This window comes from Muscardinus avellanarius, assembly GCF_963383645.1.
Source record: "Muscardinus avellanarius genome assembly, chromosome: 3".
NCBI lineage: Eukaryota > Metazoa > Chordata > Mammalia > Rodentia > Gliridae > Muscardinus > Muscardinus avellanarius.
This window is the reverse complement of record NC_137788.1, coordinates 142,745,888-142,817,617: the sequence shown is the minus strand read 5'-3', so window position 1 is coordinate 142,817,617 and position 71,730 is coordinate 142,745,888. Positions and strand designations below refer to the sequence as shown.

Genomic DNA, 71,730 nt, shown 5'->3' with positions numbered 1-71,730 from the left:
ACACACACACACACACACGCAAATACAGATGCTCTCCAACTCCCAGAAGTTGAAAATATCCTAATTTAATATATCTCAGCTACAGAACATTATCACTTGGCCTACCCTACTTAAAACACTCTCACAACACATGGGCACAATTGTCTAACATGAAGCCTATTTTAGAATAAAGTGTTGAGCTGGGCATGGTGCTGTATGCTTGTAATCTCAGTACTTGGGAGGCTGAGACAGGAGGATCACAGGCCAGCCTCAGCGATCTAGCATGACCCTGTTTCAAAATAAAAAATAAAAAAGCTGGGCATGGCGGTACATGCTTGTAATCCTAGCATTTGGGATGTTGAGACAGGAGGATCGCGGTTTGCGCCCAGCCTCAGCTACTTAGTGAGTCCCTCTGCAACTCAGTGCGACCCTGTTTCAAAATAAAAAATAAAGCCAGGCGTGATGGCGCACCCTTGTAATCCCAGCACTTGGAAGGCTGAGACAGGAGGATCACATAGTTTCAAAGCCACCCTCAGCTACTGAGTGCAGCCCAAATAAAGCATACAATAGGTCTGGGAATGTAGCCTGCAGGTAGAAAGGCCCCTGGGTTCCACCTCTGGCATCACAAAATAAAATAAATTAAATTAAATAAAGAATAAAAACTAGCCAGGTGTGGTGGCGCACGCTTGTAATCCCCGCGCTATCCCCGCGCTTGGGAGGCGGAGACAGGAGGACCGCGCAGGTTCGAAGCCAGACGCGCTGGCTTAAGAGACCCTGTTTCCAAATTTTAAAAAGTATAAAATAGGTCTGGGAGTGTAGCCTGGAGGTAGAAGGGCTTCCAGGAACCCCAGTACCACCAAAAAAAAAAAAAAAAAAATTAAAAGAATAAAATAGGGCTGGGGTGTAGCTCAGCAGTAGAATGCCCCTGAGTTCACCCACAGCACATAAAAAGGTGCCGTTTTTCCCAGTGATGGAGGTGAAGAGCTTGACCCCCAAAGCCAGTGAGGGCGCCTATGTTTGAGGTGTCCAATGTCCTGTTCATTTCCCAGGCATCTGGTCCCTAAATAGCAGCTTCAGACCTACGGAGGTGTCCTCAGCAGAAAGACACACGCCTGTTGAGTGCTGGGGAGGGACCCACGAAGTCTTGGCTATTTCCTCTAGTTTTTTTTGTTTGTTTGTATTTGCGGCACTGGGGATGGAACCCAGGAGCATTCTACCTCGGAGCTATACCCCCAGCCCTATTTTTTAGTCTTTTCATTTTTGAAACAGGGTCTCACTGAGTTGCAAAGGGCCTCGTTAAGAGGCTGTCCGCAAACTGCGGTCCTCGGGTCATAGCTCTCAGCCAAGGAAGGGAGAGCTGGCTGGGAGCTCGGAGCAGGGGCCGGCCTGGCGGGGTGGGCGGGGACGGGGAGGGAGTGATGGGCACGGTGGGCGGGGACGGCGTGGGCGTGGCTTGAGATGGGCGGGGATTGGGGTGGGGCGGGGCGTTCGCGGTGGGCGGGGCCGTCCCGCTGTCCCGCAGCCTCAGGACCGCCCGGCCGGTGTGATCGGTGTCGCTGTGCCGGAGTCTCGCCGCCGCCGGGATGAGGGTCGCGCTGCCGCTGCTGTGCGCCGGGGTCTGGCTGCTGAGCGCCGCCGCCGCGCCCTCGCTGAGCGCCCTAGGTACGCACCCCGGCGCCGCTGGGGGAGCGGGGCGGCGGGGGCAGCGGGCGGGGCGGCGGGCTGCGAGTCCAGAGTCCCACTCGCACGGGTGGGGTCAGAGCCTAGAAGCCCGCAGCCCCTTCGGGGTCACCAGCCCCCATCTGGGCCCCTGGGGACTTAGAGGACTCTGGTCTGCCCGCCAGAGGCAGGCGGGGACTTCCCAGCCTTTGTACAGCTTCGCCATAGACCTCGGGGACCCCTCTGGGTGCTCTGAGGCTCCAGCTGTGGCAAGGACTGGAGCGGGCTGGTGTGGAGGAGCGACCCCCGCTGCGGAGCACTGGGGGCGCCTACAGCAGCAGCAGTTTCAACGCTGGTCCCCGCAGTGTGCGGCGCACCCGGGACTCCGCTCTGGGTCAGTCCCATCCCGCTGGCCGCTGCGCTCGCACCCTCTCCTCCCTCCTGCCCGGCTGTCCCAGGCTCAAACCAGAGGCTCTGGGCTTCTAAGCCGCCCTCGGAAGGAGTGGAATAGTTACCGACCTACCCGGGCTCGGGGCAAAGTTCCCGAGAGGCAGACTTTACCGGGACAAACTCTGGCCTCGTGGCCTTCCACCCATTTGTAAAAGCAAGCAGGCAGCCTTGCAGACTTCAGGCGCAAACTGCTGCTGGGAGTCAGTACAGGGTGGGGCGCCCCGCCACCCTCCGGAGAGGGGCTGGCAACTGAAAACCTGCCTCAACTCTGGGGCAGGGCTTGGCAAACTTTTACTGCAAAGCACCAGCTAGCAGATATTTTAGCTTTGTGGGTCATTCGATCTCTGTAGCAACTACCTAACTCTGCCGTTGTAGGGCGGAAAGCAGACAAAGAAATGTGTAAATAAACCGGGCGTGGTGGCGCATGCTTGTAATCCCAGCGCTTGGGAGGCTGAGACAGGAGGATCGCGCAGGTTGGAAGCCAGCCTCAGCTACTTAGGCTCTCGGCAACTTAGTGAGACCCTGTTTCAAAATAAAGAATAAAAAGTAGGGCAGGGGGTGTAGCTTGGAGGTAAAATACCCCTGGGTTCAATCCCTAGTAACACACACACACACACACACACACACACACACACACACACACACACGAAATATATAGATAAATGATCATTGATTGTGTTCTAATAAACGTAATTTGTGGACACTGAAATTTGAGTTTCAAAAGATTTTCTGGAAGCCGGGCGTAATGGCACATTATTGTAAATCTCGGTACTTGGGAGGCTGGACAGGAGGATCGCAGGTTTGCAACCAGTCTCAGCTACCTAGTGAGAACTTCCACAACTTAGTGAGACCATGTTTCAAAATAAGGGATAAAAAAAATAGGGTTGGGGTGTAGCTTGGAGATAGAATGCGCCTGGATTCAATCCCCCAGTACCACAAATAAATAAATAAGTCCTAATTGTAGCCATGGATCTGTCTGAGGTGGAGACAGGTTACCCATGGATCATTCTGGCCCTGGCTCAAAGTCATTTCAGCTTTTTCCTCCTCTCACCTAAGAATGAGAAGTGGTAATGAAATCTCCCGTGGCCAAGGAAGATTTCACACTTACTTGTTACTTTTGAAATCCCCCCAGAGGCAGAAGTCGGTGGTCCTAAACTCTGCCCTGCTGCAAACCCCGGTTCCCAGTCGAGTTCTGTCTTCTCCGGAGACCTCAGCTGCAAGCAGGGCCCTTGGCCAAGATTTGGATCCTCTGAAACCCTAAGCGGGCCATGGGTTGGGGAGATGGGCACTTTCTTCCCAAGGAAAATCGCCATCACTTTGTTTCTGGCCCGCAAAAGGAAATCTAAATTCTATAGAGAGGTGATGTTCACACTGGATTCCTGGGGGAACACAGACTTCTCAAGTGATGTCAGCAAAGGTGTTGTTCTGGGAAGCAGTTTTTAGACACTTCTCAATGTAAAGTGCTAAACTGGGAGGAAGTGTCTGAAAGCAGGGCGAACCCTTTCCTCCTCTTCATCCTGAACCCCCATCTTTGGATTGAGAGACGAGAGGTGGCAAACCAAGCGGTATGGTCACAAATCTTTGGGGTCTGCTATTCTCTGTTCCTCAAGGATGCTGAAATGGAGGGAGGACCCCGAGATGTCACTGACAGGATCCTAGAAACAATGTCCAGTGGCAGAGGACCTTGTGGTTTGGACCCTAGAAAGGCGAGCAGAGTTGATGACTGCTGGGAAACAGTGCCGTCCAACGCCTGCTAATTTGAACAGAATTTCCCGGCCCTTTGGCCTGAAAACTAATAAAACCCGAATTAATGCTGAACCCTGTGTCAGTTAAACAGAAGATGATATTTACCTCCAAATATATAAGTCTATAGAAGGAGGCGGTAAAATACTGTTTATCTCATTAAGAGATACATTCCTAATAATTATTCTTAAATTTAACGATTACTTTTCACAATGCATAATAATTTGGGGGAGGGAACTAGGAAATGAACCCAGGAGCATTCTACCTTGAGCTACACCCCCAACCCCTTTTATTTTATTTATTTATTTATTTAATTTTGCGGTACTGGAGATGGAACCGGAGCATTCTACCTCTGAGTGACACCCCCATCCCTATTTTTTAATCTTTATTTTGAAACAGGGTCTCACTGAGTTGCAAAGGGCCTCAGTAGTAGCTGAGGCTGTCCTTGAACCGTGATCCTCCTGTCTCAGCCTCCCGAACGCTGGGATTACAAGCAAATGCTGGGATTACAAGAGTGGGCCACCACGCCCAGCTTTATTTTTTATTTTGAAACAAGGTTTTGCTAAATTGATACAGCTGGCCTTGAACCTACATTCCAAGTACTGAGATTACAGGTCTATGCTACCATACCCAGCTTTGAAATATTTTAATCTGTTGGGGTACTCGTAACAACGATGTTCGTGCAATACAGAATAAATTTTTAATAATATTCAGGAAGTAAAGGTAGTTTAAATGTGTATTTTCTGTTGTTGCAGGAAAGGATGTTAAGGTGCTCAAGTATAAAAATATGCTTAGGATAAAATTCTCTGAGATGGGGAGATAGGTTGTTCAAGGGAGAAAAGAAACTATGTTAACTATATATAAACTATGCAAAGAAGCTATGTAAAATATTCAACACTTATAGAACTATGAGTTTGTTCATCAAATTATGATGGGTTTTCTTTAGAATTGTTTGCTGCAATATGATTTTACCTAGTAGTAGGACTCAAGAGTGATACGTTCATGTATGCACGTATTACTTAGTCTGTTCTCTTCCTCAAACCTCCTGTTTCCCCTCCCACATCCTCTTCCACTACCTGACTGGTCCCCTTATTATCATGAAGTTCGTTTTCTTTCCTATTTTTTCTCTACTGTCCATCTATGAGAGAAAACGTATGGCCTTTGATTTTCTGAGATTGGCTGAGCTCCCTTACCATAATGGTCTCTAGTTTGAATTATGATGGTGTTTAGACTTCATTAGCTAGCTTTAAAGGATATAGCAATCTCTGTGTGTGTGTGTGTGTGTGTGCGTGCGTGCGTGTGTGTGTGTGTGTGTGTGTGTGCTGCTGGTGGTGGTGGTGGGTACTAAACCCAGAGTCTGAGGTATACTCAGCAAGTGTTCTACTACTGAACTATATCCCCAGGCCTTTCAATAAAGTTTTATGTGGACACAGCCATGCCCATTTATTTTCCCTGTGACTTCTTTTATGCTCCAAATATCAGGTGAGTAGTTGTGACAGAGACCATAAAGATTGCAGAGCCTATGATCTTTTTTATCTCTCCCTTTTGCAATACATATGCTGACTCTTGAGGCATCTAGGTTTTTTGGTTTTTTTGTTTGTTTTTTTGGTGGTACTGGGGTTCCTGGAAGCCCTTCCACCTCTGGGCTACACTCCCAGACCTATTTTTTACATTTTTATTTGGAAACAGGGTCTCCTAAGCCAGCGCGCGCGGCTGGCTTTGAACCTGCGCGATCCTCCTGTCTCTGCCTCCCAAGCGCGGGGATTACAAGCGTGCGCCACCACGCCTGGCAGAGGCATCTAGGTTTCTAATTAACTATTTTTGTGTGTGTGGTGCCGGGGATGGAACCCAGGGGCATTCTACGTCCAAGCTACACCCCCAGCCCTGTTTTTTAATTCTTTATTTTGAAACAGGGTCTCATTAAGTATGCTCGTAATTCCAGTACCTTGAGAGGCTGAGACAGAAGGATCACAGGTTCAAAGCCAGCTTCGGAAACTTAATGAGGGTCTCAGCAACCTAGTGAGACCCTGTTCCCAAATAAGAAATAAAAAAAAAAATACATTGTGCTTCAGGTGTAGCTTGGAGGTAGAATGCCTCTGGGTCCTAGCCCCAGTACCTAAATAAATAAATAAATAAATAAATAAATAAATAAATAAATAAATAAACTTTTAAAAAGGGATAGGGGCTGGGCGTGGTGGTACACACTTGTAATCTCCGCGCTTGGGAGGCTGAGACAGGAGGATCGCACAGGTTCGAAGCCAGCCTCAGCTACTTAGTGAGGCTCTCAGCAACTCAGTGAGACCCTGTTTACAAATAAAATATAAAATGGGTCTGGGGCTGTAGCCTGGAAGTAGAAAAGCCCTGGTACCTGGGTTCCACCCCCAGTACCACAATAAATTAAATAAATAAATAAATAAATAAATAAGGGATGGGGGTGTAATCCAGAGGTAGAATGTCCTGAGTTCAATCCCCAGTACCAAAATGAAACAAGTAGAGCATTTTTTCAAAATTAGAGTACAAAACAGGAAGAGTTTAATTTTCTTTCACATTCAACATTAGATAAAAACATTTTTGGTATTTTATTTTTGTGTGTGTGGCACTAGGGATTGTACCCAGGTGTACTCTATCTCCGAGCTACACCCCTAGCCCTATTTTATTTTTATTTTGAAACAGGGTCTCACTAGGTTGATGAAAGTTCCACTATTTGCTGAAGCTGTTCTCCAACCTGCGATCCTCCTGTCTCAGCCTCCCAAGTATTAAGATTATAAGCCTGTGCTACTATGCCCAGTTTCATTTGGGGTATTTTAAATTTAGCCTAGTTTTCTAAAATGCAAATCGGTTCTAAATGCACTACTAGGCTGTAGATTCAACATTACCAAGAGGCACTTAGACCTAATTTTTCTTTTTTTCTCTTTACAGAGAAGTTTCACTTTAAGTCATGGATGGTACAGGTCAGTACCCAACTTCTTCTTTCTGAAGATTTTTTTTTTTTTGGTATTTCACAAAGTTTCCTGTTATTATAAACCAAGTTGTGCCAGATTTGAAAAAAAAAAAAAAAAAGAGGTATTTTCCAGTCTCGCCCCACCTAAATCTTTTCAAAGTTCAGATTGTCCAAACAGTAGTAAAGATGCAGTAAGAACTTCCAAACCGTATGTTTCTAGACTTGGCTGGTGGCAGCCTTAGAATTCATGTCCAGGTTTGTTTTGTGTGCGTGTGTGATTGTGGTACTGGGGGTGGAACCCGGAGGCTTCCTACCTCCGGGCTACTCTCCCAAGCCTATTTTTTATATTTTATTTGGAAACAGGGTCTCACTACATTGCTGAGAACCTCACTAAGTATATGAGGCTGGCTGCGAACCTCCTGTCTCAGCCTCCCAGGTACTGAGATTACCAGCGCGTGCCACCACGCCCGGGTCCATTTTCGGTTTTCATATTCAAAGCACCTGTGGAATGACTGCAAAATCAATTGGAAAACACCAGTGTGTGCGCATTTGAAAACTGATGACTTTGCCATAAACTTGACTCAGTTCCAGCGAGGCATCAGGGGTGACGCGCTGGGCCCTTGACCAAGGCCTCTTGGACTTTGAGCTGACGTTCAGGCGGCCACACGAGCTTCATTTTGGCCACAGATCCCTGGAGGCAAACGGATTGCTTTGTAGCATTTCAATTTTGACAGAAGATACCCGGGATGGTATCCCACCCACCAGTATGGATTTGTCCTGAGGATCTTGGCAGAAAGGAAACCTCTATTCCTCCCCTCAGAAAATAAAAAATTCTCCCTCTGTGAGCTGCATCCTGGCCCTGTAACTTATGGTTGATGTGTTTTGTTTTAGCACCAAAAGAAATACAGCACCAGGGAGTACCACCACCGGCTGCAGACGTTTGCCAGCAACTGGAGGAAGATTAATGCTCACAACAACAGAAACCACACGTTTAAAAGTACCGTGGGGATGGCGTTCCTCCAGACCTCTCGGGAGGAGGGGCAGGGAGCACCTCAGACAGGGAGAGGAATCAGTGGGTGGCTGGGTGCACACACCTGTTATCCTGGGGCTTGGGAGGCTGAGACCGAGGGACTGCAGTTTCAGCAACTTAGTGAGGCCCGCCACAATATTTGTGTTTGTGTGTGTGTATGAAACTGGGATGGAAAGCATTCTCCCTCTGAGCTCCACCCCCAGCCCTATTTTTTATTCTTTATTTTGAAACAGGGTCTCACTGAGTTGCAAAGGGCCTCACTAAATAGCTGAGGCTGTCCACAGACTGCAATCCTCCTGTCTCCACCTCACAAATGCTGGGATTACAAGTGTGTACCACCACCATGCCCGGCCCTCCACAACTTATTGAGATCCTGTCTCAAAACAAAAAATAAATTAGGATCCGGGCATGGTGGCACATGCTTGTAATCCCAGCATTCAAGAGACTGAGATTGGAGGATCGCGGTTGGCTGACAGCCTCAGCTACTTAGTGAGGCCCTCTGCAACTTTGTGAGACCCTGTTTCAAAATAAAGAATAAAAAAAGTAGGGCAGAGGAGTGTAGCTCGGAGGTTGAATGTACCTGGGTTCCATCCCCAGACCAGCAAAAATAAATAAATAAATAAACAAACAAACAAATAAATAAATAAATCAGGGCCTAAGGGGTATAGCTCAGAGGTAGAATGCCCCTGGGTTCAATCTCCAGAACCATGAAAAATAAATAAACAAATAAATGCTCCCCAGGCAACTCTGAAACACAGTAAAGGTTGCTATTTTGAATCACATTCAATATTAATAGATTTCTCTTTTTCAGTGGCACTGAACCAATTTTCAGACATGAGCTTTGCTGAAATAAAACAGAAGTATCTTTGGTCAGAGCCTCAGGTAGGTATAATTCAGTGCAAACAAAGTGTAAACAGATCTGATTCTTAGCCAAGCGTGGTGGCGCACACCATACATAATCCCAGTACTTGGGAAGCTGAGACAGGAAGATCACAGGTTCAAGGCCACCCTCAGCAACTCATTGAGACCCTGTTTCAAAAAAAAAAAATTATAAAGTGCTGAGGGTGTAGCTTGGAGGTAGAATGCCCCTAGTTTCAATCCTAGTACCCCCCAACACACACTTTGACATTTTTTTCTTTTTTTGCTACTGAGAATTGAACCCAGGGATGCTCTCTCCCTGAGCTACATCCCTATCCCTATCCCTTTGTATTTTTTATTCTTGAGACAGGGTCTTACTCAGTTGCCCAGGCGCCTCGAGCTTGCGATCTTTATGCCTCAATCCTCCAAGTAGCTGAGATTACAGGAGTGAGTGCGCCGCTGCTCCTGGCAAATCTAAATCTTTTGCTTCAGATCTTTGAGATAAGTTCTTAGCCTGCACTGCTTCCAGTTAGACTTTGTACTATCCCCAAGCCATAGCTGGGGGTGTCCATGTATTCTTTGGGAGAGCCAGAGGGGTCATCTCTCCGCAGTCTCTGTCCAAACCCCTGGATACTAGATAAATACAGACACCTGGTTAAAACTGAATTTCAGATAAACATACTTGTTTTTAGCATAAGTATATTCTAAATTGTGCAGGGGACATATGCAACATTCAGGTAAATTAATTTATTGTGCCTGAAATTTAAATTTAATGAGGTGATTTGTATTTTTATTTGCCAAATCTGACAACCTTTCCTAAATCCAGCCACCTGGGCTTTCAAGGGAACATGTCACTTAGCATTGAACCTAAAGACAGGGGAGAAATGGTTCGGACACCTACAGTCTTTCTAATTCCCTCTTGACAACATTGTGTGAGTGAGTGTGTGTGTGTGTGTGTGTGTGTGTGTGTGTGTGCGCACACGTGTGCCTGTGCATTAATGTATGCATGTGCTGGGGTTGAATCCAGGGGCATTCTACCTTGAAGCTACATCCCCAGCCCTATTTTATTTTTTTATTTTGAAACAGGATCTCACTAAGTTGCTGAGGCTGGCCTTGAACCTCTTGTCTCAGCCTCCCAAGTACTGGGATTACAAATGTGCACCACCACGCCAGGCTTGACAATTCCATTTTAATTACACATTTATTTTACCTCAAGGTGTTTTTTATTTTATTTGTTTGTTTTTGGTGGAACTGGGGATGGAACCCAGGGGCCTTCTACCTCCGGGCTACACTCCCAGACCTATTTTTTTATATTTTATTTGGAAACAGGGTCTCACTAAGTTTCTGAAAGCCTCACTAAGTAGCTGAGGCTGGCTTCGAACCTGTGCAATCCTCCTGTCTCAGCCTCCCAAGCGCGGGGATTACAAGCGTGCGCCACCGCGCCTGGTTTTCAAGGTGTTTTTTTTTTTTTAATTTCCTGTTTTAATTTTTTTTTTAATTTTAATTTTTTTTAATTTAATGTCTTTGGTTGTTCCAGAATTGCTCAGCCACCAAAAGTAACTACCTCCGGGGTACTGGTCCCTACCCATCCTCCATGGACTGGCGAAAAAAGGGAAAGTTTGTCTCACCGGTGAAAAACCAGGTATGTCTGGCAACCCCTCACCTTTACCCCAAAAGGCACTGCATCCTCAGACAACACAGCTGGAAGGAGAACTCGACAGAACCCCAAACCCCCTGCAAGCTAACCCCCACTGCCACTTTTCCTGCATTGTCTGTAGGTAGCTCTCTCTTCAGTAAGGCTGGAGAGGTCATTACTTCTTTGAACTGCTCGAGAGCATGAAAATGTACCTTGTATTGAGCTAAAGCCCCCCCCCCCCAATGTACACGCACACACACACCTGCATGGGTCCCAGGCATCTTCTGCAGAGTAGCTCCCTGTGCCCAGCAGAGCTTGGACCCCAGAACCTAATTCCTCCTACCCATATATCTCCTCCTCCTATCCCGCATCCCCTCCTCCCGGCACCAGGCTGCAGCCCCTCCCCTGCCCCCCCCCCCCCCCGCCTCTCCGGGGCCCTTCCGGGTGGTGGGTTAACTTAGTAAGACCCAGCAATCCCTCCTGTGCTCCGGGTTCAGAGGCAGCGGCCTCTCCGTGTGTTAGAGCGCCCTCTGCAGGGCACAGCCAGTTTCAGCAGCTGGGCACCTTCCCTTGCCTGCCTCGCTCTGTTCTGCAGTCTACACCCAACTCTCGGCTACTCTCTGCCCATCCGGGCCACTCCCCGTGAAGTGGCAGGGCAGTGGCCCTCCTCAGAAAGATGCTGACCTCTCGAGTTCAGGAACTACACGGTTAAGATTTCCTTCTTAGAAACACTCAGCTTTCCACCAGAACTTTTTTTTTTTTAACTTTCCAAAAAGTCACGTGGGATAGCGCCACATCCTCCCAAGCTCGCCAGGACCCGGAGCCTGCCAAGGGAGCTGGATGTTTAAGCCAGCCTTCAGAAGCCGAAACAAACCTCTCTCCACCCCAGCAGGAAGCACAGTAGAAAGAAGCTGCCTTTACCTCCATGACCCAAGCCAGGTCCTCGGTCCTGGGAGAATCGTTTGACAATTCAGAGCAACAAGTATCCAGTGCAGAAACCTAAACCTGCCCACCATTTGGGCCGATGGGAAGGGGAGGTGCACCGGGAATGTCTCAAGTCCTATTAAAGGTCCTGGGCCACCAGACATGACTGAGTATCTGGGCTGTGGGGGCAGAATAAGGCCACGTTATCCTTGGGGGTGTCTGCAGTATCTTCTGTGGCCACTGTGTGGTGGATGACAGACTGTAGCCACAGTATTGAACATCAGCACACAGCCCCACTGAGGGTATCTTGCTTTACAGAGGGAAGAGCCAAGAGGAAAGATGGCTTACTCGGGGTCCAAGAAAAGCAAGTGATAATCTGGGAGAAATGATATATGCCTAAAATCCCAGTACTTGGGAGGCTGAGCTAGGAGGATCTCAGGTTTGAGGCCAGTCTCATCAACTAAGGGAGACTCTCAGTAACTTAGCAAGACCTTATTTCAAATAAAAAAAATTAAGCCGGGCATGGCGGCACACGCTTGTAATCCCCGCGCTTGGGAGGCAGAGACAGGAGGATCGCGCAGGTTCAAAGCCAGCCTCGCTGGCTTAAGAGACCCTGTTTCCAAATAAAAATATAAAATAGGTCTGGGGGTTTAGCCCGGAGGTAGAAGGGTTTCCAGGAACCCCAGTACCACCAAAATAAATAAATAAATTAATTAATTAGTTAATTAAGCTGGGTGTGGTGGCGCGCACTTGTAATCCCAGCATTTGGGAGGCTGACACCAGAGGATCGCAGTTTGCAGACAGCCTCAGCTACTTAGTGAGGCCCTCTGCAACTTAGTGAGACCCTGTTTCAAAAATAAAGAATAAAAAAATAGGACACAGGGTGTGGCTTGGAGGTCAAATGACCCTGGGTTCCATCCCTAGACCCGCAAAAAATAAAAATAAAAATAAAAAAATAAAAGAGCTGGGGGGAATGTAGCTTGGAGATAAAGCACCCTTAGGTTCAATCCCCAGTACAAAAAAAAAAAAAAAAAAAAGTGGCAGAGGGGACCCAGAGCCCCAGGTTTCTGCTCCAGCCGGGCTGTGGCTTCTTCAGCAGTAAACACCATCACCCGGTATGGCTGAACCTGCTGCTTTGACAGTCTCAGGGACCTTCCAGCCAGGTCCCCCTGGACCTGAGAGGAAGAGAGTCCTGGCAGCTAGCAGGGACTAGCTTTTTTTTTTTTTTTTTTTTTTTAGTACTGAGATGGAAACCAGAGCATTCTACCTCCAAGCTACACCCCCAGCCCTATTTTTTATTTTTATTTTGAAACAAGGTCTTGCTAGATTTGCTGAGAATCTCATTGTACTTGCAGAGCCTGTCCTAGAACCTGCGATCCTCTTGTCTCAGCCTCCCAAGTCCTTGTATAACAGACATGAGCCACCAGGCCCAGCTTAAAAAAAAAAAATTTGTTAAAAAGGATTGGGGGTGTAGCCTGGAGGTAGAATGCCCCTGGGTTCAATCCCCAGCACGTACACATGCACACACGCACACACGCAGTGTGGACAGGTGGGGACTGAGCCCCCGCTGCTGCTCTGCAGGGGCCTGGGCTTCTCACGGGTGCATGGAGAAGGCAGGAAGACTGTCTCGGGGGGGGCCCCAGTCGCTGACTTCCTCTACCCCGCCCCATAGGGCGTCTGCGGCAGTTGCTGGACTTTCTCCACCACTGGAGCCCTGGAGTCTGCGGTGGCCATTGCCAGCGGGAAGATGCTGTCTTTGGTAAGAAGTCAGCCCCAAGCCAGCTCCCACAGCAGGTACCCCCGGGCCTGGCCAGGAGACTGGACCCGGGCCTGCAGTCTCCCTCGGGACCTCAGCCACAGCGCTGTTTCAGTTGGACGTTAGGTGTCCCGGCCTAGTGGGCATTTGACATGAGATTTTCAACCAGTGCTTTTCCCAGAAAGAATGGGGTTTTATTGAGGAAGCTGCCAAGGGCTCAGTTCTGGGTGGATCTGGGTATTCCTTGGGTTCCTCACTTTGGTAGCCTGGGGCTTTCCCCAAGAATGGGCATAGAGCCAGACTCTGTGGCACACGCCTGTACCCAGTTACTGGGGAGGCTGAGGTAGGAGGATTGCAAGTTCAAGGCCAGCCTGGGCAACTTAGTGAGCCAGACCCTGTCTTAAATTTTTTAAAAGGGCTGGGGGTTGCAGGGATGCAGCTCAGCGGTAGAGCCCTTGCCCAGCATGCCTGAGGCCCTGGGCTCCATCCGTAGTACCACAGAAAGAGACATCCCTGCCCTTGGGGAGTTTGTAATCAGGTCATCTTGATGCAGTGCCAGGCCAGCCACAGATGTGGGTCAGCAAAGGAGGCCCGGCACCTCGGGCCTGAGTTTCAGTGGTCTGTGCTCCTTCCTCTAGGCGGAGCAGCAGCTGGTGGACTGCGCCCAGAATTTCAACAACCATGGCTGCCAAGGGTAGGTCCCTGACTGGGAGGGTCCAGCACCCCATCCATCCCCCAGTGATTGCCGCTGCTGTATCTGGTGCCACAGGCACGGCCCCATGGCGGTGGGTGCCAAACGGTCTCCCTGGTGCAGAGGGGAAGCCACTCCACAGGGTCAGGTTCTCACAGCCACACCGAGGCTGGGCCATTTGGCTCAGAAACCCATTCTCTGGCGGACGTGGTGGCACACACGTGTGATCCTAGTACTCGGGAGGCTGAGACAAGAGAATCATAAGTTTCAGGCCAGCCTCGGCAATTTAGCGAGACTCTGTTTCAAAATATAAAACAATGCAGCATTCGGGAGGCTGAGACCAGGGGATGGCGGTTTGCGGACAGGCTCAGCTACTTAGCAAGGCCCTTCCCAACTTAGTGAGACCCTGTTTCACAAATAAAAAGACTATATATATGGTCTTTTTACATATATATACATATATATATATGTGTGTATGTATATATGTATATATATGTATATATGTATATATATGGCTGGGAGTGTAGCCCGGAGGTAGAATGCCGCCAGGTTCCATCCCCAGTACCACACAAAAAATAAGTATTAAAATAGGGTTGGGGGTATGTGGTTCAGAGGTAGAATGCCTTTGGTTCCCGGCATGGTAGTGCACGGCTGTAATCCCAGGACTTGGAAGGCTGAGACAGGAGGATCACAGGTTCAAGGACAGCCTCAGCAACATAGGGAGGCTTTTAGCAACCTAGTGAGATTGTTTCCAAACAAAAAGATTAAAGACCTGAGAAGTAGCTCGGAGATAGAATGCCCCTGGATTCCATCCCCAGTAACATGGGCGTGCGTGCACACACACAATCCGTCCTCTTTCCACCACGTCACTGGCTTTCTCTCTACAACACAGTCTGCCTCACCAGCTGCCCAAGCCCCTAGGGGAGAGGCCAAAAGAATGGACAGAATAGAGACACACCTCCAAAGTCAAGACCTGCTCGAGCTCTCCGCCTGGGGACGAGCTCTCTGAAGGCTGGGTGCTGGCCGTGAGGGAGCTTTGCACAACGTGGCAGCCTCGGCCAGCCTGTCCACCTCGCTGGGCCTGCCTCCCTGGCCAGTTCTTACACTAGGTAGTTAGGATTCTCTCCCTCTTTTTTTTCTTTTCTTTTCTTTTTTCTTTTTTTTTTTTTTTTTTTTTTTTTTGGTAATGGGAGTTGAACCCAAACCCAGGGGCATTCTAGGCATTCTGTCTCTGAGCCTTTGTTTGTTTACTTGTTTGTTTATTTTGAAACTGGAAATTGAACCCAGAGGCATTTTACCTCCAAGCTACACTCCCAGCCCATTTATTTATTTATTTATTTATTGCGGTACTGGGGATGGAACCCCAGGTATTCTACCTCCAAGCTACACTCCCAGCTCTATTTTTTATTCCTATTGTTGAAACAGGGTCTTTATAAGTGGCAAAGGACCTCACTAAGTAGCCGAGGCTGGCCCAGAACCTGTCTCAGCCTCCCCGGTATCGAGATTATAGATTACAGATGTGCTCCACTATGCCTGCCTTTATTTTCAATAGGGTCTCACAAAGTTTCTGAGAGTCTTATTAAGCTGCTGGGACTATTCTCGAACCCTTGGTCCTCTTGTTTCAGCCTCCCAAGTACTGAGATTACAAGTATATGCCTCACTTCTGGCCAAATCCCACCATTGTTTTTGTTTGTTTTTAGTGTGTGTGTGTGTGTGTGTGTGTGTGTGTGTGTGTGTGTGTGTGAGTGACTGGGTTTGAACCCAGGGGCATTCTATTTCTGGGTACACCCCAAGGCCTATTTTATTTCATATTTTGAAACAGAGTCTCACTGGACATGGTGACTCACACGTAATCCTAGTACTTGGGAGGCTGAGACAGGAGGATCTCAGATTTAGGACCAGTCTCAAGAAGTAGTGAGACTCTGTCAACCGAGTTTCAAATTTTTAAAAAGTATGTTTCAAAATGAGATCCTTTGGCCAGGAGTGGTGCCACATGCTTGTAATCCCAGCACTTGGGAGGCGGAGACAGAAGGATCATGCAAATTCAAAACCAGTGAGGCTGTCAGCAACTTAGTGAGACTCTGTTTCCAAATAATATATAAAATAGGTCTGGGAGTGTAGCCCAGAAAGCCCCTGGGTTCCATCCCCAGTACACACAGACACACACAAAAAGAGGCCCTTTATCAACTTAGTTGAGACTTTTTTTATCAACCTACTTTCAAAATGAGACCCTGTTTCAAAATTTTAAAAAACATGTGTGTGTGCATGGCACTGGGGAATGAACCCAGGGGCACTCTACCTCTGAGCTACATCCTCAGCTCTATTTAATTTTTCATAATGAAACAGAGACTTGCTAAGTTACTGCACACTGACCTCAAGTCGGGGCAGTCCTCCTGTCTCGGCCTTCTAAGCACTGAGATTACAGGCCTGCGCCACCCATGCTGCACCCAGCTAAAGCTTCTTTTTTTCTTTTCGGCCTCACTACCTATACCCTAGAGCTGACCGCTGGCCAGACGGGCTATCAACAGCCTGTCATAGCAGGACAAGGTGGGGACGGGGACGGGCTTGGGGTGGCTGGGCAGCTGGTGCACTTTGTTTGCGCTGGAGGCTGCTTAGTGCAGGAGAGGATCGGCCTTTGGGAGCAAAGCCTGGCTTGAGCTGCGAGCCCTGGACATAGTGTTCAGTCTCTTCCAGCTTCAGGAAGTAACATCTACCTCGCAGGGCTGCTGTGAGGGGTCAGGCAGTCATGTGTGGTCCACCCAACCACGGGGCTGCCCGGCAGATGCCGTAGCGCCAGAGACTGCGTGCTGGGCCACCCCCTCCCCTGCTGAGGGACTGCCCGCTCCTCCCGACAGGGCCCTGGCTTCCAGGGCTCTCTGTCCCATAGGGACAGCCTCAGATTCTGGTGGCCTCAATTTACCCCAAGAACAATCAAATAGGGCTGCACTGCTGTCCTCTCCGAGGCCTCCGCTGCCCCCACCTGTCATGGGGGGACCCCAGCAGGGCTCATCTGCGTGTGCTTCTTACAGGGGCCTCCCCAGCCAGGCCTTCGAGTACATCCTGTACAACAAGGGCATCATGGGTGAAGACACCTACCCCTACAGGGGCAAGGTAACGCCGCCAGCCTCGCCTCTGCCTGCTCCCACCACCGCTCCCCGTCCCTGCCGTCCCCTCCTGCCGGAATCCGGAATCATCCACGTGCCTCAGTTGGTCCTTTGCCTAAGCTCGCTGAGCCCTCGCTGGGGGACGGTGGTCGCCCCGCCCCGGAGGCACCGACCCTTTCTCCTTCCTGAGCCTCCTCCTCCTCCTCGAGACCCCTCCCGCACCTCACCGGCCTGCCCTGTTTCTTCCTGGCCCCCTCTCTGTCCAGGCAGGTGGTCCCTTGTGCTGGCCACACTGCCCGAGGCCTGCTCAGCTCAGTGGGCACCACTCAGCCAGCCTGGCCATGCCCACGCCCGGCTTCCCCCGCGACCCACGGCCCCTCCTTGGTTTCTCCTCGTGCGAGGAGCAGCGCTGCTTCCTCAGAACCTGGGCCACTGGGGCTATTGTCTTGGCTGGTCTCCTCCTGCTGGCCGTCGGACCTCACCCAGGCTCCTTGGTCATGGCGTGTTCCTGTACGCACCCGGCCTCAGCCTCCCTTCACCCAAGGTCACCGAGCTGGCCTCCTCTTCAGCCTCAGACCCAGCTCTGGGCACACCCATCTTGTTCAGAACTCTTGGGAGGCTCCCAAGCCTGCCTGCCCAGCCAGGCTTGCCTGCCTGCCTTCCTTCCTTCTTTCTTTCTCTCTTTCTTTTTCATTTTCTTTTCTTCTTTTTCTTTTTCTTTCTTTTTTTAGTACTTGGGATTTAATTCAGGGACACTCAACCACCAAACTATACCCCAAGCCCCTTTTTATTTTTTATTCTGAAACAGAATCTCACTAAATTGATGAGGCTAGCCTCCAACCTGTGAGCCTCCTGTCTCAGCCTCCTACATACTGGGATTCTTGGTGTGCTCCACTTTACCAGGCCCTGACTTAATGCGGGTACCCTGGCTCTCAAAAGCCCTGCGCTTGGCCCGACTAGTGCTGCCGCCAAGCGCCAGGCCGTGCTCTCCTCCGGTCCCATCCTGTGACCCACCTCTGCAGCCTCACTCCCAGGACTGACTTCCCTTTCCGCTCCACCACCCAGGCTCTTCCTCAGCCTCCATTTCTCAGTGAGGTCATCCTGGGTGGCTCAGGCTCCCCCCTCGGCTCCCCAAAGCAGGCCCAGGACTGTCTCCTGCACCCACACTCTGAGCCCCTGGAGGACAAGGACGCCTCGTTTCCCTCCGAAGTGACGCCAGCACCAAGGCCCTTGTCTGTCACCTCTGCTCAGTAAATGTTGTGAAGCTGTCTCACCCTTGAGCCGAGTCCCTGACCCATACTCCGTGTTCTCTGCTGCCCTGAACAGGACGGTACCTGCAAGTTCCATCCCAAAAAGGCCATTGCGTTTGTCAAGGATGTGGCCAACATTACGCTCGTGAGTACTAGCTTCTTCTCTTGGTTGGGAAATGTGTTCTGATAAGGAGGCCCGTCTCCACAGCGGTCAGATGGCTGCCTCTCCTGACAGCACCTCACTTGGAGTGGGAAGTGTGACTTAACATTGACTCTCGCTCACCATGGTGGCTCTGTGGTAGAAGGTGGGAGGGAACCCATGAACTGGCCAGAGCTCTGGTTCTGAACTCCAGGCCTGCCCACACCTTCATTCCTGCCGTTCTATTGTCTTGTCTGTACAATGCAAGCAATGATCCTTGCTCTGCAGAAGAGGGTGTGAGCACCTGTCTACCGTTAGCATGTGTGTGTGAGATGGACGAGGGGTGTAAATGTGTGTCAGTCAGGATCAACCTAGGTTCTGCTGCATTGACAACAAGCCCCAAGTCTAAAGGACTCACAACAAAGTCTATGGCTCATTCCTGTGACCTGAGCATGACTTAGGCAAGGCTGGGTATATTCTGTCATTGGCCTCACCCCAAGGGCCCAGGCCAAGGGAAGGAGAGGGGTAAATGATACAAATAGATGCCGGGTATGGTGGCACACACCTATATTCCCAGTACTTGGGAAGCTAAAACAGGAAGATTGCAGATTTCAGGCTAGCCTCAACAATTTAGCAATATACTCAGCCAATTTTGCAAAACCTGTTTCAGAATTAAAAAATAATAATAATAATAAGCCGGGAGTGTTGGCACCTGCTTGTAATCCCTGCGCTTGGGAGGCTGAGACAGGAGGATCACACAGGTTCGAAGCCAGCCTCAGCTACTGAGTGAGGCGCTCAGCAACTTAGTGAGACCCTGTTTCCAAATAAAATAGAAAATAGGTCTGGGAGTATAGCCCGGAGGTAGAAAGCCTCTGCATTCCACCCCCAGTACCACCAAAAAAGGAAAAAAAAAAAAAAGAATTTAAAAAATAAGCCATGAGTGGTGACACATGCCTATAATCCCAGTATTTGCAAGGCTGAGACAGGAGGTTCAAAGATTTGAGTCCAATTTCAACAACTTAAGCAAGACCCTCAGCAACTCAGTGAGACCCTATTTCAAAATAAAAAATTTTAAAAAGGTATTATGGTGTAGCTCAGAGGTAGAATGCCCCAATACCAAAAAATAAAATAGGAAGCTGGGCATGATGGTACTCGCTTGTAATCCCAGCATTCGGGAGGCTGAGACAGGAGGATTGCAGTTCACTGACACCCTCAGCTACTTAGTGAGTTGCCTTTGCAACTGGGTGAGACCTTGTTTCAAAATAAAGAATTAAAAATAGGGCTGGACGTGTAGCTCGGAGGTAGAATCCCCTGGGTTCTATCCCCAGTACTGCAAAAAATAAAATAGGTCTAAGAGTGTAGCTCAGAGGTAGAACACCCCTGGCTCAATCCCCAGTAGCAAAAGGGGGAAAAAAGTATTCCTTATGCCTGGTCCCCAGGACAGCCTCAACAATGACACCTTCAGGGCCCTGGACAGCAGGCCAGAACTGACATTCAGAACCCTCTGGCAAGCCGGGCGTGGGGGCGCACGCTTGTAATCCCAGCGTTTGGTAGGCTGAGACCTGGAGGATCACAATTCGCGGACAGCCTCAGCTACTTAGTGAGGTCCTCTGCAACTCAGTGAGACCCGGTTTCAAAATAAAGAATAAAAAAAATAGGGCAGGGGGTGTAACTCGGAGGTAGAATGCCCCTGGGTTCTATCCCCAGACTCGCAATAAATAAATAAATAAATAAATAAATAAAATAAAGAACCCTCTGGCAGGATTGGGGACAGCTGTGGAGATCAGGCCACACGACCTCTGCCAGGACTGGGAAGGCAGCCGCGTGCTTGCCCACAGCTGTGGGCTTCTTGCAGCGGGGCGCTGCCACCCTCCAGTGAGGCAGGACGGAGGGAAGGCCGGGCGCCCCAGCCCTGCGGCTCCCTTCCCTCCTCACTCCTCAGCTCTTAAGGGCTGCGCGTTGGCTTACTTTAACCCGGTCGTTCCCAGCTGGGATGATTTAGACGCTGCTACAAGCCACCAGCCCCCCAGTGAGGACAGACTTGGTCTAGGTACAGCTCGGCAATGGCTGTTTGTTTGCAGGTTCGCAGTGCTGGGGATTGAGCCCAGGGGTGCTCAGCCACAGAGCTACATACCAGCCCTTTTCATTTATGTTGTTGTTGTTATTACTATGATGATGATGATGATGATGATTTTGTTACTGGGGATTGAACCCAGGGGCAGTCTACATCTGAGCTACACCCCCAGACCAATTTTTTTTTTCTTTATTTTGAAATGGTCTTACTGAGTTGCAAAGGGCCTAAGTAACTGAGGCTCCCGCCTCAGTCTCCCAAATGCTGGGATTACAAGCGTGCGCCGCCACGCTCTGCCAGAGGGCCGTATTTGAAAGTGGGGCGGGGAGGAAACAGAAGCAATGTCTATCTCTCGCTCCTCCTGTCTGGCCACAGAATGACGAGGAGGCGATGGTGGAGGCTGTGGCCCTGTACAACCCCGTGAGCTTTGCCTTCGAGGTGACTGACGACTTCATGATGTACAAAAGCGGCATCTACTCCAGGTGAGCAGGCCGGGGCCCCAGGGGCTGGCGTGTGGGGAGAGGCCGGGGCCTCTGCTCAGCCCCACGCAGTCAGAACATGATACCTCGTGTGCGGCACGTCACGCTCCTGCAGCAGCCCTCCCGCAGCCCCAAGGGTGGAGGGTGGGGCCACAGTCTGTCTCAGACAAGAGGGAAGCGGAGGTCGGCAGGGATGGCACCAGCCGGGCTCCGTGCCCAGCGCGGTGGGGCCACGCTGAGAGCCCATCTGCAAAGGATGGGGATGTGGCCTGGGAAGAGCGCGGAGCTGCGCCACCGCCGCAGCCCTGCCGGGCTCCCCGCAGCGCCCCGGCCGGCCGGGGCTTCCTCCTTGCGGGGTGCTGTCGCCGCGCCCCTCAGCTGCCTGTGTGAGGACACAGTGCGGCCCGACGCCTCCCCGGCTGCTTCCTGACTGCTCCCCAAAGGCTCCTTCCTGGTCGCATTTCCTGCCACCCCTAAAATGCCATTGTTCTCCAGGGTTTGGTCCCCAGCCCTCTTAGTTCTCAGACACTCCTGTGGCACCGTGCCCTCCCCACACTTTGCTGAAAACCACGTTAGGTCCACACGCCATCTCCCTCCACCTCAGCCTGGACGGGAAGCCGCTAACCCGGCCCAACTGCTGCCCAGGTCCCAGCCTGCTGGAGCCTCCGCCAGCCCAGCTCACCACTCCTCTTCTTGCATTGGCCTTCCTTGAATAAGACCCCAACACACACACACACACGCACACGTACTCACACGCACATGCACGCACACACACATGCACGCACACACACACACTGGCCTATTCTCTCCTTGGAGTGAGAATCACCTTACGAAACATTCCACAGGTCATGCCAATATGTGGTGTGTGTGTGTGTGTGTGTGTGTGTGAGAGAGAGAGAGAGAGAGAGAGAGAGAGAGAGAGAGAGAGAGAGAGAGAGAGAGCGCGAAAGAGAGAGAGACTGAAGATTGAACTCAGGGCATCCTACTTTTGAGCTCCACCTCCAGCCCTTTTTTAAAATTTATTTATTTATTTATTTATTTTTGGTGGTACTGGGGGTGGAACCCAGGGGCTTTCTACCTCCAGGATATACTCCCAGACCTATTTTATATTTTATTTGGATTCAGGGTCTCACTAAGTTGCTGAGGGCCTCACTAAGTAGCTGAGGCTGGCTTTGAACCTGTGCGATCCTCCGATCTCAGCAACCCAAGCGCGGGAATTACAAGTGTGCGCCACCACGCCCGGCTATTTTATTTTTGTTTTGAAACAGGGTCTCACAAGGTCGCTGAGAGTCCACTACGTTTCTGAGGCAGTCCTCAAACCTGTGATCACCCATCTCAGCCTCCCAAGTCCTGCCACGCTGACTTTAAATACTCCAGAGGTTCCTGTCGCCCATTGTCTGAGCCTGTCAGGGACCCTCGTAATCTGGCCCACTCTTTCTCCACGTTTACTGAATCAAGTCTCCCTGCTGTCTCCTCTGATCCCCCACATACAGCCTTTTTGTGGGTGTCCCCTGCTTCTCGGGAAGCCACTCGGCGCCCCTGGTTGGAGCCCTGGGCTATGTCACCCTCACCTGTGCAGCCCTCAGCCCCTCCGCTCTTCCCAAGCAAGGCTGCCTACGGTCAGGGCAGAGCAGGGCTGCCGCTCACATCCCAGCGCCTCCCTGTCCAGCACTCACTTTCATGCCTACCGAATCCATGTGTGACTCACCACTACATGTGTCCTCCTGCATTCCTGAAACTTCCTCATGAATGCTAGTTCACTATTTTACCAGAAAATTCACATATTACCATAGGTACAAGATCATCTCTAAGATGAATGCAGTGGGCTGGGTGCATGCCTGTAATCCCAATATGTAGGAGGGATTGCAGGTTCAAAGCCAGCCTCAGCAATTTATGGAGACACGCAGCAACCTAGCAAGACTTTGTTTCAAAAAATAAAATATGCCAGGCATGGTGGTGCACACTTGTAATCCCTGCGATTGGGAGGCTGAGACAGGAGGATTGCACAGGTTGGAAGGCAGCCTCAGCTACTTAGTGAGGCTCTCAGCAACTTAGTGAGGCCCTGTTTCCAAATAAAATATAAAATAGGTCTGGGAGTATAGCCTAAAGGTATAAAGCCTCTGGGTTCTATCCCTAGAACTACAAAAAAAAAAAATATATATATATATACGTATATATATACGTATATATATATGTATATACGTATATATATATACGTGTATATATATATACGTATATATATATATATATATATATATATATATATATATATATATATATATATATAAATCTAGGCGTGGTGGCACATGCTTGTAATCCCAGCATTTGGGAGGCTGAGACAGGAGGATCGAGGTTCGCTGCCAGCCTCAGTTACTTAGGCCCTCCACAACTCAGTGAGACCCTGTTTCAAAATAAAGAAGAAAAAATAGGACTGAGGATGTTGCTCAGAGGTAGAATGCCCCAGTACTGCAAAATAATTAAAAATAATAATTATTATTATTATTATTATTATAAATACGGCTGGAATGTAGCTCCCAGGTAGAATGCCCCTGGGCTCAATCACCAGTACCAAAAAAAAGGGGGGGGGGATGAGGGGCCTGGGAGTGTAGCTCAAAGGTAGAATGTCCCTGGGTTTAACCCAAGGTCCCAATAAAATGTCGTGGCAACAAAGCAAGATGGTGGTGGGTCCTAGCCAGACACCGCTGGGTGCAGATTGCCCAGGAGGGCTGCTGCTCCCTGATGGGAAGAGGGTTGGAAGGCGTGGCTGGTGGAGGGGCCAGCACAGTACAGAGACCCTCATGGCATGAGCAGGAGTGACAACCCAGGGGCAGAATGCCCTCAGCAGGGCTGAGAGTGGACGTGACTGAATCCTTGTTTTGGTCTTTCTTTCCCATAGTTTCCACCCTTTTTAACTTTTTTTTTTCCTTTCTAGTACTTCCTGCCATAAAACTCCAGATAAAGTAAACCATGCGGTGCTGGCTGTTGGGTATGGGGAAGAGAATGGAATACCCTATTGGATTGTGAAAAACTCGTGGGGTTCCCAGTGGGGAAATAATGGGTAAGCTGCCTCGGGCTGATGCTGGGCGTGCGTGCGGCTCAGGTGTGGAGGCTGAGGGTCCCGGGGTCTCCCCCACTTGAGAGTCACTCTTTGCAGGAAGGAGCTGGTCAACCAAGCCAGGGGAGCATGAGAGGGTAGCCCCAGGCCTCTCGTAGCCACTAATAGAAGCCCAGCTGCCTCAGTAGAGTCTGAGACTGATAGAAAGACAGCTCCGGACTCAGAACTCTACCGGGACAAAGCCAGGGTCCCAGAGGGTCTGACTTGAGAAATCAAGGCAACAGAGCCGGGTGTGGTGGCTCACACCTATAATCCCAGTACTTGGGAGGCTGAGATAGGAGAATCATAGGTTCGGGACCAGCCTCAGCAACCTAGTGAGACCTTGATTCAAAATTTTTAAAAAGGGCTGGGGGTTGTAACTTGGGGGAAGAATGCTCCTGGATTCAATCCCTAATATGGAAAGAAAAGGACAGAACAGGACAGGAAATCAAGGCAGCAATTTGCCCCTGGCCAGTGATCAGACAGCCCCTCCTGCGAGAGTAAAGGGCCGATGTGTATGTGGAGCGATGACTGGCCACGTGTGTCTCGCTCAGGTTCTACCTGCTCCTCCGAAAAAGGAGAGGCTTCCTTGTTGCCTCAGGGGGTTCCTTGTGATGAGGACTTAGGAGGGGCCTCAGTCTGTTCTAGAGAGAAGTAGGATATGGGTAGAATAAGAAGGGTTCCACTCCCAGTACCATGAAAGAAAAAGAAAGGGAGGGAGGGAGGGAGGAATTGAGGTCATTTGGTGGCCAAAGAGAGGGAATAAGACACTAATCCTGTCAGTAATCTCCTGGCCAGAAAATAAGCCCACTGCTACTGTTGTGTGAATAAATTCAGAGGGCTTCATGCCAGGAGGCAGGTCTTAGTGAACAGCAGGACTGCAGGAGCTCTGCTGAGGACACCACAAGCCAGACCCCTCTCTCCCCAGGTACTTCCTCATCGAGCGAGGGAAGAACATGTGCGGTCTGGCGGCCTGCGCCTCCTACCCCATCCCCCAGGTGTGAGCGGGCGACTGCAGGATGGGTTTGGGGAGGAGAGGAGCTGTTGGCCTGGACCATCTGGTGGAAACCCTGTTCTGGAGGAAGCTGTGGGGAGATCCGCCCAGGAGCCCAGTCTCCACCATCACCCGTGCCCAGCCTGGAGAGCTAAAGAAGGAAGCATCCCGCCACTCAGCAGGTCCAGCCATGGCTTGACCATGGCTTGACGCAGGCCCATCCCCAGCCAGGGGATACACAGGCCTGGCTTTGAACTGACTCACACAAGGACCAAGAATGTCCTTTCTTTCAGAGGGGCTACTTCACATGTAGAGAAAGCTCTGGTGACTATCTTTTCTGTGTTCTTCATTCAATAAATGCTGAGCGACCACCTCTCTGCCGGGCCTGTGCTGACGCAGGACCAGACACGACCACACCGGGTGGGTCTCCTGGGCTCGTCCAGGGTGGACGCTTCAAGAGGTGCCCGTGGTGCGGGTATGATGGTACTGACCCCAGGGAGAAGAGTGGGTTTAGGGTTCTGTTTGTCCCAGACCCTGGGAGGGAGAGAAGAGGAAAGAAGCAGGATCTGGCAGTCAGGACAGCCCGAAGCCTGTACCTCCCAGGCTCAGCTCCGCCCAGCTCCTCCGCAGCACCTCCTGTGGGCCAGCCTGGAGGCTCCCGCGAGCTCTGCCATCTGCCTCCTTCCGCTCCACGAGGCTGCTGCGCAGGCCGCCGTTCTATGACACGTGGTGACCACAGTTGTAGCTCAGTTCTGTCCTTAAGTTCACAGACTTTTATAGTGACAAAAACTCACATTATTTGGGTCTCCTGGAAGCTAAAGGCTTAAAAATATTTGGTGGGGGGCTGGAATGAATGTGCATGACAAGGCTTTGAAAATATGTGGTTTAATCTCAAAGAATTCTATAAGACACACACACACACACACACACACAAACACACCAATTATCTTTTTTTTCATTAATGGGATAGAACTCAGGGCAGTCTACCTCCAAGCTCTACCCCTAACCCTGTTTTTCTTTCCTTTTATCTTTCTTTTTTCTCTTTTTCATTTTTTGTGGTACTAGGGACGGAACCCAGGGGTATTCAACCTCCAAGCTACACCCCCAGTCCTATTTTTTTAATTCTTTATTTTGAAACAAGGTCTCACTGAGTTGCAAAGGACCTCATTAAGTAGCTGAGGCTGTCTGCCAACCACGATTCCCTGTCTCAGCCTCCCAAATGCTGGGATTACAAGTGTGTGTCACCACACCCAGCACCAATTATTTTAATGCACTTAATAGTGACTGGAAAGCCAGGCGTGGTGGCACACACTGTAATCCTAGTACTTGGGAGGCTGAGACAGGAGGATCACAGGTTCAAGGACAGCTTCAGCAAGTAGTGCAACTCTCAACCTAGTAAGACACTTTCCAAATAAAATAAAATAGGGTTGGAGATGTAGCTCAGAAGTAGAATCCTCCTGGGTTCAATTTTCTAGTCTTCCCTTCCCCAAAAACAAAAGGCCAACTAAGAGCCGGGCACAGCGCATGGCGGTATACACCTGTAATCCCAGCACTTGGAAGGCTAAGACGGAGGATCGCAGCTTCAAGACTCAGCAACGTAGCAAGAATCTCAGCAACATAGCGAGATGCTATTTCAAAACAAAAAATAAGGGCTAGAGGTGTAGCTTACACACACACACACACACACACACACACCCCTAAAGACCAAGAGATTCTGCCCTGAAAAGGGACTGTATTTAATACCTAGAATATTCAAAGGTGCTTTTATACTTTGGTCATTTGAAGTTACTCCAGGTGTTTTTTGTTTTGCATCTCAATGAATCTTCCTTTAAGAAGCTTTTAAAAAGGTCCACGTGCTTGGAAGGCTGAGACAGGAGGATCATGCAGGTTCGAACCAGCCTCAGCTAAATAGTGAGACCCTGTTTCCAAATAAAATATAAAATGGGTTTGGGAGTATAGCTCAGAAGTAGAAAGCCTCGCCAGGCGTGGTGGCGCACGCTTGTAATCCCCGCGCTTGGGAGGCGGAGACAGGAGGATCACACAGGTTCGAAGCCAGCCGCGCTGGCGTAAGAGACCCTGTTTCAAAAATATAAAATAGGTCTGGGAGTGTAGCCCGGAGGTAGAAGGGCTTCCAGGAACCCCAGTACCACCAAAAAAAAAAAAGTAGAAAGCCTCTGGGTTTCACCCCCAGTAGCACCAAAAAATAAAAAATAAAAGAAGCTTTTAAAAAGCCGGGCGTGGGGGCACAGCCTTGTAATCCCAGCATTCAGGAGGCTGAGACTGGAGGATCACGGTTCATGGACAGCCTCAGATACTTAGTGAGGCCCTCTGCAACTTAGTGGTGAGGCCCTGTTTCAAAATAAAGAATAAAAAATTGGGCAGGGTGTGTAGCTCGGAGGGCCAATGCTGCTGGGTTCCATTCTCAAACCCACAAAAAAAAAAAAAAAAAAAGCTTTAAAAATATATTTGAGTGAATCTGACTAATCTCTTCATCAAGTACCCCATGGCTCCCGTTGTCCCAGTTTCAGGCAAGAACTGGTCATTTCACTAACAAAATAGCCCACTCTTTTATAGACTATTTCCTTAGGATTCCACCTGGGGTAAATTCAAGTTGACCTCTACTTCGACACTCCTCCCACCTACCAAGAAGTGAAGTTTGTCCCCTAAGCTTGAAACTTGCATCCCAGCAAATTCTGACATCTTCATGCAGTAAAAAAATAATAATAATAAAGTGATTTCCAGCCCAGCCTTCCTTAGGCTAGCAGCTTCCACTCAGAAGAGTCCTGAGATGCCATGTAAGCGGCCCAGCTGCCCACCTGTCACAGTATGAGCAGCACAGATGCTCTGCAGGGGGAAGTGGGGTCGAGGTACCAGACATAAGAGTGCAGAAGCCATCTGCACATCTCTGGCTTCAGCCAGAGGCTGACGCCAAGTGCCCTGAAAATGACCTGCCCAGCCTGTCCTGGATTCATGACCCCCAAAGAAGTTGTGGTTAGTTCAACAAAGATAACCAGAGCACACACTTCATAAGGCCTATTACAGGACATATGGTGGCCCACGTTTTTAATCCCAGTATTTGGAAGGCTGAGACAGGAGGATCGCAGGTTTGAAGCCAGCCTAGGCAACTAAGCAAGGCTCTCAGCAACCCACTGAGACCTTGTTTCCAAATAAAATTGGCTGGGGGTGTAGCTCGGAGGTAGAGTATCTCTGGGTAACAGCCCTAGTGCCAAAAGGCTGGGAATAGACCTTGGGGATAGAATGCCCAAGTTCAATCCCTAGCACCAAACAAAAAAATCCCAATATGCCATTGTTTCCTGGCTTGTTACCTGCATGAAGTCAGTTTTTAAGTTCGACTCAGGATGTTTAGCTGTTTTTAGGTTTTAATGACGTACTTTCGCCCCGCTTGAGGTTCAGAGCATTTTAGATCTTTACACCTGAGATCCTTTCATCAGCTCTACAGATGTCAGCATCTCAACTGCTCTCCTCTCCTCCTGTAACTACCAGACAGCGCCAACTCTGTGAACCGCTGCGATCAGTCCCTCGTCCTGTTTTCTACCCTTTTGTCTCTGACCCCACGATGTGCTTATTTCTCCCTATCTTCCAGCTTAGTCTTTGTCAAATCCATTAAACCTATTCAAGTTCCTATTTTATGTCAATCGCTTTAAACTTCATAATTCCTATTCTCATTTTTCAAACATAGCAAGCATAATTATTATAAAACAAATTAAGTCTCATCACACATTTGAATATCTAAACTTAGGACAGAGCCGGGCATGATGGCACTCGCCCATATTCCCAGTAGTTGGGAGGCCGGGACAGGAGGATCACAGGTTTGAGACCAGACGCCGCAATTTAGCAAGACTCTAAGCAACCTAGAAAGACTGCTTCACAACATAAGATAAAACGTGTAACTTGTAGGTAGAAAGCCCCTGGGCTCAATTCCTTGTCACTTTTTTTGGTAATGGGGATGGAACACAGGCATTCTACCTCCAAACTATTCTACCTTTGAACTACACTTTTTTTTTTTAAATAAGGTCTTGCTAAGTTGCCTTGAACCTGTGATCTTATCTTATCCTCCCAGGTACTGTGATTACAGCAACCAGCACTGCGCCTGGCATGCCACTAAATCTAACGCCTACATCCCCGAGTCTGTTTCAAGTGTTTCACTTAGCGCTTTCTTCCCATTCTATTGTTTTACCCACCTAGTAATTCATTTGTTGGATATTTGCATATGATTGAGTGTACTGTAGAGAAAGGGGGCAGAAAATGAGGTCGGGGAAAGGACAACTGGACGTGGGCCTCCTACCCAGTCCTAGCCTCAGCAGCCCAGTTGTGAACCTGTCCAGTTCTTTTGCACCAAACTGATCTTTCAGCCGGGCATGGTGGCGCAACTTGTAATCCCTGCATATGGGAGGCCACCAGCCTCAGCTACTGGGGGTATAGCTTGGAGGTAGAATGCCTCTGGGTTCTATCCCCAGGACCCCCCCCCCAAAATATTTTCCTTTAAATACTTTAAAGATACTTCATATATAATATGCCTCCATAATCTAAAGGCAGATAAAACCTTGGGGTTAGCCGGGCATGGGCATGGGCATGGTAGCACTGAGGCAGGCTCAAGGAAGCCTCAGCAGTGACTCTCACCTAGTGAGAACCTCTCTGCTTCAAAATAAAAATAAAATAGGGCTGGGATGCAGCTTGAGCACAGAATGCTTCTGGATTCAATCCCCAGTACAAAACAAAACAAAAAACCCTAGGGATTTCAGCTTATTAGTCTCTCCCTTTTCTGCTCATATCTACACATTCAAGAGAAAGTTATACTTCATCTTAAATTTCTAGGTATTCTGTTGGCAGGGGTTTCAATTTATAGTCTGTTCTACTGTTCCCAGGCAAGTATCCAGAAGTAAGAAGTATCCAGCACATATTGTATGTGTGTTTTACTGGGGATTGAACCCATGGAGCTTTCTACCCCACCCCTGAGATACACCTTCAGACCTATATTTTACTTTGAAACAGGTTCTCAGTTGTGGAGACCTCATGAACTTGCTGAGGCTGACTTCAAACTTGTGATAGTTCTGTCTTGGCTTCCCAAGTACTGGGATTACAAGCATGTGCCACCACCCCTGGCTCTATCCAGCATGTATTTGGGGGGTGGGGGTGGGGGCACGTGTCTGGGGATGGAACCCAGGGGCATTTGACCTCTGAGCTACCGAGCTACAACCCCTGCCCTATTTTTTTATCATTTTTATTTTGAAACCGGGTCTCACTGTGTTGCAGAGGTCCTTACTAAGTAGCTGAAGCTGTTCACGAACCGTGATCCTCCAGTCTCAGCCTCCCGAATGCTGGGATTTATAAGCGTGGTCCACTATGCCTGACCCAGCATGTTCTTAAAAAAAAAAAAAAAAAAAAAAAAACTCGTACACCCCTGGAAAACAAGGTTATTTATTTCAAATATTACTTATCTTCAACTTGGTTTTCCCATGTTACAGCACGTGAAAGCAAACCTAGAAGAAAAAAAGACCAATACTGGCTGAAACACATGGGGATGGGAGACAGGGGCTGCTATCTTAGGCTTTATTTAACCTGGCTTTTCCATTCCCGTAAGTTAAAACCACACCAAGCAGAGTGTAGTTAGCCATACAAGGCTGATGAAAGAGAGGCCTCGTTTATTCAGGAAACTAAAATACTGGACAGACAAGCAGCAGATGTGAAAGCCAATGTATTTTGACAACTGATGCTACTGTATTTGTCCTTCTTCTCTTTGAACTATATTCTGGTTATTTCCTCAGTTATATTCCATCCTCGTAACTTTATATCTAAACTGCTCTTAGCCAGATCCAGTGGAGCTCACCTGCATTCTCAGTACTTGGGAGGGTAAGACAGAAGGATTGCAGATTAAATGCCAACCTCACCTCAGCAATGTAGCAAGATGCTGCTTCAAAATAAAATAGGCCTGGGGGTGTGGCTTTGGAGTATAATGCCCTGGGTTCAAGCCCTAGTTCAAAAGAAAAGAAAGACAGGGAGGGGGGCAGGCCAAGTATGGACAGTAACAATCAAAGCAAACTCATCTGTTACTGTCGTTTTCCAATTCTCACTCCATCTAGTACTGCTACAGCTGTCATCATCTCACCATTACAAATTAAAACCATGTACAAAACTAAACTTCTCATTCTAGAGAAACCAATTTGGAACTAAAACACTGCTGTGAAAAAAAATTTTAAAGTCTATCAAGAAAGAATACAATACACAAAAGATTTTAACACATTCACACATGCACATTGCTCTTTGAAATTTAAAGAAATTTATTGAAGATCTGAAAAACAATTCTAGAAGATTGACTTTTCCAGAAAACTGTAGCTACACAATGCATTGCGTCTATAATGTTAAAACGTGCATAAGACACAAATACAAAATCCATGAAACAAGCCACCATTCTTCAACAATTTGAGCAAAGATAAAATGCCTAAGGAACAACATGGAGGACTTGCAAAGGATGGGCTCTTTACTTTAAGCACCATTAAAAAAAAGGGGAGCACAAAAGGATGAGTGTGTTCAGTTATATACACTGAATTGAACCTTTGGCACTAGGAATCAGAGCATTTTGTCATATAGCATTAACACATATTATAAAAGTGCGTAGTGTCAAAGGAATAGAACCACCAGCATTCAAAAGCAGCTTTGTCAACTAGGCAATAAAACACTCTACAGCATGTCTCTGTTGTCGATCATTGAATACACTGGCAGCAACTTTGAAATGAAAAAAGAGAAGAAAAAAGGAGCAGTGACCCCTTTTATTTTGTTTAAAATCAAACAGAAAACAAACATCAACTGTTATACACTAACATCTTCAAAGTACATCATTTGTACAAGAGAAGGACTAAGAACAAAATGTGTTTACAGAGATCTCAACACAAGCGCGAGGATGCCTCTGACGGCGCGCCTTACACGGCTTTCCGATGATACTCAGGAGGGGCCACCTCGTAGTCGCTGGCACTAAACAAAGTTGCAGAATTCTTCGCCAGGTACCTAGGTTTAAAATGTTATGATTTTAAAATCACTACCTTGATACAAATCTTTCTATAAAATATGAAATATACATAAAGCTACACAAAACACTTTCCTAAGAGATACTAAAATAATCACTACCTCACAGTATAATCACATAATTATAATTCAGAAAAAATAAGATTTAACAGACTACACATCAACTTTAGTCCAGTACAGTGATGCATGCTTACAATCCCAGGTAGTCAGGAGGCCACAGCAGAAGTCTGAGCCCAGCCTAAACGACCTGACGAGATCTTGTCTTAAAACAAAAAATAAAAAGGGCTGGGCATTTAAAGTGCCCATGGATTCAATCCCAAGAACCACACACACAGACAAGAAAATTCAAATGTTTCCTTTTAGCTCTTTGAAAAACTGTTAAATATATTAAAGGGACTTTAAATGTCACAAAGTAAGTAAACTCTTGTTTTATATTAAAAAAAAAAAATTGGCAAACCGAGCATAGTGGTGCAGGCTTATGATTCCCAGTACTTGGGAGGCTGAGGCAGGAGGATCCAGGTTTGCAGCCAGCCTCAGCTACTTAGTGAAACACTCCACAACTTAGTGACTGTTTCAAAAGAATAAAAAAAAAAATCCCAGTAACATGAAGAGGAAAGGAAAGAGGAGGGCATTGCATAGCATGGCATGATGGTCCATGCCTGCAATTCCAGTGCTTGGGAGGGAGGCTGGGACAGGAGGATCATGATTCGCTGACAGCCTCAGCTACTTTAGTGAGGCCCTGCTAAAGAATAAAAAATAGGGCAGGGGGTGTAGCTCGGAGGTAGAATGCCCCTGGGTTCCATCTCCAGTTCTAAAAAAATAAAAATATGAAATACTTACTTGAGAAAATCATGAAGATAATTTAGTAATAAAGCAAGGCTCTTCTCATCCAGAGGTGTATAGGCCAACATTGCTCCAATTCGTACTATTTTAAAGAGAATATAGACAAAGTTAAATCCAAAGCAGTACCACAAGAATTACTTTAATTATGTGAGCACAGGCAACCAATCCCCTTAATTTCCATTATGTTTTCAAACCTTAATTTTTAGCCAGGTGTTGTGGCACATGATTCTAATTCTAGTACTGGGAGAGGCTGAAACAGGAGAACTGCAAGTTCAAGGACATTCTCAGCAAGCAGTGATACTCATTAACCTAGTGAGGCCTTGTTTCAAAATAAAAATGTAAAAAATAGGGCTGGAGGTGTAGCTTGGAGGTAGAATGCCCATGGGTTCAATCCCTAGTGCCACCCATGTATCCTCGATTTTTAAAAGACTTTGCTATTTAATCTTTTAAATAAAAATTCCAAAGCAGGACATGGTGCATGTGCCTGTAATCTTAGTATTTGGGAGGCTGAGATAGGAAGGATCTCAGGTTCGAATTGAGCAAGTACACAATGGAGAGATTCATCAACATATCAAGACACTGCTTCAAAATAAGAACAAAATAAGGCTAGGGGCGAAGCTCGGAGGTAGACTGCCACTCTAGGTTCAATCCCTAGTACCACAAAAATTACGTAAATGAAGAAATTTTCAAACCAGAATGGAGCTGATTTTCTGTTTCTGTGGTGCTAGGGGCCAAACCCAGGGCCTCAGATATTCTAGGCAAGCCCTCTACAACTGAGCTACTCCCTAACCCCTGGAGTCATGTTTTAGATAGTTTGCTCATTCAGAGAAGATGAAACAAAAGAAAAAAGTTAAATGTTTTCTAGAAAAGGGCATATTACCAAATAATCTCAGTAGATGTGGTGCTCCATACACCTGAGACATGGGCGCATCAGGGTGATCGGCGAGGATTTCAGCATACTGTGGTCTTTCAAATTTGTAGAGCAGCTGAGTGCCCAACATGACATTGAAGTATTCTTTTATCCCGGCCACAACTTCATTAACAGCATATTCTCTGGAGAATGAATGAAAATAATTTACTTTCAAAACTGGTCACTGAAAACTATGGGGATAAGAGAATAAGCAACCACCATAAAGGTAATTAAAGACTGGGCTGCTAATAATCAGTACTGTGGTCTTTTCACAAAGGATTTGATAAGTATTCGGGGTATACTGAAAGGGGGTATTCTTACTTGTTATCTGTGTTTCCACGTGACTTCTTATAATTTGCATAATCCTCTAGAATGGAATCCACATTCTTCTTGGCAGGAAGATAAAAGAGCTAAGAAAACAAAATCACATAAATACAAACACTCTTTTCTTGTGTGTGAGCTTTTTTTTGAACCCAGGTGTATCCATCCCTGAGCTCCCAGTCTTTTAGAAAAAAGTTTTCGGCAATACGGTCTCACTAAGTTGCTGAGGCTCACACTTGTGATCCTCCCATCTCAGCCTCCCAAGTACTGGGATTACAGGCGTGCACCACCACATCCAGTTCAAATACTCTGTAAAGATCACCTACTGGTATTAGAGACAGGAAAAGGCATCATTCGGCACTTCAAACATGGATAATGTAGCTGAGAAACTAAACTCTTAATTGTATGTAATTTCAAATAGCCAAATATGGCTATTGGCTACCGTACTGGACAGCATAGCTCTAAAGACTGGTGATCTGCTGGACACACATACACTATGTCTTTATATACAGAATACACCTCTTGAACGTGGCTTCAGAGTTTTATGACACCATCATTTACTGTAAGCATTTTGTGTGTCAAAACCAGTCTAAAGCATTCCCAGAATTCTCTTTTCACCCTTGTATCAATACTGGTACTATCAAGTAGGGACTTGTATTCCACTAAAAGTAAAACTAAAGCACAAAATAGCTAAGCAGCTTGTCTGAGCTCACAGATAGTAGAGAGCCATAGCTTGAATCTTGCCATCTGAGACAGCATAAACCTCCCAAAGATTAAAATCACGAATCAAACCGTGTCCACATGCTGTAGGACTCCTATCTCCTGTGCCTCCTCAGCCACTACTCTTCTCTGTAATGTCCACCTATGTCATTTATGCATTTAATAAAATGTGCTTCATTTGCCCTCGAGTTTATCATTTTGGATTTAGAGAATGGAACTCTTGTGCCAGTTAATGTGTCCACTAAATATCTCCATTCATGTAAGCTAGCAGTTAGACCTAGAACCTTAATAAGATCTAGATTCTTTTTCCACGTCATAACTGTGTGCTATTACTTTCTAGCAGGAACACGTGTGGATATATCACTCTCGATACCTTCCAAAAATAAGTTATCTCCAAAATTTAATCATCATAAGCCACTAAAAATGTATATATACTTTTATTCCTCAAGTGATCCTTTCTGATAAATCTTCAGTCTCTTAATGTACTTGGGAGGTTGAGACAGGAAGACTGCAGGTTCGCAGCCATCCTCAGCTACTTAATGAGATCCCGTGCCAAAATAAAGGAAAAAAAAACAGGGATGGAGTATAGCTCAAAGATGAACTGCCTTGGGTTCCATCCCCAGTATAGGGGCTGGGGGAGATTACCTGTTTCTGTCTAGTAATTAAATCCCAGTCATCAACAAGCCAAGGTTTTAGCTCCTCAGGAATCTTTACTTTAACTTCAACTCTGTTCATAAATGTTTCTTCCTATATAGAAAAAAGAGAAAGTTAAAAGTTAATATTTCTTGCTTAATAGGCACTGTAAAAATAAATTTTTTTTTTTTTACTTTTAGACACTGGCATAAATTAACTCAAGCTTTACAAACTCAAAATTTAAAAAGCAGTAAATGAAAAGATCATACAGCTAGATGCGAGGAAAAAGGAAATGATCCTGAACACAGTAATCTTTCTATTGCATTTTCATGTGAAAGCAAAAATTTCTTAGTAAATTTTTGCTTCTGGAAATAAAACACCCTGAAGTCAATATATTTTAACAGTATTTTCCCATTCATTATTGCTATCCAAAGGGCTGCCCCTAGTATGACTATCTTTAAAGGTATGTCTTTAATTCATAAAAATAATTAAATAAGTTTACTTTCTGTGTGCTGGGGATTGAACCTCCCAAGTAGCATTCCACCTCTGAGCTACCCAGATGCTCTTCTACCTCCGGGCTATACTCCCAGACCTATTTTATATTTTATTTGGAAACAGTTTGCTGAGAGCTTCACTAAGTAGCCGGGGCTGGCTTCAAACCTGTGTGATCCTGTCTCAGTCTCCCAAGCGCTGGGATTACAAGTGCAAGCCACCACACCCAGCTCTTTATCCTTTATTTTGAAACAGGGTCTCACTAAGTTGCAGAGGGCCTAAGTAGCTAAGGCTGGCTGTGAACCTCTATCCTCTTCTCTCAGCCTCCCAAGTACTGGGATTACAAACTCATGCCACCACGCCCAACTACACAGATTTCTAACCACATCTTTAAAATCTCTCAATATGCCTATTTTCAAATTAATCTAGTTTTTTTTGGGGGGAGGGCAGTACTTAGGATGGGACCAAGGGGCATTCTACCTCCGAGCTACACCCCCAGCCCTATTTTTTATTCTTTAATTCTTTATTTTGAAACAGGGTCTCACTGAGTTGCAATGGGCCTCACTAAGTAACTGAGGCTATACATGCATCATGATCCTGTCTCAGCCTCCCAAATGCTAGAATTACAAGCGTGTTACCACCATGCCCGGTTTATACCACTGTTTTTAAGTATCTCATTGCTTCATAACTTCTGCTTCAGAAATGTAAGCTACGTTGCCGGGCGTGGTGGCGCACGCTTGTAATCCCCGCGCTTGGGAGGCGGAGACAGGAGGATCGCGTAGGTTCGAAGCCAGCCATGCGCGCTGGCTTAGGAGACCCTGTTTCCAAAAATGAAAATGTAAAAATAGGTCTGGGAGTGTAGCCCGGAGGTAGAAGGGCTTCCAGGAACCCCAGTACCACCAAAAAAAAAAAAAGAGAGAGAAATGTAAGCTACGTCAAAAGTTTAAATGTTATTTCCAAATTTACTTACTTTGAAAATTTAGCATTAGATATGACACTTTAGCACAATTTAATAATACTAAACTTAAACCTACACACATATATGTGGAACAATATAGAATTTTCTGGTATTTGCTATGGGTTTATTAAACCAGATAAACCATTTGATGTGATCTAATAAGTCTATCCAGTCTAACGCCAGTTAAATATTTATTATCCTACGTAAGCATAGAGCTTACCCAACACATTCTGCTGACTAGGGGCGGGGAGCAATCTACAACTACAGATTGAAATAAAAATGGCTAAATATATCCTTGACTAAAAAGCAGGGCCAGGAGGCCCCTTCAGTAGTTAACTATGTTAGCAATGTTTTGTGAAGCCAAAATTCTATGATTATTCACTATGTTATATAACATGTCTGGAACTAAAAATAGTATTCAAAAAAAGAAAAACTCACATTTTCAACAGTAGGGTCTACCCGTGCCCGTTTCTTCCGAGGAGGCTGAGGTGTCTCACTGGTACTACCACCATCTCCATTTCCAGGTGCTACAAAAGAGGGGAGTTATTTGATGATCAAGAAACTCTTTATGGAAAAGTCTCTTGATATATCCTCTTCATGATTTCTCCATTACACAGCTTTGGGCCAAATCTAAGAATGATAGTCCTACCAAAAACACAATTAGAAATTGAAACTTTTGGGGTGTGTGTGAAGGGGGATAACTGGGAATTGAACCCAGGGGCACTCTAACTCAGAACTACACCCCTAACCCTACTTTATTTTTATTCTGTAACAGGGTCTTGTTAAGTTGCAAAGGCTAGCCTCAAACCTGTGATCCTACTGTCTCGGCCTCCCAAGTACTAGGATTACAGGTATGCACCACCACACCCACTCAAAATATATATATATATATGTGTGTGTGTGTGTGTATTTTTGCGGTACTAGGGATGGAACTCAGTTGCAGTCTACCTCCGAGGTACACTCCCAGCCCTATTTTTTTAATCTTTATTTTGAAACAGGGGCTCATTGAGTTGCAAAGGACCCCACCAACTAGCTGAGGGCTGGCTGCGAACTACATGTGATCCTCCTGTCTCAGCCTCCCTAATGCTGGGATTACAAGAGTTCACCACCACGCCAGGCTAGAATTTTTTTGAACATCTTTACCAAACTTTTTTTTTGCAGTACTAAGGATTGAACCCAGGGGCATTCAACTCCAAGCTATAGACCCAGCCCTATTTTTTATTCTTTATTTTGAAAAAGAGTCTCAACTAACTTGTGGTGGGCCTCACTAAGTTGCTGAGGCTGGCTGTGAACTTGTGGTCCTCCTGTTTCAGCCTCCCAAGCACTAGGATCACAAGCTTGTGCCACCAAGCCCAACAGATTGTTAGTTTTAAAACAGTGAATTCAAAATGTGAAGGTTATAAAGTTTGTAATAGGTCAATTTAAAGAAAGTTATTATTCTTACTTTTTTGCTTGTTCTTTTTTGTTTTCCTAAAAGGAAGAAAAAAAATAATTACTTCTAAAACTGCCTTTGTTTCAATTCCCTTTATCATAGTTAAACTTCCAAAGGAAAAGTACTTAAGAATAAGATATTTAAATATAGTTTCCTGCTAAATTCTCATCTCCCTCCATGTAATAGGAAAATAAAGCAAGACCATTCTTTCAAGATTCTATTACTAGATTCTATTACATACCCTTTCCTCCTTTTCAATCCTATAGTCTTTTCTTATATCTATGATGACACTGTTGTGTCTCCACTTACATCATCTCTAGTAGCAACATATGTAATTTGTGTCTATCTACCTATCTATATCTATTTATTTATTTTGTGGTACTGGAGATGGAACCCAGAGGCATTGTACCTTTGAGCTATACCCCAAGCCCTATTTTTCAGTCTTTTTAATTTTTGAAACAGGACCTCACTGAGTTGCAAAGGGCTTTGCTAAGTAGCCGGGGCTGTCTGCTAACAGCCATCAACCAGTCTCCACCTCCCAATACTATGATTAAGCCCAGCAATGTCTGTATATATACTGTTTATCAAATTACATAATAAACAGTGTCTATAAGGTATATTTTAATCACAGTAGTTAAGGACTCCTGGACATCCTTTATTTAATCTTTGTGTACATTGTTATTAACCATGCAAAATAAGCTGGTTTTCAAAATGTGCAGTAGGTTTAAGGGTAGAAAATATAAATTTTTACTCAACCATTCACAACACTGTATATTCGAATACAATGAACTTTTAGGCACACTGCCACTAAGATTTCGTGTGTGTGTGTGTGTGTGTGTGTGTGTGTGTGTGTGTGTGTGTGTGTTTTTACTGGGGTTCCTGGAAACCCTTCTACCTCCGGGCTACACTCCCAGACCTATTTTTATACTTTTTCATTTGGAAACAGGGTCTCTTAAGCCAGCGAGGCTGGCTTCGAACCTGCGCGATCCTCCTGTCTCTGCCTCCCAAGTGCGGGGATTACAAGCGTGTGCTACCACACCTGGTTTAATTTTTTTTATTTGAAATAAGGTATTTGCAGTGATTTTCCATGTCCAATTATACCAATAAAACTGTATGCAAATTTAAAACAAAAATAGAGCTTCTTACACTTCAACATTTTTCTGCTGCAGACCAGATGTCTTCTTTCCTGGAGCAGCCCCTCTCATCTTCCCTTCTGCATACTGCTCCCTTCAAAAATAATTTCAATAAAGTCAGTAAATGTAGCTGCAACAAACAGTTCCTCATAAAAGATAAATTCCATTTTTCATTTTGAAATTTTATAATCCCAATGTTCTCTTTTAATTTGATTCCATTTTATCATGAGGTTTTTTTGGTACTGGAACTGAACCCAGAGACACTCTACTTTTGGGCTATATCCCAGCCCTTTTATTTTTTTGAATCAGGGTGCTGCTAAATCGGTGAAGGTTTTGCTCAATTGCTCAGGTTGACCTCAAATCTGTAATCCTCCTGGCTTAAGACTTCAAAGTACTGAAATTACAGGTATGCAACACAACTGGAACATGTGAGAATATTTTTGTTGTTGTTTTTTGGTGGTACTGGGGGTGAAGCCCACGGGCTTTTCTACCTCCGGGCTATACTCCCAGACCTATTTTATTTGGAAGCTGGGTCTCACTAAGTTGCTGAGGATGGCTTCGAACCTGTGCGATCGATCCTCCTGTCTCAGCCTCCCAAGTGCGGGGATTACAAGCGTGCACCACCACGCCCAGCTATGTGAGAATATTTTTAATATTCATTTCAGGTTTGAAATTAAGAGAACAATTACCCTATAAACTACATTGTCTTGCAGAACATTTTTCCTGTTTTCAGAGATGAAAGATGATAATGGGAATATCCTCTTTTTTGTTTCCCCCACCATCTGCACCTTCACTAAGCCAAAGATGTAAGATATTGAACAAGGAATTGACACCTACAGCAATTTACAACAATATTCAGCTATTTTCTACCAATCTCTAAGAAGAGACTCAAACAATGACAATATGTGACTTCCTTTACCTAGAAGCTTGTCAGATCAATGAGTCAAAGCCATAGTAGCAGCAGACAGGAACCAAGAATCATTTTATAAGTAGGCAGCCAACATCACTCCCCACTGTTCATTCCATGTCCAAACACTAATTTACAGGCATTTTCAATTAAAAAAAAAAAAAAAAAAACTTACTGGTTGGCTTTTTGGAGTTCCCGCTGTTTCTGCAGATTGGTGTCCACATATTTGAGTACTCTGCTCTCCGGAACCCATTCATCCCAACTAAAAGAGAGTTAAAATATTATTCAAAATTTTCATTTGGTTATTCAGTCTATCCTTCAATTACTTTTTAGAGATCCAAGAGAAAAGACTTTGGGTTTCTCTGAAATAATTTGATGAATTGGCACCACAAATCCACTCCAGCTAAAATGAAAATCTGATCAGTCTGTTTTGTAAAGAAAGAAAATCTATCACCAATAAAAAGCACAAAAAAAGGAAAGTCTCATTTTCAAAAGCAGGATCCCAAATCTAAATCGCCAGAGTCTATAAAAGCAGATTAAACTGACTTTAATAATAAAACCAACTGGCTACTTAGCTGTGTCTAATACCAAAGTTCGGATAGCTCTCTGCCTTACTTTCATCCCCTACCAGAGATGGTTAACACTATGTCCTCATATCTCATAAGGTTGTTGTGAGAACTAAAAACATGCAAAGCTGGGCGTGGTGGCACAGGTGTCATGACATCCCAGTACTTGGGAGGCTGAGAGGATCACGGGTTTGCGGCCAGGCTCACCTACTTAGTGAGGCAGTCCACAACTTAGTGAGACCCTGTTTCAAAGTAAAAAATAGGGCTGGGGTGTATTATTCTGGAGATAGAATACTCCTCGGTTCAATCCCCAGTAACACACACACACACACACACACACACACACACACACACACACACACACACACACACATATATCCCCGGTACAAAACAAAACACTATTATGCCAGAAATACATTAGAAAGTCTGCTGTAATACTCACCATCTAGATGACCCAGGCTAAGTTTAAAGTATTACAATAGTTTATCAGATTACACCATTCTTCATCATCATTCCCTCACAAATGAATATACTAACTTCCAAGGCTGACCAGACGCTTTCTAAACACTTAAAGATACAATTACTCCATTAAAATGCTAATAGAATATTCTAGCACTTCATAAAGCTCCTCCAAAACAAGATTCTTGCTGATGGTTTTCCCCCAGTAAAAGAAAAAAAAAAAAAAAAAAAGCTAATTCTTAGGGAAGGCTGAACTTAAGCAAAGTGTATCTTTTCTCCTGCTGATGGAGCTCCTTTAGTGACCACAATTAATTGTATTCTCAAAGTAGTATCTTTTGTTTAATGATTTCCCACCTCTGACCTCTTATAGAATATAGCCAAAGGAAAAATAATAAAAAGCAATCCTCAACATGATTTCCTAGAGAAAACTTTAAAACATGCATTTACCTAGAGGTCAGGAGGGGGTGGTGTACTGGGGGAACTCCTTCAGGAACAGGAAAAAGGGCTACAATATCCTCACGTGTCTTCAATGTTTTTTCAGAGCGCCTGGGCCTCACAGCACTTCTGATACAGACAGCATAGCACAAAGTAATCTCAGTAACTAGGTGCAGAATTTAGCTTAAGCCTTAATTAAGATTCACTTGCAAATGGAATATTTAGATGTCTGGGTCAACAAACTCCTGTAGGGCTTTTGAGAATTTAGAAGTATCTTAATTTACTGTGCTTCTGAAAAAAAAGTATAAAGTTTAAGAAAATTTCAATTTGGGGACTGGAATTTTGCTGTATGGTTAAAAAAAAATGCACACACCATTTTAAAATGAAGATCTTTTAAAAACTATATATCCATTTGTCTATTCCAATTATCTACAAAAGGGAGCTAATTTTTAAATGCCACAAATTTCTTCCTCCTATATAAAATACATCTAAATAAACACTTTGATGTGTAAGGACCAAGTCACCGCGATAGCTTCTTTAATAAATAGCCGAAAACCTTTGCTGAATCAAAGGAAAACATCTTTTGCTCTGAGGAATAACTTTACTAAGGCAATAACTGAAGGTCAAACACCCAAAATCTTTTATATAGGCCAAACATAAAAGCTCAGAATTTTCTAAAGGCAGCTAGTGACTAATTCCCAAACTCACAATCCATCGGTAGAATATAAAAAGCAATAAATAAAACAACACACTCACTGGGCATTTGAATAATTCCTCCACCTGTTTCAAAATGGGTTTGCGCTTCTTGAAATACTTCCTAAAAGATGACTTTTTCAAAATTATATTTATCAAGCCAACTATAAAACACATCTCTGATATATTAATTTTTCTCAAATCAACTGCAAAGACAATACTAAAAGCCCCTAATGTCTAATGCCATTTTCCCTTAAATTTTCTGAGAAAACAAAATCTATGCAATTTTTTACTAGATTATAATACACCAAAGGAATAACACTACTTTTTTCAAACAGTAAAGTAAAAAAACACAAGCCTATGATAGCCACTTAAAATCTCAACTTCAAGCTAGATACATCTCTGTATAATTTCATACAAAATACTTTACATGAAAAAGAATTAAGTACAAAAGCTGTATTCACAGCTATTCAAGTGAAATTCTAAATAAAAAAATTTTTTTGGGGGGGTGGTACTGGGGTTCCTGGAAACCCTTCTACCTCCGGGCTACACTCCCAAACCTATTTTTTTATTTTTGGAGACAGGGTCTCTTAAGCCAGCACAGCTGGCTTCGAACCTGCGCGATCCTCCTGCCTCCGCCTCCCAAGCATAGGGATTACAAGCGTGTGCCAACATGCCCAGCTACTCCCAGCCCTTTCTATTTTATTTTGAAACAAAGTCTAAGTTGATGAGGCTAGCCTTGAACCTGCACTCTTCTTGACTCAGGCTCCCAAGTATTGGGATTACAGGTATGCGCCGCCACCATAGCTCATTTTTTAACATAGAGAGAAGCCGGGTGTGATGGCGCACGCTTGTAATCCCAGCATATGGGAGGCTTACACTGGAGGATCGCAGTTCACGAACAGCCTCAAGCTACTTAGTGAGGCCACCTGCAACTTAGTGAGACCTTCAAAATAAATTTAAAAAAAAAAAGGGCAGTGGGTGTAGCTTGGAAGTCAAATGCCTCTGGGTTCCATTCCCAGACCCGCAAAAAATAAAAAAAATCGAAAGCTATGAGATACATTATAAGATGAATTTTCCTGTTTTCTGGATATTATAATCAATTTAAAAATCAGTTTAGTTCTAAAACACCATGACAATGTTTTCCGCTATTTCCTCAATTTCTCATTATTTAAAATATAAGACTATGGAATCACTTTGCAGTACTGATATTACCTAATCATTATTAAAAAATACTTCATTAACCCAAAAAAGAAAATGTTTAAGTTATTACAATATGCTTTTATACATTTTAGATCTCTCCCTTTCCACAATTAAACCAATAGGAGACAAGTCAAAAGTCTTATATTCCTTCCTAAGTATAGCATAACACGTTTTTAAAAAGCCCAATAATAAAACAAATTTGCCTGGTGTGGTGAAGCATGCCTGTAATCCAAGTACTTGGGAGGCTGAGGTCCTTAGCAACTTAATGAGGTCCTGTTTCAAAATATAATAGAGCTAGGAATGTAGATCAGAGGTAGAATACCTCTGGGTTCAATCCCCAGAACAAAGAAAAGGGGGAGACCTAACCAGGTTGGTTAGCTGGATAGTATATAAAACAAGACCAAAGTCATATGTATTGACACTTAATAGATTACCCCCCCCAAAACAAAACAACAACAAAAAAAACTCCTTTCCATAGCAGGAGTACTCAACACATCAGATGGCAGTGATCCCATGGTAAACCAGGTACCAAAGCCTGGGTCAGGTAATATAAAGCATTAAGTTACTAGAAAGCAATTCCTAAGCCAGGCGTGGTGGCGCATGCTTGTAATCCCAGCATTCGGGAGGCTGAGACCAGAGGATCAGCCTCAGCTACTTAGCGAGGCCCTCTGCAACTCAGTTGAGACCCAGTTTCAAAATAAAGAATAAAAAAATAGGGCAGGGGTGTAGCTCGAAGGTAGAATGCCCCTGGTTCCACCCCCAGACCCGCAAAAAAAAAAAAAAAAAAAAAAAAAAGCAATTCCTAAAGGACTAGTTACTGGCAATGTTATCTTTGAAGGACAAAACACTAAAAAAATTAATGAAAGTAATTAAAAACCTCCCGTAATAAAAATTACAAGCCATTCAATTATAGACACCCAAAGCAGACCTTAGGTTAAGTTATTAGATGGAGCAATCTGTGAGCCTCAAGGAGACAGACTCATCAGTGAGAAAGAGCTCCACTAGCTGGTGGGAAATTAGACCCTATAACTAAATTTTTCTAACTATAGTTAAAAAAAAAAAAAAAAAACAAGCTATTAGTCACTTGATATCGCTTTCTAACAACATCATGTTTCCAAACTTCAGAAAATAGACTGGTATGTTGTATCATTATTTTCAAATAAGACAAATGCTTTCCCTTTTCCACGAAGAAAAACCCAACTAGTTTTGACTTTAATTGCTTGATATTAACATATATACTTTGGGTTTGTGCTAGGGCCAAAAAACTGAGGCTCTCCTAAAAACCATAAAAAAGTCATCGTTCAATCAGGACAGCTAGCTGGTCAACTAAGTACTGCACTAGAACATAAGAAATACTCCCAAGAATCAAGTGCATTTAAAAATAAGATAGCAGGGTGCAGTGGCAAACACCTGTAACCTCAGCTACTCAAGAGGCAGGTGGATCCTAAATTGAAGGTCGGCCTCAGCAATTTAGGGAAACTGTTTCAAAATAAAATTAAATAGAGCTGAGGACATAGCTCAGAGGTAGACACTCCCTGGGTTCAATTCTCAGAACTACAAAATAAATAAATAAAAATGAAATGGCCAAGTAACTCTAATTTCAAACACGGTTTCTTCACACTACAAATGGTTCACTTGCTATAATATAAACTGTTACTGAAACTGCACAAAATTTGCTTTAATAATCTAATACTTACTTTTTATTCCAACCACTGTAATGTATAAAGTATTTCACTTGCTTGTCCTTTATGGCAACCTTTACACACTGAAAAGAAAAAAAAGTTCACTTAGAAATAGTTATTTTTTAAAAACGAGACAGACACTACCCAGGTGACTTTCAAAGTCTCTGAGCACAGCTTTTATGGTGAATAAAATTAACAGAACAAAACTAGTCGCTCTAAAAGAACACTTAGCTTTTAGAAAACTTAAGTTAAATAGAAAAGGCTCAAAAAGCCAAGAACCTTAGTATAAATAACCACCCTAAACTTTAAGTCAAAGAACTAGACAAGCTATCCAAGAACAGCTAATGAAAGCTATACATTTGAGCTTTTTTTTGTTTTGTTTTGGGTTTTTTTGGTGGTACTGGGCTTCCTGGAAGCCCTTCTACCTCCGGGCTACACTCCCAGACCTATTTTATTTTTGGAAACAGGTAGAACCTGTGCGATCCTCCTGTCTCCGCCTCCCAAGCACAGGATTACAAGCGTGCGCCACCACGCCCAGCTACATTTGAGCTTTTTAAAAGTCTAGTCAGCCAAGCGTGGTGGCGCACGCTTATAATCCCCATGCTTGGGAGACTGAGACAGGAGGACCGCACAGGTTCGAAGCCAGCCTCAGATACTTAGTGAGGCTCTGAGCATCTTAGTAAGACCCTGTTTCCAAATAAAGAAAAAAGGTCAGAGGTGTTGCCTGGAGGTAGAAGGCCCCTGGGTTCCATCCCCAGTACCACAAAATTATAATTATAATTATAATTATAAAATAAAAACTACTTGATGGTGGTAAACACCTGTAATTCCTGTACTTGGTAGAATCAGAAGATGCTAAGTTAGAGGCTTTCAGCGAGACCCAGTTTCCAAATAAAAATTAATAAGGCTGGGGATATAGCTTATAACACCCCGGGTTCAATCCCTAGCACCACAAAAATAAAAAAAATAAACTATTCACTTATAAAAGGCAGCTGGGCATGATGGCACACAGCTGCAAACCCAGTACTTGGGAGGCTAAGACAGGAGAATCACAGGTTTGAGACTGGCTTCAGCAACTTAGCAAAACTTTCAGCAAGACCCTGCTCCCAAATATAAAACAAAGTAGGGCTAGGTACATAGCTCAGTGGTAGAATGTCCTTAGGTTCAATCCCCAGCATCACAAAAAGTGTGGGGGAAGGAGTGGCCAATAACACTAGCCTGACTCCTATAATTCCAGTCCTTGAGGCTGAGAAAGACTTGGATTTATGTAACTCTCTGGGTTCAATACTCTAACACCAAAGGGGCAAGGGAGAGCAAGCAATACACCGATTTGTTACAAAAATCAGCATTAAAAACTTTTTAAAAAGCAACCAGAGCCAGGTATGGTGGTACACACCTGGAACCCCAGCAAATAAGAGGCTGAGACAGGTTCAAGGAGTCTCAGCAAGCAGTGAGGCTCTAAGCAACCTAGCGAGACAACAACTGTTTCAAAATAAAAAATAGGGCTAGGGGTATAACTCAGAGGTAGAAAGCCCCTAAATTCAATCCTAACACACACACGCGCGCGCGCGCACACACAACTAGAACCAGCTGTGGTAGATCACACCTATAATTTTAGTATTTGGGAGGCTGAAACAAGAGGATCACAGGTTTGAAGCCAGCCTCAGCAACTTAGTGAGACCTTATTTCAAAGTAAAAAAAAAAAAATTAAATAGCACTAGAAGTGTAGCTCAAAGGTATACTCCCTCTAGGTTCAATCACCCACACCCCACACATACACACAAAATTACAACAGGAGTAGGGGCTGTAGTAGCTCAGTGTTAGAATGTATGACTAGCACACATAAGACTCTGGTTCCCCCCTAAGTACCACAAAAATAAGATACATTATCCTTGCCTATAATCCCAGTACTTAGGAGGCTGAGATCACAGGTTCAAAGCCAGCCTCAGCAGCTTAGTGAAACCCTGTTTCCAAATAAAATAGAATAAAAAAAAACAGGGCAGGGGGTGTAGCTCAGAGGACGAATGCCCCTGGGTTCCATCCCCAGACCCGCCAAAAAAAAAAAAAAAAAAAAAAAAAAAGGTCTGAGAGTATAGCCCAGAGGTAGAAGTAGAAGGCCCCTGGGTTCCATCCTCGGAAGAAAGGGAGGGATCGAAGCAGGGGAGAGATACAGTCTCTTGCTGAGTGTGGTAGCTCATGCTTGTAATCCCAAAATTCGGAGGCTGAGACAGGAAGATCACAGGTTCCAGGTCAGCCTCCACCAATTTAGGGAAAGCCTGTTTGTTGTTGTTTGGTGGTACTGGGGAATGGAACCAAGGGGCATTCTATCTCTGATCTATACCTCTAGTGCTATTTTTTATTCTTTATTCTGAAATAGGGTCTCACTGAGTTGCAAAGGGCCTAAGTATCCAAGGCTGTCCAGAAATCCTATCTCAGCTTCCCAAATGCTGGGATTACAAGCATGCACCACCATAGCCGGCTGAGAGCGCCTGTTTTAAAATAAAAAAAATAAAAGGGCTAGGGGTATTGCTCAGAGGTAGAATGCCTTTGGGTTCAATTCCTAGTACCCCTCCAAAGTAAAATGCATTATCCTGTTTATCTTTGGCTAAATAGTATAACCTGAGCAAGCATTGATACAAAGGAAAGGGAGCCGTCCTCTTGACAGCATTCAAAAGTTGCCTGTCAAAGAGTTAAATGTACTAAAAAAAATTTTTTGTGTGTGTGTGCAGTACTGGGGATAGAACCCAGGGCCATTCTACCTCTGAGCTATACCTCAGCCCTATTTTTCATTCTTTATTTTTTTTGAAATAGGGTCTCACCAAGTTGCAGAGGACCTATGTAGCCAAGGCTGGCTGTGAAGCCAGATCCTCCTGTCTCAGCCTCTCAAATGCTGGGATTACAAGCATGCGCCACTAGGCCCAGCTAAATGTACTTATTTTTAATGTTGGGGTTATCCTTAAATTAGTTCAATGCTGCCGGGCGTGGTGGCACACGCTTGTAATCCCAGCATTCAGGAAGCTGAGACTGGAGGATCACGGTTTGCGGACAGTCTCAGCTACTAAGTGAAGCCCTCCACAACTTAGTGAGACCCTGTTTCAAAAATAAAGAATAAAAAAATAGGGCTGGGGGTGCGGCTCGGAGGCAAAATGCTCCTGGGTTCCATCCCCAGTACCGCCAAAAAAAAAGTTCAATGTTTATTCAGCACATTGCATTTGCATAGAAAAGTAACTTTGGTAGTCTTTATTCTTACAAGTTATTAACTACAAAATCCCTCCCAGCAAACCTTTCATTTTCAATCATTTCCCATTAAAGGCCCAACTAATGGGCCTTTAATAAGTCAGCTGAGACAGGTCAGAAGAGTAGCAAAGTTTTAACTTATGTGACTCACTATAAGCAAGCAGTAAGAAACCCAGAAATTAAAAGGGGGGGGGGGATTTATGAACTGTGAAAAAAGACAATATTCTAGCCGGGCATAGTGGCCCATGCTTGTAATTCCAGCATTTGGGAGGCTAAAACAGGAGGATTACAGAAAGATTGTGGTTTGCAGACAGTCTCAGTTAGTTAGTGAGGCCCTTTGCAACTCAGTGAAACCCTGTTTCAAAATAAAGAAATAGGCCGAGCATGGTGACGCATGCTTGTAATCCCCAAGCTTGGGAGGTAGAGACAGGAGGATCGCGCTGGTTCGAAGCCAACCCTGTTGGCTTAAGAGACCCTGTTTCCAAAAATAAAAAAGTATAAAATAGGTCTGGAAGTGTAGCCCGGAGGTAGAAGGGCTTCCAGGAACTCCAGTACCACCAAAAATAAAATAAAATAAACACTGAAATTTGATATTAAAAAGTCAGGTTCAGAGCTGGGTATGGTGGCTGCATGCTTGTAATCCCGGGATTCGTGAGGCTGAAATCAGAAGATCACTGGCAGCCTCAACTACTTAGGCCCTTCACAACTCAGTGAGACCCTGTTTCAGAAATGAAAAAGACTAAAAAAGAGGGCTGGGGGATGTAGCGCCAAGGTATAATGTCCCTGGGTTCCATCCCCAGTACCGCAAAAAAAAAAAAAAAAAAAAAAAAAGAGTCAGGTTTAATAGTGTTTGCAAACTTCCAAAAGAAACCACATTTCATACCTTTGCTTCATAAAGAAGAGGTCCATGAAAGCACAACACTCGCTCACCTGTAAATACAAAAAAGTACTGCATTAATTATAATTCCTTTCCACACTTATATGTATGACTTATGTTATTTATATATAAACATATTTATATATAACATATCCTATAATAAAGAACCTTAGTAACTAAGGGAAACAAAACAAATCTATCACCCGCTAAGAAAATAAATTCTAGTGTAGCTACCTACTGGGTAAGGTTGGTTGGGGTTTGTTCTAACCATATTATCTTTGGAACCCACACTCTATGTTGACCCTACCATTTGGACTTGCAAGATCAAATGAAATTCTCAGAGACTGGGACTGAAGAGCCATCTCTGCTCATCAAACAAACCAGGCAGGCAATTCCTGGTAACGCCGCAGATTACATTTGATCATAGTAGAAGTAAATCTCTCATACATTATTTTCTGTCCACTTGGTTTCAACACACACAAAGGCAAATGAAGTAACCAACAGGGTAAATCCTTTTAGCTGTAAAATTAATCTTGCCTAATTAAAAAAAAAACTATTGGGCAATATGATTTTCACCATTTAAAAAAACTATTGTTGCTTTTATAGTCTTTTAAAACTGTGAGCTGGACATGGTGGCACACACTTGTAATCCCAGCATTAGGGAGGCTGAGACCAGAGGATTGAGGTTCGTGGACAGCCTCAGCTACTTAGTGAAGCCCTCTGCAACTTAGTGAGACCCTGTTTCAAAGAATAAAAAGTAGGTTGGGGGGTGTAGCTCGGAAGTCGAATGCCCCTGAGTTCCATCCCCAGACCCACACCATTTAATTAATTAATCTGTGGGCCAGGCTTGGTGGCGCATGCTTGTAATCCCAGCATTCAGGAGGCTGTGACCAGAGGATCATCATTCTCAGACAGCCTCAGCTACTTAGTGAGGCTCTTCACAACTCAGTGACACCCTGCTTCAAAATAAAGAATTAAATATATATGGCTAGGAGGTAGCTCAGAGGTAGAATACCCCTGGGGTATACCCACAGTACCACAAAAAATAAAAAATAAAGATCATGGACAGTCTTGGCTACTTAGTGAGGCCCTCTACAACTTAGACCTTTTTTCAAAATAATAAAAAAATAGTGCAGGGAGTAGAGCTCAGAGGTCAAATACCCAAGTACAAAAATAAATGAACTCTGACTTCTAGATACAGATATTCCCTCAACCGAAGTTATTCTACAGCATATCTCATTTATTCCTCAACATGTTTACCATGTTTTGTGTGCCTGATGGTACCAAGCACTATCAGATTAATAAGGAACAGACATGTATGCCAATAGGTTTTGTATAATTTCCTAGATTTCATATTGCAACTCTATCTTCATAAGCAGTAAGAATAACTGATGAGTTATTTGGGAGGGTTCACAGAAAAGGAAGCAGTCACAGTAGAAACAATTTGTAAAGCATAAGATGTATTTGGTATAGACACTAAAATAATTTTAGTTCACTACGAGTACAAAATCAACACATAAAAGTAGAAAAGCGAAAAGTAGAAAAGTTACACAGATCAAGAAATGCCACCCACTTTGTGCTATAAAGTCTAAACTTTATCCTGCAAATTCCCAAATCTGACCAAGAATCTTTTTGAGTAGTTTTAAAAACTATGTATCTTCAAGCTTCATGATCTTCAAGCTTCACGAAACACCTGTATTATTAGAATCTCCCAGAGTAGGATTCAGTTAACTTTTAAGTCAAAGTTCTCCAGTAAATTCTTTTGTAGTTCCACTTTACAAGAATTACTGCTATTGGGGCCTATATCTGGTTTAAGTTAAAAGATGGAGAATGGAAATGATCAAAGACTTCTTTAACAGTCCAGTGGTAGGAACCAAAACGGGGAAGCCATTCTAATACACAGCAACACCAAAAATCAGATCTGTGTTTCCTAATTTCTCTCTTCAGATACATTCTCAAGGCACTCAAAATGGCCTGCCTTCCACCAACCCCTAACCCTGAAGGGTGCTGCCGCCAAAAACTGCACTGGCCTTAGTATTCTGTTGAAGGAAAAAAAAAAAAAAATTACGCAACTGAGGAGTATAAACCAGGATAAACTCATGAGAATGGGCAAAAAGATTAATTTGGAGGAAAGGAGACAAACCACTGTACCAGGGGTGTTAGTTTCTTATGCCTTTCTCCACCTTTAATGCTTTCTCATCTCAAACTTTAAAGATAATCCTATCCAAATGCTGTCAAACTCAAGGTTAGTGAAATTCTCCTGTCCTACCCTACCAGCCTGTGTGCTCATCAGAATCATCACCTAGCAGCAATAACCAATGTCTGAACTCCTAACAGTCTTCAATGAACTAGACGTCCAACAATTTTCTTTACCCAAGACCTTAACAAAATTTTGGGGGGTAGTGCTAGGAATTGAACCCATGGAGTCCCCCAAGCTATTCCCAACCCTTTTTGTTTTTGAAACAGGGTCTCTTACTAGGTTGCTGAGAGCTCGTCATCCAAGGTTATAGGTATATATATATATCACCACACCCAACTAATAAGAGGTTCAAGTAAAAGACCAACACCAGTGTCTACTGCTTAAAAGTTAGAGAACATATATTTTAACATCAAGAAAAACATGAGATTAAGAGTCATATAAATACACCTACAACTCTTCTACCAAAATGGATATTCATTATTCAAGTTATTCTCTGTATTTTTGTTTTGCAGTCCAAGAGATTGAACCCAAAAGTGCTTTTATCACAACTACATCCTCCTGCCCATTTTTGAGACAGGTCTTGTAAAGTTGCCCGGGCTGGCCTAGAACTTGTGATCCTCTTACCTCAGCCTCCCCAGCAGTGTACCTCAGCACCCAGCCATATATGTTTTAAGATGAGTTTTACAATTTGCTTTGAAACACAGGTAGGAAACACCTAGAAAATAATGGTTAAGAACGAGAGGCTCTCAAACAGGTTTCACCATGCCTAAGGGTACCTTTGTTCCTACTCTTCTCCAATTACACCACAACCGCTGTGGGTTGGATTTGCTGTTATCCTCCACACACTACCAACCCTCTAGTTTGGAACTAAAGCACTTCCTGCACAAGTCATCCTTAATTGTTCCTACAGCAGGGATTAAGTTTTTGTGCCCTGGCACTATGGCTGAAGGATTATGAGCCTCTGGGAAAATAAACATATAAAACATTCTGCTGTGTGTGTGTGTGTGTGTGTGTGTGTGTGTTTTACTGGGGATTAAACCCAGGGCCTTTTACCTCCAAACCAAACCCCCAGCCCTATTTTAAATTTGCAAAAGGGTCTCACTAGGTTAGTCTCTACTTGCTAAGGCTGTCCTTTGAACCTGTGATCTTGGTCTCAGACTCCCAAGTATTGGGATTACAGGCATGTGCCAATAAGTCCGGTTTAAAACTAATTTTTAAATTTTTTTTGTGTGTGGGACTAACCCAGAGGAATTCAACCTCAGACCTACACCCCCAGCCCTATATTAGTTTTTATTTTGAAACATGGTTGGAGTTGGAAAGGGCCACACTAAACTGAGGCAGTCCGTGAACTAAGATCCTCTGGGATTACAAGTATGCGCCACCATGCTTGGCTAAAACTTTTTTTTTTGGTGGTACTGAGGATGGAACCCAGGGCCTTTCTACCTCCAGGCTATACTCCCAGACCTATTTTCTATTTTATTTGGAAACAGGGTCTCACTAAATTGCTGAGCGCCTCACTCAGTAGCTGAGACTGGCTTCGAACCTGTGCGATCCTCCTGTCTCAGCCTCCCAAGCGTGGGGATTACAAGTGTGCGCCACCATGCCCGTCTTTAAAACTATTTTAAATATCTTCTAGAATGTTAAAGCAGCTCATTCATTTGATGTATATGCCAAGATTTGGCTGCTAACCCAGTAACTACCACAATTTTGGAGTAATGAGCATAAACCATATAACACATGGATATAAAAATATACTAATACTTCTATGGGTTTTTTGTTAGGGGAGAACTTACACTCAAAATTGAAATAGTAAATTTTGGTTAGATGGTATCACAGACCCTGACTATCCACTTTAAAGAACACTTGCTGCCAAAAAACCTACTACCGTCTAAATCATCTACTAAAATAACATGTCCAAAGTAGAAAGAGCCATAGCTTCTTACACTGGGAGTAAGCAGGTATTAACAGTAGCTTATCACCAAAAATATCCCATCAAAACTCTTCAATATACCATAAAGGTATAATATACTTCACTTTGAGGTTTATTTGGTGATATTGGGGATTGAATCCAAGTACATACTAACTTTTAACTTTTGTTTTGAAACAGGGTCTTGCTAGGCTTAGGAGTGTCTTGTTACCCTGAACAGACTGCCCTCAAAACTGTGATCCTTTCTCAGCTTCCCAAGCACGACTGCGCTCAACTCAATTTGGGGTTTATGACAAAAGTAACCACAAAACATTACAGTTTGGAAAAATCCAAGCTGGGTGTAGTAGTACATGTCTGTAATCTCAGTACTTGAGAGGGCTGAGACAGGAGGATCACTGGTTTGAAACCAACTTTAGCAACTCAGATCCCGTTTGAAAATAAGGCTGGGGGTGTAAAGCTCAGAGGTAGACAGACCGCCCCTGGGTCTCCACCTCCACAGTTTGGAAAACCCCAAGCACCCAAAGATTTATGTAGGCGTCTGAAGTGGCATTTATGGTAATGAGCACACAACCATAATAAAAAAGGCAGTTTGAAAGTGTTCCTTCTTGCCAAGTTTAACTTCCTTTTTACTCTTTTAACATCCACCTTAGATGTGTAGTGAGAAGTGAAAGGGCTATTTTCCACTGGAAGTCAAGTTCCAAAATCAGCCAAGACTCAAGCAGAGCGAAAGCCAACTAATACAAAATAGCGAAGCCGGGCAAAGTGGCGCCTGCCAGTAATCCTAGTACTTGGGAGACTGAAACCGTCGGATCGCAGGTTTGCAGCCAGCCTCAGCAACTTAGCAAGGTCCTCCACAAGTTAATGAGACCCAGTTTCCAAATGAAAAATAAAATAGGACTGGCGGTGTAGCTCAGGAAGCAGAAATCCCTGAGTTCAATCCCCAACACCATTAAAAGATTATGTATGTATGTATGTGTGTGTGTGTGTGTGTGTGTGTGCGCGCGCGCGCGTGTGTGCCGGGAATGGTGGCGCATGTTTGTAATCCCTGCACTTGGGAGGCTGAGAGGAGGATTGCACAGGTTCAAAGCCAGCCTCAGCTACTTAGTGAGGCTCTCAGCAACTAAGAGAGACCCCGTTTCCAAATAAAATATAGGACTGGGAAGATAGCCCGGAGGTAAAAAGCCCCTGGGTTTCACCCCCAGTATCACAGAAGAAAAAATTAACTTTCAATTCATTGTTGACCTAGTATTACCGCAACAATTGTTACGTATGAAGTGACGTCAATGCCGTGGACGTCGAAAACAGAAACACCCCAAAGCCATATTCAAAAACCGTTTTTATTTACTCTTTACAATCAATCACACAATGAACGCGCACTCACTCCCAAAGACCTCGGCGCTGGCTCCTTGGAGAGAGCAAAGCGATGCCTCCGGGCGACGCTGAAAGGCCCGCGGCCGGCCCGCCCGGCCCCACCCTCCGCTCCGGGGCGGGCGCGGGGCGAGGGAGCGCTGCCTCCCCCCCACTCGCGCGGCCCGCGCTCGGGGCCGAGGCGCCGGCGGCCATGATGGCGCGGCCATTTTGCAGCGGCCATTTTACAACGCACTTCTCCCGCCCCGGGGCGCCGGGCCCGGCCGGGCCGCGCGAGTCCCCGCCGCCCGCGCCGCCGGCCAGCCCCCGCCCCAACCGCCCCAACCGCCGGCCGAGCCGCCCGCCGAGGCCCCGCGCGCGCGCCACGGCCCGCCCCGCCACATCACCTCCCAACCGCCGCCATGGCGCCCGCCGCCCTCCACAATGGGCGGCCTCCCCCGGCCCCGCGCCCCGGCGCCCACCCACCCACCTACCCCGGCGCCGAGGCCCGGCGCCCCGCTCGCCCTCCCGCCCCCGCCCGCCGCCTGGCGCGGCCTCCGAGGGCCCCGCCGCCGCCGCACTGCGCCGCCGCCCGCACAAAGCGGCCGCCGCCACCCGCAGGGCAGCCCGCCGCCCGCCTCGCCCAAGGGCGCGGACTCACCCTCCTGGAATTTCGGCTTCGGGTCCTGTTTGGGCGCCATTTATAAGTGATTCGCCGCCTCCTCCTTCTCCCACCACCCCCGACTACCGCCCCCTACTCTCTACCCCACCCAACTCCGCGTCAGCCGCGCCGTCAGCCGCGGCCGGCTCTACATCCCGGACCCGATTTGCCAGCGCCCGCCGACCTCACCGCGCCGCGACCCGCGCAGCCGCCGCGCCAGCCAACGGACGCCCGCCGCGCACGCGCACGCGCCGCCCGGGGCACGCCGGGAAGCGTAGTTCGGCGCGCGCGCGGCGCCCGGTGGGGGAGGGCGGCCGCCCTCGCGCCCAACCCCCACCCGCCTCCCCGGCGCGAGCCTGCGAAAGCCCGGATTTCGATTTTGTGGGCTATTAGGGCTGGGAAACGCAGGGTGCAATAAAAGAATGGGAATAAAAGAATGGGAAAGGCCCGGATGCCAAATCCCCGGAGACAAAGATGTGGGCGTTAAGGTACCCTGAGAAAACAGGGCTGCCTCCGAAGTTTGCAGGCATGGCGACTCTAGTCGCATCTGCATTGAAAAGCTTTAGGGAAGGCACTTGTTAGGTACTCAGATTATGCATGAGCAGGACAGGGAAAGGAATGGGACAGAAGATCCAGCCAGTCCACATTAGAAGAGATAATTGGCCCTCGGGTTGCAATTGCCATTTTAGACACCCCCTCCCCGCCAGGGATTCACTTATGCATCTGGGAGAAAGTTTCTAACATGGTGGAAATAGCACAGGCACACTAAGCTGTGGCGGGGAAAGAAAGGTGGTTGTTTTTTTCCTCCCAATGCATATACATGAGGGGAAGGTTTCCAGAGTAAATAAATCCCAAAATAGGGAGAACTTGCTGCTTGCCGTTTCTCACTTCTGGAAACTATTCCAGACTCTTTCTCTGGAGTACCTTTTTATCACAGCCTTCTCTCCTCGTAAACTGTACCCCTACTTTCCTAAACAAACTTCTACTATTCCCCTGTATGTGCTTTGCTTTAGAAATCTTTCTTTCAAAGCCGGGCGAGGTAGCGCATGCTTGTAATCGCAGCATTCGGGAGGCTGAGACGGGAGGATCACGGTTCGCCGACAGCCTCAGCTACTTAGTGAGGCCCTCTGCAACTCAGTGAGACCCGGTTTCAAAATAACAGAAAATTAAAAATTGGGCAGGATATGTAGCTCGGAGGTCGAATGCCCCTGGGTTCCATCCCCAGACCCGCAAAAGAAAAAGAAAAATAAGAAATCTTTCAGGAAATAAGAGCTCGGGATGAGAGATCACCTTATAATGCTTATTTCTAGGAGAGATTATCACCCTTTAACATTCTGGTGCCATAACTTGGATCGTTAACTGAGACCACACTGGAATAAAAAGTAAAAGATAACTTACTGTAGCAGGGCATGTTGGCACACGCTTGTAATCCCAGTGCTTGGGAGGCTGAGACAGGAGGATCGCACAGGTTCGAAGCCAGCCTCAGCTACTTAGTGAGGCTCTCAGCAACTCAATGAGACCCTGTTTCCAAGTAAAATATGAAACATAGGTCTGGGAGTATAACCCAGAGGTAGAAAGCCTCTGGGTTCCACCACCCCAGTACCACCAAAAAATAATAATTTCATGATCCTGCCGGGCGTGGTGGCGCTCGCTTGTAATCCCCACGCTTGGGAGGCTGAGACAGGAGGATCGCGCAGGTTTGAAGCCAGCCTCAGCTGGCTTAAGAGACCATGTTTCCAAATAAAAATATAAAATAGGTCTGAGAGTGTAGCCCAGAGGTAGAAGGCCCCTGGGTTCCATCCCCAGTACCACCATAATAACAACAACAACAACAACAACAACAATAATTTACTGTAGGAGGGAGGGAGTGCTGTGGAACCAGGAGCATAGGCACTTGAGGCATTGGGTTTGTAATCAGCCCAGAAACTGAGGCCCTGGCTCCTGGGGAAAATAAGGCGGCCGACCTCTGCCTAGGTGTGTGTAGGGCCTAAAAGCATGTGTGGGGCCAAAGCAGATCCAGCACAAGAGGAGGAGCTAGAAGCACTTGAGTATTGTGGTTGTAACACTTTGGGATGTCACTGTGGGTTCTTGTTCTTAGGAAAATATAGCCAGAACTGCACTGCTGTAAGCTTAAGCAAAGTTTTATTACTACAAGCTATGAAGAGGGAAAGACCCAATAAAGCACTACAGCAGAGGCGATGCAGCAGAGTGCCTTGAAATTATGACACTGATGTCTTTGAACATATAAAAATGTTATATAAGAATTCATTAAGCTGGGCGTGGTGGCACACGCTTGTAATCCCAGCATTTGGGAGTCTGAGACAGGAGAATCGTGGTTCGAGGACAGCCCTCAGCTAATGAGTGAGGCTCTTTGCAACTCAGTGAGACCCTGTTTCAAAATAAAAAATAAAAAATGGGGGTGTTGTTCAGAGGTAGAATGCCTCTGGGTTCCATCCCCAGTACCGCAAAAATTAAAAAAAAGTAAAAAGTAAAAATTTTATTATCTCCCATCTCCCATCCCGCTTAGCCCAAAGTCTTCTTTTCCCATAAAAGCAGGTGCAGGCCCGCCAGTTATCTCTGCTGTGTGAGCCTTTTCTCTTAGCCCTCTTTGTTCATCCTCACAGGGACAGACAGGTCTGACATCACTGATCAAAACGTGTTACTTGGTTATCAAGGTCAGGGGGCAGCATGGTAGAAGCCTGCTTTGTTCTTTGTTTTATTTTCATTCTTAAAGTTTAAAGCTTATATTGTCCACCAACATCTTTGTTGAGTTCTTAGCTTTTCCTTATCTGTATCTGGTAGAAGTTAATAAAGAAAAGAAAGACACAGGAATATTGTCTTTTAAAGTATGGAAGTTTGGGGGCTATAACTATTTTGTGTTATTAATAATATCGGGCTAATATAGCTTGTTTTTTCATCTTTTATAGATAGCCTCTGTAATTATTTTTCTAAATGTGTCTGTGTTTTCAACGTTAAGTGTTCAGCAGGGCTGACAGCCAACTTTTAGCTAACCAGGATCAACCTTGGCTGCAGCTCTTGACTGACAGCTTAGAGACAGATAAAAAAGGACTTTATTTTTCTACCTAAGTATGAAAGCTTGTTCTTATTAGCAATTACTATTGCCTTATTAGCAATCATACAGGCTCAGCCCCCATCAGCGAGACCAGGAAGCTCTCTGCAAAACTTCCTGTGTCCTCCAGGGCATTGCAGGACACATTTATGCCGCTGCTGGGCCATCACCCTTTGCAGACATATTCCTGCCCCCACCCTCAGCCAGGATACAGGCAGATGCAATCCCTCTCTGGCATGGTGAAGTACACTCCACGTGTGGTTTTCAGACAAACCCCTCTCCACAGGGCTCTTGTTGAGAGCCCCCTTTCTCCCACCAGTGGTCTTCCAGGGTCAGCGTGCCATCTTGGCATGCCATGCCCTTGTAGATATGCGGTTGACTTGAACCTGCCATTTTGGCTCACTGTGCTGATACACACATACCACAAGGTCCCCGGCAGTAACCAAGACGCCATAGTCCCACAGCGACTACCTGCTGCCTGCAGATTAAGCAGCTGATGGATACCTATGCCTTGGTCAATGCACTGGCTCTGAGAGGGGTAACTGCCCCTTCCACACTGTGATTTCCTCCCAGCTGCAAGCTAATGCCTCTGGACAAATATACGGGGAAGGGCTGAGTTACACTTGCTGTCCCAGTGTGGGAAATGTGGATTATCAATAGGAACAAATATTTGATAGTCTCTCAGCAAGGCAAATTTTTACTCTTTGCAAAAAGGTATGCTACCAACAAAAAGCCTGGTGTGCACGCACATTGAGCGGAAAGCCTGCCCAGTGTAGAATGCTCCTGGTTCAATCCCTAGTGCCATAAAAAATAAATAAAAGATGCCCAGGATCACTGGCTGATCCATAAATGCAAGTTAAACCCTGCCCACTGAAGAACAACCTTGATTTGTGTGTGTGTGTGTGTGTGTGTGTGTGGTACTGGAGATTGAACCCAGGGGCATTCTACCTCTGAGCTACACCCACAGTCCTATTTTTTATTCCTTATTTATTTATTTATTTATTTATTGCAGTACTGGGATGGAACCGGGGGCATTCTACCTCTGAGCTACACCCACACCCCTATTTTTTTTTTTTTCTGGTACTAGGGATGGAACCCAGAGGAGTTCTACCTCTGAGCTACACCCCAGCCCTGTTATTTTATTCTTTATTTTTAAAAAAAAGCTCTCACTAAGTCACAGAGGACCTCACTAAGTAGCTGAGGCTGCCCGTGAGCCCGCGATCCTCGGTCTCAGCCTCCTAACTCCTAGGATTCCAAGCGGGCGCCACCATGCCTGGCTGCACAAACGCCTTAGATTCCCCTGTTTGTGCTTTTTGTCTTGGATCTTTCTCTCGGGAAGCAAGGACCAAGGACGGGAGAGCGTCACCCTATCGCCTTTATTTCCAAGAGAGATGATCACCATTTAATCAGGGCAGAAGCTTGCGGGAAGTCAGGTCGAAAGCTAGGAGCATTGCTCTGTGGCAGCGCACTGTGCGTTCATTCGGCAGGGCTGTGGCCATATCTGGCTCCTGCTTCTACCTTACCCTTCTGCCCACCAACAAAGGCAACTTGAATAACGCCAGAGTTGAGGTCCCATGCCATTTTTCTCATTTATTTGAGCTTTTTTTTTCTTTCTTTTTTTTCAGTACCGGGGATGGAACCAGGGGCATTCTACATTCGAACTCCACCCTACCCCTATTTTTTTTTTTTTTTTTTTTTTTTTTTTGGGTGTAACCGGGGTTCCTGGAAACCCTTCTACCTCCGGCCTACGCTCCCAGACCTATTTTATAATTTTATTTGGAAACAGGGTCTCTTAAGTCAGCGAACCTGGCTTCGAACTTGCGCGATCCTCCTGTCTCCGCCTCCCAAGAGCTGGGATTACAAGTGTGCGTTACCATGCCCGGCTAAAAGTATTTTTTATTTTTTTTATTTTTTTTTATTTTTTTTTTTTTTTTTGGTGGTACTGGGGTTCCTGGAAGCCCTTCTTCCTCCGGGCTACACTCCCAGACCTATTTTTTTTTATATTTTTGAGACAGGGTCTCTTACGCCAGCGCGGCTGGCTTCGAACCTGCATGATCCTCCTGTCTCCGCCTCCCAAGCGCGGGGATTACAAGCGTGCGCCACCACGCCCGGCAAATAAGACACACTTCATGATTTTATTTTTTTTTTTTATTATTTGTGTGTGTTTGGGTTAGGTATTGAACCCAGGGCTTTGAGCATGCTAGGCAAGTGCTCTAACCACTGAGCTACATCACCATCCCTCAAGTATTTTTTAAATTAAAACAGAATCTCTGCCAGGCATGGTGGCGCACACTTGTAATCCCCGCTCTTGGGAGGCGGAGATGGGAGGATCGCGCAGGTATGAAGCCAGCCTTGCTGGTTTAAGAGACCCTGTTTCCAAATAAAAAAATATAAAAATAGGTCTGGGAGTGTAGCCAGAGGTAGAAGGGTTACATCCCCAGTACCACCAATAAATAAATAAATAAATAAATAAATAAATAAATAAAAACAGAATCTCAGCGGGGCGTGGTGGATGTAGCTCAGAGGTAGAACCCTTCTGTTTTCAACCCTCATGACTGCAAAATAAAATAAAACCTTAGTGTGCGCGTGTGTGTGTGTGTGTGTTACCAAGGATTGAACCCAAGGACATCCTATCCCCAGGCTATACCCCACCTCTTTTTTTTTAATTTATTTTTCTTTTTTGGTGGTAATGGGGTTCCTGGAAGCCCTTCTACCTCTGGGATACACTACCAGACCTATTGTATATTTTTATTTGGAAACAGCTTCGAACCTGCGCGATCCTCCTGTCTCTGCCTCCCAAGCGCGGAGATTACAAGCGTGCGCCACCATGCCCGGTGCTTTTTTATATTTTTATTTGGAAACAGGGTCTCTTAAGCCAGCGAGGCTGGCTTCGAACCATCGCGATCCACCTGCCTCCGCCTCCCAAGCGCGGGGATTACAAGTGTGCACCACCACGCCCAGCTCATAAAGGCTTTTTGAGAATGAAGATGACAATAACTTAATATAAGATATAATAGAATAAATTTGAAATAAAAATGATCTCTCACCTAGAATTTTGATCGTATTCCTTCCCAGGACTGTCATAGTAAGGTACCCCAGACTGGGAGAGTTAAACACTAGCAATCTTTTGTCTCACAGCTGCAGAGGCTGGAAGTCCCAATGAAGGTGTCGGCAGGGTTGGTTCTTCTGAGAACTGGAGGAAAAATATGTTTCCTACCTTTCCCTTTTCTTCTGGTGGCTTGCTGATCCTTTTGTTCTTCCTAAGTTGTAGAAACCTCACCCCACTCCCTGCCCTGAACTTCACGTTGTGTTCCTCATGTGTCCACAGGTGGATGCTAGGTGGGCATCTTCCTTCAACTATTCTGTTTTTCATAAGAACGGGGTATTCTGCTGGACATATTGCTCTGTGCCTGTATCCCCAGTACTTGAGAGGCCGAGGCCAGAGGATTGCAGGTTTGAGGACAGTCTCAACAACTTAGTGAAGCCCTCTGCAAATTAGGGAGACACGTTTCCAAATAAAAAAATAAAATAGGGCTGGGGGTACAGCTTGGAGGTAGAATGCTCCTTGATTCCATCCCTAGTACCACAAAAACAAAAGAACAGAATGGTATATTGGATTAGAAGCCTGCTCAACTTCAGTATCCTAACTGGTAAGATACATGTCTAGGAACCTTATTTCCAAATATGGAACATATTTGGAAATAACATTCTGAGATACTGACTGAGGGTCTGAGATACTGACTGAGGGTCAGGATGTCAGTGTATAAATTGGGGGGCAGGGAAGTAATTCAACAGTAATGCACTGATCTGCTTTAAACATTTATATAATATTCTCTTTTGTGTGTGTGTGTGTGTGTGTGTGTGTGTGTGTGTGTGTGGTGCTGGGGATGGAACCTAGGGACATTCTACCTCTGAGCTACACCCCCACCCCTATTTTATTTGGAAACAGGGTCTCTCTAAGTTGCCGACAGCCTCACTAAATTGCTGAGACTGGCTTCAAACCTATGATCCTCCTGTCCCAGCCTCCTGAGTACTGTGATTACAGGCATGCACCATTACATCAGGCTCCTCCTCCTCTTCTCCTCCTCCTCCTCCTTCTCCTCCTCCTCCTCCTCCTCTTCTTCTTCTCCTTCTCCTCCTTCTTCTTCTTCGTTTCACTAAATTGCCAAGGCTAGCTTCAAACCTGCAATCCTCCTGTCTCAGCCTCCAAAGTACTGGAGTTACAGGCATGTGCCACCATGCCTGACTGACTGAAAAATATTTAAGACAAGGAAAGAACTTGCAGCTGTCAACATACAAGCAAAGTTTTGCCTAGAGAAAGTGAATTTGTTTAGAAAAACATGAAGGGAAAGAGATGTTTCCAAGAGGCTCCAAAAGAACTGATTTGCAATTTGAATCACTGAGTAAAAAAATGAAAAGGATAAAAGAGTCCTAAGGGTCTGTTCCCCAAACCAACCTCATTAGTTCATCACTAAAGAATTCTGAAAAAAAAAAAAAAAAAAAAAAACAGATGCCAGGCAAGGACGCACACACCTGTAATCCCAGCTTCCAAATAAAAAATAAAACAGGGCTGGAGGTATAGCTCAGCAGTAGATTACACATAGGTTCAACCCCCAATAGTGTGTCCCTTCTGTGCGAGCGCGTGTGCGTACACACACACACCCCTTCAAATCAGTCTTCAATATCACGTATCTCCAAATTTATCATCAGTATCACATACAGCATTAAGTAAAATATAAGTTAATGTTTTGAAAGAGATCACTTCAACAGTGTTTATGAACGCTACAATTTCTTTAATTTTCATGTCTTATTATATCCATATATATATATTTTTTTTTTTCCAGTCTGGGGGTGGAACCCAGGGGCATTCAACCTCTAAGCTACACCCCTCAGCCCTATTTTTTTATTTCTTATTTTGAAACGGCCTCACTGAGTTACAAAGGACCTCGCTACATAGCTGAGGCTGAGAACTGCAATCCTCCTTTCTCAGCCACCCAAATGCTGGGATTACAAGTGTGCACCACCATGCCCAGCTACCCTAATCTTTAAAATTTGCTTGCCTTTCAAACAGACTGCTCAAAAACAAGCATTTTTCCATACTAGATAGCCTTTAACTATGTTCAGAAGATGAAATGTTGTTTCCTTTTTTAGTAGTTTTTATTTCTAGAGGGTACAGTCTATAAAGTTATTTTATTTTTGTTTTACTAGAGATTAAACCCAGATTTTTTTTTTTTTTTTTTGGTGGTACTGGGGGTGGCTATACTCCCAGACCATATATATATATATTTTAATATATATTTATTTATATATATTATATATTATATATAATATATATAATATATTATATATAATATATATTTATATATAGTATATATATATTTTATATATATATTTTAAAACAGGGTCTCACTAAGTTGCTGAAAGCCTCACTAAGTAGCTGAGGCTGGCTTCGAACCCGTGCGATCCTCCCGTCTCAGCCTCCCAAGCACAGGGATTACAAGCGTGCGCCACCACACCGGGCTCTAAACCCAGATTCGACCTCGCAGCAACACCTCCGGCCCTATTTTATTGTTTATTTGTGATGCTGGGGATGGAAGGGGGGGTAGGGGGGGTGTCTTCTACCTCCAAGCTACACCAAGCTACACTCCCAATTTCATTTGGAAACAGGGTCTCACTAAGTTTAAATTGCTGAGAGCCTCACTGAGTAGCTGAGGCTGGCTTTGAACCTCAGCCTCCCAAGTATTAAATTACAAGTGTGTGCCACCACTTACTATTTTCTAGCTGAGTTCCACTAGGTTACTGAGTCTCACTACCTCCTGAGGCTGTCCTTGAACCTACAATCCTCCAGTCTCAGCCTCCCAAATACTGAGGTTACAGGCGTGCACTATTAAACTGGTGTAGTTTTTATTTTGAAAGAAGGTCTCTCAAAGTTGCTGAGGGTGGCCCGGAAACTGAGCTCCAAGAGTTTCTGTTTTGAAAACAAGATATGAGGACAGAAAACAGTAACCGCCCAACGTGGGGCTCGAACCCACGACCCTGGGATTAAGAGTCCCATGCTCTACCGACTGAGCTAGCCGGGCAGTTGGGTAAAATGGCCCCTCTCTTAGCCCTTCAAAGTAATTAGATTAACTTGCTCCAAGAGTTATACTGATCATTAAACACTTTTAAAATAACCTTTTTTGGTAAAGTTTTTCACAACTCTCCAAAATTGAATTTTATTTCTGTTTCCATGCACCCAAACTTCCGTTTTCAGTGAAAAAGTACAAGCGGCCCTCTAGTGGTCAGCATTTTCCAGTTTCATTAAAGGTAGGCTGGCGGAGGAAGGTGGTCCTCCAGGCCCGCTACAGAGCAGAAGCGCCGGCGCTCGGGAGCTAAGGATCCCTGGCCGGGACTCTTCTCTGCACCCGGGCAGTGCCCCCTGGCCTCTCGGGGCACCGAGTGGCTTGGGGGTTTCTGGCTTTTTTACTCTCGGACAGCGGTGGTGCAACCAAGCCAGGGCACATTGTTCACACACACAACTCTAAAGTCAAAACGTGGATCTGCAGACGGATGCAGAACCTCGGCGTGCCAAGGGACCACTATTGCAAACCTCTCCCCGCAAAAACGGAAAAGGACGGATGCTGCTTGCTGTTGCCAGAGGAACTGTATCTCACCGTAACGAAGAGTCCCCGTAGACGAGCTCGACTTTGTAAGATAAAACTCCCACTGTAGCGTACCCTTTAAAACAAGAAATGTCGATTGTTGTTCAACAGTGACATTAATAGTTGGTGAAGAACTGCCTGTTTACACAGTTCAACTCAGGAGACATCACACAGGTTACTAGACCGAGGGGATCTTAACTGTAACAGAGAGATCAGACTGACACTGCCCTAATTCAGAAATTAATCTGAGTTTTCCTAGAGGTTTAGACATACTTTAATGTGCCCTCAGTAGTGATACAAGATCAATGGTTAAGCATTCCTAATTACATATTACAATTTATTATTATATTATTATTTATTATTATTATTATTATTATTATTATTATTATTATTTGGTACTGGAGATGGGACCCAGGGGCAGTCTACCTCGGACCTACACCTCCAGCCCTATTTTTTATTCTTTATTTTGAAATAGGATCTCACTTAGTTACAAAAGGCCTCACTAAGTAGCTGAGGCTGCCTGCAAACCCCCAGATCCTCCTGTTTCAGCCTCCCAAATGCTGGGATTACAAGAGTGCACCATCACGCCCAGCTTACTATTTTTATTTTAATTAATTTATTTATGTATTTATTTATGGCACTAGGAATTGACTCCAAGGGCATTCTACCTCTGAACTCCATTTTTTTGTTTGTTTTTGCTTTTTTTTTTTTTTTTAAGTACTGATGATGGAACCCGGGACATTCTATCTCTGAACTACACCCCCACCCCATTTTTTATTCCTTATTTTGAAACAGGGTCTCACTAAATTGTGGAGGGCCTCACCAAGAAGCTGAGGCTGGCTGCAAACCTGCGATCCTCCCATCTCAACCTCTCAAGTACTGGGATTACAAGCATGGGCCACTAGGTCTGAATTTTTTTTTTTTTTAATATACATAAGTTAAAACTGACATCTTAAAGTTGAGTGGCAACCAGGCATGGTGGCACACACCTGTAATCCTAGTTCTTGGGAGGCTGAGACAAGGAAGATCACAGGTTTGAGGACAGCCTCAGCAAGTAGTCAGACTCTCAACAAACTTACTGAGACTCTTGTCAAAATAAAAATAAAAAATGGAGCAAGGCGTGGTAGCACACGCTTGTAATCCCAGTACTTAGGAGGCTGAGACAGGAGGACTCTAGGTTCGTGGCCAGCCTGAGCTACTTAGTGAGGCCATCCACAACTTAGAGAGACCCTGTTTTAAAATAAAGAATAAAAAAATAGGGCTGGGGGTATAGTTCAGAGGAAGAATGGCCCTGGGTTCCACTCCCAGTTCTGCAAAAATAAATAAATAAATAAATAAATAAATAAATAAATAAATGCAATAAATACAATAAACAAAAATAAAGAATAAGGTTGGGGATGTAGCTCAGAGGTATGACTCTGGGTTCAATTCCCAGTACCACCAAAATAAGTGAATAAAAAATAAAGTTCAGTGGCAGTAAGCATATTCACATTATTAGCAGCCAGCAAGGTCATTATCTCCAGACCTTTTCATCATCCCAAATGGAATTTTTTACTTATTTTTTCCGGGTCTGGGGGTGGAACCCAGGGGCATTCAACCTCCAAGCTATATCCACAGCCCTACATTTTTTATTCGGGTTTTTTTTTTTGTGTGTGTGTGTGTGTGTGTGATACTGGGATTCCTGGAAGCCCTTCTACCTCCGGGCTACACTCCCAGACCCATTTTTACATTTTTATTTGGAAACAGGGTCTCCTAAACCAGCGCGCGGCTGGCTTCGAACCTGCGCGATCCTCCTGTCTCTGTCTCCCAAGCGCGGGAATTACAAGCGTGCACCACCACGCCCGGCCTTATTCGTTATTTTGAAATAGGGTCTCACTAAGTGACAGAGGACTTCACTAAGTAGCAGAGGCTGTCTGGGAAGCGGGATAATCAGGTCTCAGCCTCCCGAATGCTGGGATTATAAGTGTGCACCACCGCGCCGGGCTCCAGATGGAAATGTCAGAACCACTAAACCACAAGTCCTAGGCTCCGCTCCTGCTTGGCTCTGTAACCACTGTTTTACTTTCAGTCTCTACAGGTTTGATTATTGGGTACTCATATAAGGGGAGTCATACAATATTTGACTCTTTGAGTCTGGCTTATTTCACAGAATCACATAGTAGTTCTATTTTTAATTTTTTTGAGGAAGTTTCTTCAGCATTTAAACCCTTATTGTGGAAGTCGCTCCATAATGCAGGCCTCTGTTTCTTCATCTTCAAAATACAGGGCGGGGAGCAGGCCGTGGTGACACACACACACACGCTTGTAATCTCAGCATTTGGGAGGCTGAGGCAGGAGGGTCGCAGTTTTTTTTTTTTTTTTTTTTTTTTTTTTTTTTTTGTGTGTGTGTGTGTGTGTGTGTGTGTGTGTGTGTGGTACTGGGGTTCCTGGAAGCCCTTCTACCTCCGGGCTACACTCCCAGACCTATTTTTACATTTTTATTTGGAAACAGGGTCTCCTAAGCCAGCGCTCAGCGTTCGGGGCTAGCTTTGAACCTGCGCGATCCTCCTGTCTCTGCTTCCCAAGCGCAGGGATTACAAGGGTGCACCACCACGCCGGGCTGACCTATTTTATATTTTATTTGGAAACAGGGTCTCACTAAGTTGCGGAGAGCCTCACTAAGTAGCTGAGGCTGGCTTCGAACCTGTGCAATCCTCCTCCCAAGCACGGAGATTACAAGCGTGTGCCACCATGAGCTGTTTGAGGACAGCTTCAGCTACTTAGTGAGGCCCTTTGCAACTCAGTAAGACCCTGTTTCAAAATAAAGAACAAAAAACAGCACTAGGGGTGTAGCTTGGTGGTAGAATGTGTTTCATCCTCAGTATTGCAAATAAATAAATAAAAATACAGAGTGGGGAGTGAGGAAGAGAAGGCGCTAAGGGCAGCTAGGACCCCAAATAAAAGTGCCAGTCTACTTCTAGAACCCCACAAGCTAATACAAGCAGAAAAGCTCTTTCTGAAGCCAGGCGTGGTGGCGCACCCCTGTAATCCCAGCATTTGGGAGGCTGAGACAGGAGGATCACAGTTTGAGGCCAGCCTCAGCTACTTAGTGAGGCCTTCTGCAACTCAGTGAGACCCTGTTTCAAAATAAAGAATAAGGCTGGGCGTGGTGGCGCACACTTCCAAATAAAAATGTAAAAATAGGTCTGGGAGTGTAGCCCGGAGGTAGAAGGGCTTCCAGGAACCCCAGTACCACCAAAAAATAAAATAAAATAAACAATAAAACATAGGGCAGGGGGTGGAACTCAGAGGTTGAATGCCCCTGGGTTCCATTCCCAGACCTGAAAAAAAAAAAAAAGAAAAAAGAAAGGAAAATCTTTTCCCAAGAGGCATGGATAGGTTTCTGCTAGCTATTAGAACTGGAGACACCTGGGGGGAGAGGGGGGCTCAAGGATACTCAGGATCATGGCCCCATTGAGGTCTCTCTGTCTCTCATTATTTTTTATTTTATATATATATATATTTTTTTTTCTTTTTTTTTTTTGCAGTACTGGGGATTGAACCCAGGAGCATCCACCTCTGAGCTATACTTCCCAGCCTTATTTTTTTTTCCTTTATTTTGAAACAGGGTCTCACTAGGTTGCAGAGGGCCTCACTAAGTAGCTGAAGCTAACTATGAACCTGCGACCCTCTTGTCTCAGCCTCTCAAGTACTGGGATTACAAGCATACACCAATATGCTCAGCTTTTAATCTGTGTGTGGGGGGTAATAGGGACCTATTTTATTTATTTATTTATTTAATTTTTAAATTTTTAAAATTTTTTTGCGGGTCTGGGGATGGAACCCAGGGGTATTCGATCTCCAAGCAACACCCCCTACTCTATTTTTTTTCTTTATTTTGAAACAGGGTCTCACTAAGTTTCAGAGGGCCTCAATAAGTAGCTGAGGCTGTCTGCGGAACACGATCCTCCAGTCTTAGCCTCCCAAATGCTGGGATTACAAGCGCCACCACACCCGGCTTCTATTTTATATTTTTGTTTTTCATTTGGAAACAAGGTCTAGCTAAGTTGCTGAGGCTGGCTTCGAACCTGAGATCCTCCTGTCTCAGCCTCTCATGTACTAAGATGATAGGCATGGGCCACCACGCCCATCTTCACCCCAGCATTTCTTTCCCCACTCCCTCGTCTTCACAGAGAGAGGATGAAGCTGGAGTCTAAGCATCCTGAACACAGAAACACTTGAAATGTCAGGAAGGGCATTTTATTCAAAGGAACAGTGGAATCTTCTGTCACCATGGAGATGGAGAAAATGAGATTCACCAAGATCCCTGGACTCCTGTCCCCTTCCCCCTCCCTCCATACACCAGCCGCAGCTCAGCCGCACTCGTTAACAGTCTGGTCAGGATGTGCCGGTATTGGAAAATTGCTCCGGTATTAATTCCAGAATGTAAAAAGCAGTCAGAGCCTCGGTGCTGTGCAGGCATCAGGCATCAGGCAGGGAGGGGCGGCGGCTGCTACACTGCAGAGCTCTCCTCTCTGCCCTTGGTTCTATGACTGACTAACCTATAGTAAGAATGTAAAGGAAATTAAGGCCGTTAGCCTCAGAAGCTCTAGACACATTGAAGCCTTTAGCCCTAAAAACATGTAGAGGCAATCAGTGCCTTTGTTTACCTCCTCCCCTTTGTGACCCGGCCTGGGTATAGAAAAGGTAAACTCTTCTTCAAAACACCCATAGTTGATGAGCAACTAATACAGCCCAATACGATAGAGGTGGAACCAGGTAGATTATTGACCCCTGCACTTGGTAAGTGCAAAGAGGCACCACCTGGCAAAAACATAAGTTCCTAGCCCGTTGCCTTGGTAATTCTGATAAGAACATACTGTTCCAGTATTGGGAAAGGGCTTCAAAAATAGCTTTGGTATTAATGTGCCGGTATTGGAGAATGGCTTCAAAATGTATTTGAAAAAGCTTTGGTATTAGGAAGCCAGAGCTTGGGTATGGGCGGGCACTCAGACAGGGAAGGGACCCTGCAGAATTTTCAGCACCAAGGGTAATTATCCAGAAAATAGAGGGAGACCAGGGCTTTTGCATTTATTTATTTATTTATTTATTTATTCATTTATTTATTTAGTGTGTGGTACTGGGGGTGGAACCCAGAGGCTTTCTACCTCTGGGCTATGCTCCCAGACCTATTTTATATTTTTTATTTGGAAACAGGGTCTCACTAAGTTGCTGAGAGCTTCACTAAGTAGCTAAGGCTGGCTTCGAACTCGTGCGATCCTCCTGTCTCAGCCTCCCAAGCGCGGGGATTACAAGTATGTGCCACCACGCCCGGCTGGGCCTTTACATTTTAAAGGCAAGTAACTTTTAGCAGACAAGCAAAACTTCTCCAAGGACATGGGAGGATGCCACAAGCCTTCAAGAGATCTCTGACTCTGATAATCAATTAACACATTTTGGGGGCAAAACAAAAGGCTTGCAGTATGTACTGAAGACAGGACAGGCCTACAGGAAGAAATCCCCACATCAAAAGACCTGCCCTGAGAAGGATCGGATCTAGATCTAGTTGGGTCAAAATATAATTGGTTAAGCAAAAATCTGGGATAAAAATCTTTATAAAAACCTGTTCAGTATCAGCTGGGCGTGGTGGTGCACACTTGTAATCCCAGCATTCGGGAAGCTGAGATTGGAGGATCGCAGTTCGCAGACAGCCTCAGCTACTTAGTGAGGCCCTCTGCAATTTAGTGAGACCCTACTTCAAAAATAAGGAATAAAAAACAGGGCTGGGGGTATAACTTAGACGTCAAATGTCCCTGGGTTTCATCCCCAAACCAACAAAAAAACAAAAACAAACAAAACAAAACAAAACAAAACAAAAAAACTGTTCAGTATCCAAAAACTTCAGGAATTTATTTTTTCTTTTTCTTTTTTTCTTTTTTTTTTTGGTGGTACAGGGGATGAAACCCTTCTACCTCCGGGCTACACTCTCAGACCTATTTCTTATATTTTATTTGGAAACAGGGTCTCTTAAGCCAGTGAGGCTGGCTTCGAACCTGCACAATCTTCCTGTCTCTGCCTCCCAAGCGCGGGGATTACAAGCGTGCGCCACCACGCTCGGCAGTAATTTATTTTCAAGTTACTCCCCTACACACTCTCTGGTGTAGGGCTTTAATCTGTCCCTTCTTTCTTTGTAATAATAAAATTAAATTTACAGCAAAAAAGAGTTCAGGCTCTTCTTTTTCTAAAATAGCTCAGAACAAGAACCCGCAGCTACATCTCATACTGTTACAGTTTCGGAGCCCAACAGGGGCACCATAATAGTTTTACCATAACAATACTAATACAAAATCTATTTAAAGGCCCGGGATGGAGAGGGGGAGAGCTCTACTTTCAGGCTCTCCGTGGTGTCCCAAACATGCTGCTTTTTTTCCTCTTCCCTACTTCCTACTGATTTTGTAATAAAGACATGTTGAAGATGCACCAAGCTATTAGTTTTAATTTCCCTATTCAACCAACTCTAGTTGAACAGAGGCAAAAGAGCCCACAGCACCATTACAACTCTAAC

General features: G+C 45.3%; 2 protein-coding genes across 4 annotated transcripts; one reads left to right on the top strand and one right to left on the bottom strand.

Annotated features, from left to right (window-relative positions):
• Window positions 1-1,562: 1,562 nt before the first annotated feature.
• Window positions 1,563-24,808, top strand: CTSH (cathepsin H; the record flags this gene model as incomplete). The annotated part of the gene is made up of 12 exons (XM_080693429.1): window positions 1,563-1,641; window positions 6,751-6,782; window positions 7,664-7,769; window positions 8,614-8,684; window positions 10,198-10,302; window positions 12,893-12,979; window positions 13,615-13,670; window positions 16,697-16,778; window positions 18,098-18,166; window positions 20,607-20,713; window positions 23,643-23,768; window positions 24,733-24,808. 12 exons carry the CDS (start codon window positions 1,563-1,565, stop codon window positions 24,806-24,808), a joined length of 996 nt encoding a protein of 331 aa, XP_080549555.1.
• A 6,856-nt stretch (window positions 24,809-31,664) lies between these two features.
• MORF4L1 (mortality factor 4 like 1) lies at window positions 31,665-55,515 on the bottom strand (the record flags this gene model as incomplete). 3 transcript variants are annotated; one of them, XM_080692281.1, is made up of 13 exons in its annotated part: window positions 31,665-31,821; window positions 32,680-32,764; window positions 33,563-33,735; window positions 33,914-34,002; window positions 35,279-35,380; window positions 37,155-37,243; window positions 38,161-38,186; window positions 39,295-39,375; window positions 40,364-40,450; window positions 41,661-41,777; window positions 45,242-45,309; window positions 49,347-49,393; window positions 55,476-55,515. In XM_080692281.1, the coding sequence occupies 13 exons, from the start codon at window positions 55,513-55,515 to the stop codon at window positions 31,737-31,739; spliced, it is 1,089 nt and encodes a 362-aa protein (XP_080548407.1). In that variant the 3' UTR covers window positions 31,665-31,736. The 3 variants fall into 3 exon arrangements, with proteins under 3 accessions (XP_080548407.1, XP_080548408.1, XP_080548409.1); XM_080692282.1 differs by having other exon boundaries at window positions 41,661-41,774; XM_080692283.1 differs by lacking the exon at window positions 41,661-41,777.
• Window positions 55,516-71,730: the final 16,215 nt, after the last annotated feature.